Here is a 72,089-nt window from a genome sequence, read left to right on the forward strand (position 1 = left end):
TGCACTGTTGGCATAACATCTGAAAAATCTGTCAGTGAAATTCACCAGATTAGATAAAAAAGGAGAAAACCCATTTGATGATCTCAGTAAATGCAGAGAAAGCATTTGACAAAATTCAAAACACATTCATAGTAAAAACTTAGCAAACTAGGAGTGGAAACTTTCTCAATGTAAAAAATAGCATCCAGGAAAAACCTACAGCCAAAATTATATTCAATGGTGAAAGATAATACTTCCCTTCTGAAAAATCAGAACAAGGCAAAGAATGCCTGCTCTCTGCATTTATATGTAACATTGTACTGAAAGCCTTAGTGCAATAAAGCAATGAAATAAAAGTCATAGGATTAGGGAAGAAGTAAAATTGTTTTTATTTGCAGACAACCTGATCGTTAAGTAGAAAATCCTAAGGAATATATATAAAAAAAGCTAAAATTAATTGAACTTATCAGAGTTGTAGGAAACAAAGTCATTATAGAAAAGCATTTTTAAAATAGATGAACAGTTTTTTAATTCATCCTCCTCCTCTACTTCCTCCTCGTCTTCTTCATCTTCCTCTTCCACCTTTTCTCGGGCAACTTTAGCAGGACCCTTTGCACCATCAAACTTTCTAGGCTTATAGTCAGCAACATCCTTCTCATACTTCTCCTTCAGCTTTGCTGCCTTGGTGATTGATATAGTTTGGCTCTGTGATCGCAACCCAATCTCACCTGGAATTGTAATCTCAATAATCCCCACCTGTCAAGGGCGGGACCAGGTGGAGGTAATTGAATCATGGGGGCGGTTGCTGTTGTTGTGATAGTGAGTTCTCACGAGATCTGTTGGTTTTACAGGTGTCTGGCATTTCCCCTTTTGGCACTCGCTCCATCTTGCCGCCCTGTGAAGAAGGTGCTTGTTTTTCCTTGCCTTCTGCCATGATTGTAAGTTTCCTGAGGCCTCCCCAGCAATGCAGAACTGTGAGTCAATTAAACCTCCTTCCTTTATAAATTACCCAGTCTCAGGTTTTTCTTCAATAATACAGTGAGGTAAGGCTCCTTTTCACTGTCATTTAAGTTATTCCACATCTCATCCAGCTTTTTTGCTGCATCTCCAATAGAGACGTCAGGCTTTGTGAATTTGATCTTGTGCAGAATTCTGAACAGAACAGGAGGAATCCAGATGGTGGTCTTTTGTGGGCATTGGGATCTTTCTTCTTGCCTCCCTTAGCTGGTACGTAATCCTTAATTTCCTGATCATAGCATAATTTATCCGCCTTTGCCATTTGATCAAATTTAGACTTCTCTTTCCCAGACATTGTCTTCCACCTCTCAGAGCACTTCTTGGAAAATTATGCAAAATTGACAGGGACCACTGGGTTTTTCTTCTTAGGTTCTTCTCTGCACATCTGCACAAAGAAGGCATCTTGCCTTTTGTTTTCTTGCACTTTGGTTTCTTGGGGTCATGGATCAGCAAACAATATTAGAATGAAAATTCTCTCCAAATTGATCTATAAATTTAATTCCAATCAAAAGCTTAGCAGCGTCATTTGAAGGGGTTTACAGACTGATTCTAAAATTCACATGGAAAGACAAAGAACCTTAAATGGTCAAGACTATTTAAAAAGACAAAGTAGCAATGAGCATGCCTAGTGCCCAGATTTTGTTTTCTATACCATTCTCCAATAAAAACAACAGAAACTCTTGGATAAATTGCTGATTCTAGAACTGGGGTAAGAAATACATAGGATGAGACTTGTATTGCCATCTTGTAGTGCCAAAAAGTAAGGAAAAAACAAAGCAAAAATCACAGGGCTATGTCAAAGGGGCACAGGAGCCAACTGAATGAGCTTTCAACAGCCAAAGCTGGGCCAATTTGAGCAGCAAATTGTGTTGGATTATAACCCATGGTTTGTACCCTGGTACAAAATACTTACTCAGTAATTTTCAGAACTGTCAAGGTCACCCAAATACAAGGAAAGTCTGAAAAAGAGTCACAGCCAAGCAGAGCGAAAGGAGACATGACAACTAAAAGTACCATAGTTTTCCATTTGGGATTTTGGAATAGAAAAAGGACATTAGTTAGACTAAGGGAATCTGAATAAAGTTTGAGACTTTAGTTAATAATAGTGTATCACTACTAGTTTATTAATTGTAACAGATGTACAATGCTAATGTAAGAAGTTTAGGAAAATCTGGGTACAGGGTATGTGGTAATTTTGTGCTGTATTCTCAATTTTTCTGTTAATCTAAAACTGTTTTTAAAGTGTATTAAAAAAACAAGATAAGATTGGAGGACCTAACCTGACTTGATTCCAATATTTATTATAAAACTACAATATTAACCAGTATAAATAGAGTGTGCAGTATTCATGAGGGATATGCAGATGAATCGAATAGAGCAGAGAATCCATATGTAGACTCTCGCTTCTAAGACCAACTAATTAACAAAGGTGTCCAGGTAATTCAATGTGAAAAATAATAGTGTTTCAACAAATAGAGCTGGACCAACTGAATGTCTCTGGGAAAAAATACCCTGAGCTTTTATTTCACTTACCCTTCCCCAAACTTTTCCTTTACTTACCTCTACTCCACTTAACTTGAAATGCCCCATTGACCTAAAATGAGCACTAAACATACAAAACACCAAGATATGAAATGATGAGGGTATATGGTGTCTACCTTCATGTGTGACACCTCAGCCAGACTTGATGATGGGCAGGACACCTGGTTCTTTTAATTCACTGACAAATTGAGTCCTCACATGACTGTGTTAGACATGTGACATGTACCTCATTTTATAGATAAGGATACAGGCTTAGGTAAGTTGTTCGTTGCCCAGGGTTATACAGCTAGTGTGGCAAGCACTGTTGGTGCCTGTGTCATTTCCCCATGGTCCATTTTTGCAACACCGTAGCTGCAGTGGACTGTTCGGAGTAAGTTCAGACTTACCATCCTTCTAGAGGCATGTTCTGTGCTTCTTTCTTCTTTTTACTCTGGGCACTAAGGGAACCTGTGTGACTCTCGTGCAACTGCAATCCAGAAGTGTGGGGGAATTTATGCTCCCTCATTCAATGAGGGACCTGAGCTGGTGGATAAATGCCCTAAAGTCCTCTCCTTCAGACAGAAAATGTTAGCTGCTTTCTGTACACTCTTTTTGAGATTATAGTAAAATTCTGTCTCTGGTGCTTAAAGCATTGACTTCTATTACATACCGTTATATTTACCATTCTCTCCTGTGCTTTTCTTCCTGCTCCTGGGATCACTTCTCAAACTACTGTACCCAAGTCCTAATTTCAGGCTGTACTTCTTGTTGGAACCAAGAGTGGCTCTACACAGCAGATGCTCTGAATGGGACTCTGGAACTGGACTGTCCACTCACTGGTCAGAGGGCAATGAGGACTGTGTGATAAGTTAATGGTAACAACCTTTGGCTGTCTGTACTATTATAGTTACTAAGAAGCTGAGACTGGGTAATCTTGTAATGCCAGAAAGTAAGGAAAAAACAAAGCAAAATCACTTATATGGATAAGTCAAAGGGGCACAGGAGCCAACTGAAGGAGCTTTCAATAGCCAAACCTGGACCAATATGAGCAGCAAATTGTGTTCGATTATAACCCATGGTTTGTACTCAGGTACAAAATACCTGCTAAGTAGGTCTCGATTGCTGGAAAGGCTGTAGTTACATAGCAGAAGGTGAACACAAGGCAGTACCTTGTCTCTGTACTATTATAGTTACTAAGACTCTCCCTTATACTGGATTGAGATGAGGTACAGGTGAAAAGGGAAAAGGTAGGTTATAAAGTAGCTCTACACTTGACTAATACAGGGCAAAATATTGTCATGTACTGACATGTGCTGCGAAGTTGGCTGCTTTTTGATAATTGCCTTAGAAGCTTTGAAGAAAAAGAATTGGGCTCAGACCAGCCAACTATTTCGGGGCATTCCAGAAAGCCAGGCAGGCATCATGGCAATGTTTAAAGAGAACTATGTCTGCTGTAGACAGAAGGCAAACTGTGTGAAAATAAAACCCATGCTTCAATCCTAAGGGTGGCAGGGCAACAAAGGAATGTGCAGGTTTGAGAGGTCACTTATGCTAAACTTAGATCCATGAAAGGGAAGGAGTCCCTGGACCTGGAATAGGGGTATTTGTTGAAAGTAATTTACTTCAAAAATTTGAACCTCCAGGTTTCCCAGAACATTTCAGGCTACCAGAAGTTGCTCTCTCCCGCTAGAGAACAGCTCCCCTTGCAAAACCACTCAGCTGGAATGGAGGCTTTGCACGTTAATGCATGTCCTCCTCAGAATCATCTGCTTCTCTGACCTCTCATTACCTTCAGACCAATAATTAAGATAAAGTCTGATCATACATAGTCCCAGCAGGGAAATTCAATTTCTGTCCTGGGAGGAAACAGACTTTCATGGAAAGACTTGGATGAGCTGGTTAATATATACTGGCATGATTCAGGGGAAGGTGTGTAGGAGTGGATCTCGAGGGGGTTGGAAGGAGGGACGTAAAATAAGGCAGGGTAGGAAAGAATTTATTGTCTTGGGAGTACTACGCTTCAAATTAGGATTGAATATCTTGGCAAGAATACTTAGAAGTAATATGCTGTAAACATTCCTATTAGTTTTAATATGAAGATTCTAACTCAAGCTTGCCCAGCCTGCCACCCGTGGGCCGCCTGTGGCCCAGGATGGCTTTGAATGCATCCCAACACAAATTCATAAACTTTAGTAAAACAGTATGAGATTTATTTTGCGTTTTTTTTTTTTTAGATCATCAGCTGTTGTTAGTGTTAGTGTATTTTATGTGTGGCCCAGACAATTCTTCTTCCAATGTGGCTCAGGGAAGCCAAAAGATTGGCCACCACTGTCTAACTTGTTCACAAGAATCAGTGAAATATTAGACCAGATCTGTGCTCTTTGAGGGTATGGGACATCCTCTATCCATCACCCTGAGGTCATAATCAGTCATTGTACCACAGGGTTCACATTGAACTGAGTGAAAGAAAGGATGATAATTTAAGAAGAATGAATGTGCCAATTATCATCTGTGCACTGGCCGGACAATCCAAACTCAGTCCCCAAATCTGAGGATCATTACGGGATGCACCTTTTGGATATGTGCAAGGGTTTGAAGTCTCTACCGAACCAACTGAAGTGATACTTAGCAGGAGGATGTACTTTTATTAAGGCATTATTAATTCAGGATGACATATTTATTTGTCAAAGTTGAATATTTCTGTGATGAAGTGCAATGCTTTCCTATGATCTTTCGATCTTTGTATCATCAAAATTACAATGCCAGTTAATATACTATACTCAGAATATTTTAAACAACTTTATTCTTAAATTTAACAAGCTCTTATTAGAAATGCTTTGGTATCAATAGAATAAAAAATGCTGGTTTTCCCCCACTGAATCATGTCAAGTAACTGGAAAAGTTACACATTTGTTTTCCCCAGCTTTTTGGGAATTTTTCACAAATAATGACTACTACTTATTCACATGGCTTAATATGGTACACTGTAATGATAATTTTTTGGACTTCAGAAAAAATAAACAAAATATCCAGAAGAGAAATTTGCAAATGCTTCTTAGTTTCTTCTCCAAAGGATGTTTATATAGGTGGTACAACTCTTAGATCACCTTTTTTCCCAGCTTTGCCATTCTCATCCTTAAAGCTGCAAATTAAAGAAAAAAAAAGAGAGTTATAAAAAAATCCTCAATTTTTACTCTAAATGGCCATTCATAGAATGCAGGAAAGTTTAGAACATACCTCAGATGGTTTTATCCAACAATGTGAGCATTGATTTAGTAGCACAAAAAGATAGTAGAAATAATAAGCTATGGTTAACTTAGGGCGGAAACAGGTTCAGAACTAGAAGGAACCTATTTCTATAAAGATTAGAAAAATTAGTAGAGCAAACAGTACAAGTGGAACAAGTACAGGATTAGTGCACAGTTTCCCTATTAGCCATACATACAGATTCCTATAGGTTGATGACTGTGTTTTACGTACATTTCTGAGCTATGTACTGCCAAAATAAAATGGTATTTACACTTAAACTCTATTTCATGATCATGTTTGCTTTCAGCTCATTCAACTTCCTTTCCCAAAGGAGCTCTGGCCTTTGGATATCTAATAACAAAAACAAATCTCTTTATGAATGAAACAACACGAACAAGTTATTAAAAGTTGGAGTGATTATAAAATGTCTTTGTCAAGATATAAGTATGTTTTAAAATGGCAAATATATCTTTTTGGGATATATTCTTCTGCTAATAATATATTGAATGGAGAAAGCATTTTTTAAAATGTAGATTTAGAATGTATAACACTTTTCTGGTATTCTGGATGAGTATTCTGGTATTCTATTCTTATTATTTAGGATTTCAGTGTAGAGCTGCCTTAGTCATGTTCCAAAAGTTGAGAGATGCTTTCAAGGCACTGATCTAAAGATTATGTTAATGATCTAATATTACATTCACATGTAATATGGCCCAAGAACAAGCTATGTAACTGATTGCACAATTTTGTCTAATGGAAAGTAAAATGGAAGACATGTTTTCTCATTTCTATGCCATATATTGGTTACCTTTTGACAATGGAAATGACCCCATACCTAAGAAACCTTTTTGCACAAATATGAGAAGGGATGGGATCTAATTCTGTAACAAGACCATGATTATTTTAATTGTCACTCCACTTATATTAAATATTTTAATTTCAAGGAAGCTAAAGAGCATTATTTCCCTTGAAACTTTAAGAGGGATGATCATTTCTGGTGGCAGGGCCAAGAGTATTCCCTAGAATTTAGGACGAGCTGAGAGAATGCGCTCTGTAGCAAGCAGGTCTCGATTGCTGGGAGAGGCTGTAGTTACATAGCAGAAGGTGAACAGAAGGCAGAAGGCAAGGCTTTATGAACTTTATACTGTTGGATTTTATGGACCTCTATCTTGCCCCTACCAACAAAAGAGAGTAGGAGTGAGGGGCTTTTTAAGAGTCTCTTTTAAGTCACGGGCAAATTGCTTTTTCTTACAGTCACTCCTCACCATAGGATTCCATAATCAGGCACATCCTCTGTGCTGTGGACATTCAGAGAAGTTTGCTAGAGTCTGCTTTTCTTTCTTTCCTTTTTTTCAAGCCTATGGCAAGTAGACAGTGTGAGTTCCAGTAAATGCATGGGGCCAGTGCATGTTGGCAACAGAAGGCTTGGTTTAGCAGCTAAAAACCGTGGGCCACCAGCTCTCCTTTTTACTTCTATTTTCTGCTCCTCTCTGATCCCTGCCTCTTCTTCCCATAGCATTTTAGATGCATGGTTTCAGCTGGCTGAACTTGATAGAAGTCTCCTTACTCTCATTATCCCTTGGACTCTAATGGCTCTAATGGTTGGCAATCAGCACCAGTAGCATGTGAACTCCCAGAGCTGAGGTCCCCACCACTTCATCCTGGAATGCCACTGACATCTCTAAGAGGACAGAATAGAGCTGGAAGTACAAGAATAGTTTGGTGAGGACTACCAAAGAAAGCCAACTACTACTCCCGATTGGTAGGGGTAGCAGTGAGCTCCTACGCAAAGCTGGCTGGGACCATGCAATGGTGGAAGTGTCTGGCATTGAGCTTTATCCTATGAACATGTTATATTTACATGAAGCAGATGGACATAATGTTGCCTGAATTTTTCTGTCATGTCTTACTCTGTTCAAAATTTTGACTAGAAGAATCTTGTCTTTTGAATCTCCAGGGTCCACCTTTTTCTATTTCTTTCTTCTTCATGCTGTTTTCCAAATTAAAATTGCTCTTAGATAAGGCATTTATAACCATATTTATACCAAGGGAAAAGAGACTAACAATTCTTAACTATTATGCCTACCAGGGCTATTTATATTAAATAGGGGATTTGTACCATAAATAAAGGAATTGACCTAAATGGTGAGTTTTCAAGTATCATAAGCATTTTTTGGGGGAGTTATGGGGAGAAGCTCAACCCACTTGGTGTTTGTGAAATGGAAGTACATAGGTGGTTATGTATTCTTTGTATATGGATGGCATGTGAGGGCATATGACACTGTGACTTACTTATTTTTAAAACCTACTTAAAAAATACACATCAGCTCTGTAGTCTGTATGCCGAATTGGAAAACAGCAATGTAAAACAATATCATGGTGGAAGGCAAGGAATTTGGAGCATTCTGTTTATAAGATACTTTGATTGATAATACAGAACTCTGTATTGTTACTTTGTCTGGAATGGGTTTTCCTGTTTTCATTATTTTAGTTCAGGGGCATGATTAGTGTTGTCTGGAAATGTTAGTCACTTCCTGTCATTTTCCATGTGGTAAATGTGTTGACAAGGTTAGAGGAGAAGAAATAAGGGTGTTCAGGAGGAGCTGGCTAATATCCAAGTTCAGAAAAGGGAGGTTTTATAGCGGATTATGTCACTGCTATTGACCGTAAACAGTGTGTTCCTCTTTTCTAAGTCTTCTGTGTTTTTTGTCTTTAAAGTGAGTTTAAGATGGCAAAGTTTGATCAGTGAACAAAGCTCTTTCCTAAGATGGAAAGAAACTTAGTATCTGCAACTTTCCACAATATCATGTGGGACATATCACTCAACTCTGATTGAGGAAGTTATATACGTGTATACTTTCCAAAAGCTTAGAAATTCTTCAGGTAGTTAAATTTATCATTGGGATACCTACTTTAACCACTTAAAATAATGGGAGAAGGTTCATTTTACTGTATTATTAGCTACCTAATATTGGGCTTATGGGTTGTAGAGGAAGAAACATTATTGAATTGTGTAGGTAATTGTGCAGGTACTACCACACTGCCATAGAATTATCAAGTTTGACTTGTGAAGTTAGCCAGTACTTAATATTTATTGCTTTTTAATGAGAATCCTTCCATTAGAGACATTTAAAATTACTATCCCTAGCAAACATACAGAAATTGTATGTCAGGGTAATTTGATTTACATCTTTAGCCAAGGTAAGTACAGCTATTATAACTGATTTTGTTAGGTTCTTATTGATTCTTTATAAATGATAACTAGAATATAGTACTTAAGTGATAACAAGGAATCTAAAATTGAGAAGCTATCACTTTTGTAGAAAAAAAGTGTTAAAGTTATTTTCCACTCAATGCTAAAATAGCTGGTTAGCTATAAAGCTATAAAAATTTTACAAAGAATGAGAAATGCAAATATATAGAAAATAGAAAAGATAAATATGCTAAGTTGGGAACACTATGCAAAGTTAAAGGTTATAGAAAACATAAAATAAACTACCATTCTATTTTAAAATGTAGAAAAATTAGGAAAATAAAATTAATGAAACTATAGACATATAGAGAAACAAGATACAGCAAGGTAATAAAATACTCTGAAAATAAAATTTGTTTCTTGTACTTTCTTGCAGAATTAAGGCAATTTGTTAACTTATATAAGAAGTATAAATCACAGTGAGGCACAAATAAAGTAGTCATCAGATTCTAGTGGAAAAAGATATGTTATTGATGATCCAACATATTAGTGATCCAAATACACTCACAAGCAGCACCATACCATGATAGAAGATGAAATTCAAGTTATTGAAGTTCCTCAATACAATATCAAATAAGGCAATGATTTATTTTTACTTTCTTTATCTTTTGAAGTGGCTTAATCACTTTACTGTGGTGATAATAATCCCTATCAGCACTAATAAAAAAAATCGCAGTGCATATTAATTTATGAGGTGGTCAGAGAAGCCTGAAAGCAAGACTGCATTAGCACAAGAGAAGCTGGTCACATGACTGAACAGCAGTGGCATGCCTTGTCATTTTTATTACCTGTTAAGGATGGATCCTCAGTCCCATCTCCAGTTGTCTGAACATCAAATGGGGAATGGTGGACAGGGCTGCCTAAGCTTTCTTCTTGCTCTTTCAGAGATATGGAATTTTTGTGGGGGGATTTATGATTTGTGTTTTCATGAGGACTAGCTTCTGATCTTTTTCTAGGAAGTGGTGTTGGTTTGGCTGGCTGGTACACCTGACTATGGGGAGCTATGGGGTGGTAGGACGGTTTCTCTACTTCTCCTTCATCTTCCTCCTCCTCATCATCAATCACAACCAGCTCAGCATGGATGATCCCGTCATATCCCATCAGAAACTTCTTGTCTTCTTCACTGTCTTCTGCCTGCTGATACCCCATGAAAATCATCGTCACTGGTTCTGTATCATTTATGTCAGGAGGCAGGGAATGAACGATATTATATCTGACATCTTCCTCGTCCTCCTGACAAGTGGGTGAAGAATTCTGGTGTTCAGATTTCCCAAATATTGTCTCTCTGGGGCTCAACCTTGGCTTTGGAGAGGGTGCATCTTTGTCCTGCATGACATTCGATTCTTCCCAAGGAGTCATTAGCCTCTTTTGCGGGGTGCGAAGCATCTCTTCTGCTTGTTGAATCACTGATCGGGGATGAGGCACTGGCCGAATGGGACTGATGTGATTGAAGTTGTTTCCCCTTTCCTCTGAAAGACCATTGTCCATATTGTGTATGGATTCATTGACATCAATACCCAGTCCATTAGTTTTAATCTTTATCCGTTCTTGAAAGTTTGGTCCAGAGGTCACTGTTTCTGTCTGTGGGGTTGTAGGCCTGTAAAAGGGATTGGCATATACAGGCTCATGATACTCTGTTGGGGATTTAGAGTTTCTCTCTGAGGCTTGTCTTAGAAGTTCCTCTACTTCAACTGGTGCCAGGCCATCGGTGCCATTGTATGCTGCACTGTGATTAGAACTTACTGCATATACTGACTTTTGCCCATCATCATAAACTTTTATTCCTGTACCTTTAAAGTCATCTGATGGCAGAGGTATTGAAGACAGAACTGTACTTTCTCCAGTCTTCAAGTCTTTTTCAACTTTAATTTCCATGGCATATAAAGCTGTTAAGAAACAAATTTGATCTTTGATTTAGTTAACTTTTCTTTTGTAAACTAACCTGCTTTCACAGTGTTTATTTTTATATTAAGTATACCCTTCATGTTCTTTTATGTGAGATGTTGTCTATTTTTAAAATTTCTGATTTTACTCATTAAAGATATAATGACCAACTGGAATAACATGGGTTTTTGTGTAATGGTGTACGGAATTGTTACTGAAAAATGGAAAGGGTTGAAGAACGGAAGTTGATTAGAGAAGATAAGCTGATGGTTCCAAATAGGAAAGAATTTCAATGGGGAACCGAAAGATATCTTCTTTCCTATTAATAAATTCAGCAAGATGGATATACTCTTTTGCATTTCTCAATGGGCAGAATCAATCTATTCTTTAGTCAAGAAGAATATGTTGGACTGTGCATCACAGTGGGCAAAGTGCCTAGTACAGTATATTTTATAAAGTTACATCCTTGTACAGGCCAGCAGCCTGGTGAAATTATAGACGTGTGTTCTAAAGTTTTCACAATGGAGAGGCTGTTTAAATGTAGAACTGGGATGGAAACGGGAGGGAGAAGGCTACAATCACACACTTCTCTTTCTGCCTTATGTTTCTTTTCATTTTCACTCCCATTTCAAGTAGAGGAAGGGCTAAAAAATAGAGCAATATCAGCTGCACTGAGACAAATGGACTGGAGAGAACCGGGGAAGCTGAGATTTGCTTCATGACCCAGGTAAGATCCCTACGGCTGGAATTTCAATAGGAAAGGTAAAGCGAATAGAATTCTGTGCAAAATTACAGCTTGCTTTTGTTGTGTCCTCCCACCTTTCTTTCTGAACCCATTTTTGTATTTCTTACCTCTTCTTTAGCCTGGTGGTTCTTGGCCTTCCTTGACTGCCCAAGAAAAACTGCAACACCCCTCATCTGCACTCTCCTTGTCCAGCTTCTCTGCTTTATTCTCTGTATTGCACTCCCTACCATGATATATTTAGTGAATACCTACTATGTGCCTAACTGAACCTGGCACATAGTATCTGTTCTCTAAATATTTGTTGAATGAATAAATGACGGCCATCTGCAAATAAAGAGTAGCTTTTCCTTCCACTCTAAAATTCAAAGTTTTCCTCTCTGCTCTAATGCAAACCTTCATTTTTCTAGAAGCTTTGAAGCATCAGTTTTATGTAACTCAATCTCCCATGGAGGTAAATAATGCCTAAGCTTCCCAAAGGAATATTTTCATTTTCAAAAAAGATCTTTGTAACCCTCAAAGAGGTTCTATTGGATGGAATATATCAGGAGAAATATTTTTGACCAGGAAATCTTTGCTTTTAAGAGCTTCTTGTCTCCTTTGGGTCCCTATCTTCCTTATCCCTGTCTGGTTTGTTAGGGAATAAAATGCATGGAATAAATACTATTATTATACCCTCATTATCCTCACCTATGCAGTGACTCACATAACTCACAGAACTTTGTAAAATGAACCATTGCTTAACCTGGAAGAATAATATGTCATAGCAAGTTGTGAATATTTGACACCGTAAAATCTGATATTAAGAACATGCCCTTCAACACAGATTTCTCATATACCTTTCCTATTTTGTTCATCATCTTCTTTTTCTTCATTTATTTCCTTCCTTAACCTAGAAGGTATGTAGGACTTTGGAAGGTCAGGGATATTAGCATAGATGTCCTCAATTGACTCTGTAAAATTAATATGAATTCAAAATACATTTAGAATATATTTACAACGGGAACAATTTCAAATTACCAAAAAAACTTAGTTTAACATAAAATAAGTTATTCAAAAACACACCTTCTGCTCTTTCTTCTCTTTCCACTTTCACAGACTGTAAGAAAAAAGAATTCTCCATGATTAATACAGTTTAAAAAATAGAATCTAAATGTGGATATGCTTTGAAAAATTATACAGTATTTGTGGATTCATTTTGAGAGGGAATTACAGTTTTAAAATTGGTTAATGCTCACTCTTATAATGTCTTCTGTTGTCCGCTCAATTGACTTTAGTTTCTTTAAAATGGCCTCTTCCTTCGTTGAGATTTGGAGTTCAGCTTTTTCAAGATCTTGGATCTCTTTCTCAAGCCTGACAACAAAAAGGTATACTTTTTATTGCTTAACACAGTACAAATGCAGAGTTCTCAAATATATCTTCCCCGTATATAAATTTTCCTTGGAATATGCATGTAAGTAGCCAGACACTTTCTAAGAACATAACATCACACTTAGCATCACACCAAGCATGATACTTAATATATAGAAGGTACCTAATGCCTGACTTTGAACAATTTTCAAGTTTTCTTTTTTTGACAAAGGAATATGTTAGGTAAAGCATTTGACCTTTGCTCCATTTTCTTCATTGCAATTACTAATGTTATTTCCAAATAAAAGAGATTTTTTAAATACAGAGACGTAAGTTTAAAGTTGTACCGAAAGGAATGGTACATTTGTAGTTATTATGTAGTTCATCAGTTTTTCACATCCAAGTCATCATATAAATTATTGGAAGAAAACATTACAATTATTAAACTGATTTAATAATCATAGTCATTTAATACTTAAAATTCTTGCATATTCTACCGTTGAAAATGACACTTTGATTTAATTTCAGTTTCCTAAGAGTTGGGCCATATTAGAGTGAGCAAGGTGAAAAGATGCAGAAATGGACCAAATATAGCACAGTAGCTTCAACTGCTGCTGTTTATAAAGGATACATTTTCTGGGGCGGGGGGAGGGCACACATGGCCTGACACAGCATAAGGAACTTACAGCAACAAAGAGACAGACGTTTGAAACTAGACTGTTGTAAGCATTCTGAGCTGGTATCTTGGCCAGCATACAGCTACGTGTCAGATTCAAATGAACTCCAGGGGGCAGCATCGTGACCTCTCCTCTATAAAAACATACAGACACTGGCAATCACGCAGAAGGCTGGCCTTTGGCAGCCACGTAACACACGTGGTTTCTCAGCCAAATACACTAAGGCTCTAAAGTCAGCTGCCTCAGAGGATGGCTGATTAGATTCAGCAGCTGGTACAGGAGGTGATAGCTGTGGATATTCGTGTCAGCTAAGAGAATTGTCAGTTTTCTTGGCTTCCTTCTTGAAGATGGTCATGGGCCTGGTAGCTCAAAAATGCTGCACTATTGTCACACCAATAAAAGCCCAAGCTGATGTGGTCAGCTTGACAGCTCTCTTGCTCATTGCTTCAGTTTCAAAGTTCTTACTTTGCTGCTGCCTCTGGCCATTGGTAGATTGCCGTTTACAACTGACGAGGTTTTCTTGCATGCCACAGACCTCTAGGTGAAATGGAGTAGCCCCTGGTTTCTTAGAAGTGACTGAACTGTGACTGCCATTTTATTAAAATTCCTCCACATCCATGGCAGCACTTTTACCCTTCGGCAGAGCTGTGGGGATATATGTTGGTCCAGTTTGGTAAAGGGGAAAGCTCTGCACTAAAAGTGATAAATCTGGATTCAATTCTGTCTCTGCCACTTACTTCTTGTGAAAGCCAGTTCCCTTAACCTCTCTGAAACTCTGTTTTGTAATGTGTGTAATGAGCATAATTACAGATTACGCTCATTACCGTATACAGATATTTGGTGACACTAAGAGATGATGTATATGAAAGTACATTGAATATGGTTGATATCAGATGTAAATATGTGATGATATACTTTTTAAAAGTTTTCTGCAACATACTGTATGTCTTTCTTTTTTCATCCCCTGTCCCACAGGGTGCTTACCTAATTTGCCTGTTAGAGACAGTCTACAAAGGAAAGCCTTTTGGTAGAAAACAAGAAGGTTCAAATCATTGCTGCAAGCAGCTCTTGGACATCGGGACCTAGCTGTGGAATCAGGTGGACCTGGGTTTGAAACCTGGTTCATCTGCCAGCTTCCTGTGTGACCTTAGACAAGTCACCTGACCTCACTAAGACTCAGTGTTGGGCTGAGAGAAGTGGCTCACCTCTATAATCCAGCACTTTGGGAAGCTGAGGCAGGAAGACTGCTTGAGCCTAGGAGTTAGAGATGAGCCTGGACAACATAGTGAGACCTCAGTCTCTACAAATATTAAAAAAAATTAGCTGAGCATACACCTGTGGTCTCAGCTACCTGGGAGGCTGAGGTGGGAGGACTGTTTGAGCCCAAGTGGTCGAGCTTGCAGTGAGCCATGATCACACCATTGCACTCCAGCCTGGGCAACAGAGTGAGACCTGGTCTCAAAAACAAACAAACAAACAAAACTCATTGTCTTTATTCATTCATTCTTTTAAAAATGTTTACTTAGCATCTACTTTGAACCAGGAACTCTTCTATGTGCTGGGTATCTTACAGTGACCAAAACAAAGTCCCTGAGCTCAAGGAGTTTATATTCTAGTGGGAGACAATACAGGAGCTGGCAACCTTTTTCTATAAGGGGCCAGGTGCTAAATATTTTAGGTTTTGCAGTCCACATATGCTTTCTGTTGCTTATTCATCTTTTTTCCCCTTTGTCTTTTACATCCTTTTAATAATATAAAAACCATTTTTAGCTTGTGTCTGTACAAAATCAGGCCAGGGCTTGATTTGGTCCTGGGCCATAGTTTGTCAATCCCTGCATTAATAAATGTGTAATACAAATATGTATATATTGCAGATGTATATCTATACATATATATACACACAAACACATTTATTTATGAAGAAAAAATATTTTTGATGAGAAAAGCAGGATAGGGGCTGTAAACAGCAAGATAAAGAATATAGAGAAAGCCTGAGGAGGGGGCACCATTTCACACAGAGTGGTGAGGGAAGTTTCTCTGATAAAGTGTCATTTGAGCAGAGACATGAAGGAAGTGAGAGCGGGAAACATGAGGGTTTCAAAGGGAGTGTGCTCCAGAGAGATGGAAGAGTAACTATAGAGAGCGAAGGAAGGGCCAAGAGAGTAGAAAGGTGAAATGAAGTCAGAGAGGAGGCAGATGGCCAGATAGACAGGGCCTTGTGCATGAAAAGGCTCTGGGGAAGCCATTGGAATTTTGAACAGAGAGGAAACATGCTATGACTTGAAATGTAAACAGTTACACTGGCTGCTGTGTGGAAAATAGACTGGATGGGGCAAACATGGAGGTCAGTTGTGCTAAAAATCTAGATGAAGATGGCGTAATCCAGGTTGGTTGCCAGTAGAAGGGTGAGAAGTGGTTGGATTCTAGAAATTTTTGAGAGAAAGAGCTGCCAGAATTTGTTGATGATTACATGCAGGGGATAAGAGAAAGGGAGATGTCAAGGTGATTCCACTGTTTGTGACCTGAATAATTGGAAACATGCAAATACAAATGGCTGAACAGAAATCTGGGAGAGAGAAGAAAGGGGATTTGTGGGGGATGTGTTAAATTTGAGACAATCAAGTGTGATATGGAGAAGACAGTTGGATATACAAGACTGGAGCTCAGAGAAGTCTGGGTTTGAAGATATACATTTGGGAGTTGGTATTTATCACCACAGGAGTGGATAAGTTTTCCTAGAAAGTGAAGGAGATAAGAATTTCAAGGCCTGAATCTGGAGCAATTCAACATTTAGAGATCTGGTCAATGTTAACAACTTCATAGGGTTTTCGTTTCTTTTTCTTTCTTTCTTTCTGTCTTTTTGGAGACAGAGTCTTGCTCTGTTGCCCAGGCTGAAGTGTAGTGGTGCAATCTTGGCTCACTGCAACCTCTGCCTCCCAGGTTCAAGCAATTCTCCTGACTCAGCCTCCTGAGTAGCTGGGACTACAGGCGTGCACCACGACGCCTGGCTAATTTTTGTATTTTTAGTAGAGATGGGCTTTCACCATGTTGGCCAGGCTGGTCTCAAACTCCTGACCTCAGGTGATCTGCTTGCCTCGGCCTCTCAAAGTGCTGGGATTACAGGTATGAGCCTGACGACTTCAGCTAGTTTCTTCCTGTCCCTGCCCCTTTCTTTTCCTGGGGCATAGAGACAAAGCTCTTGGTCTGCTTGGCCAATGACATCTTAGGGAATTTTGAGATGCGCTGGTGTTTGTTGTTGTTTCTCTCTGAAGATAAAGCCATGGGTAATGTAATGCCATATGATTCATCCCAAGAATCTCTTTAGACTAATATGGTAAGAATATGAGGTTGAAAGCCTGCAAACCTCATCAGCATATCTGTTAATGAATATTTTTGAAGGTTTTCAAGTCACTGGATGAAAGTTGCATTAATAAGTCGCTGTGGTCTCACAATACATCATGACATGTTTGTGAAAACTAAACATAAACAAATACCTCCCTCCCATTCTTTATCCCTTAGTCACAGCCAACTCTGAGTTAAAAAGGATAACTAGGAAACATCTTGGTACTAATTACTTAGAATCACAAACCTCTAACAAGTTTGTGTTAGATGCCTACTGATGTAGAACATTTCCTAAAATTTCCACTTCAATGCAAAACTTGACTCTTATTTTTGTATGTTCATTTGATACTTCAAACATTTATGGACAATATAAATATCAGATGAATGTTAGAGATTTGTTGCTCTAGAAAAGCTTTCTAAAAGATCAGAATGCTAATGGAAATGATGAGAGACTTACAAAGCATAACTGAGAGTAAGGAACTGGATGCTCCCAGAACCCCCACAACCCCCTCCACTTGGTCAGAAGTCAGCAGTAGCCCAGCAATGGAGAAGAGGAGGTTTGACAACCTCTACACCAGATAATGCACTGAGTTTTTGAGGACTGACTGTCCTTAAGGAGCATAAAACAAAAACTGCAACTAGTAGGCAGGGCAATTTTTGTGTATCTAGTACAGTGGTTCGTAACCAGAGGCGATTTTGCTCCCTGGGGATATTTGGCAAAGTCTGGAGGCATTTTTGCTTCTCGTAACTTGGCGGGGGTGAGGGGTGCTGCTGACATCTAGTGGGTAGAGGCCAGGGATAGTGCTAAATGTCCTGTCATGCATAGAACAGTTTCCTCACAACAAGGAATGATTTAGCCCAAAGTGTCAATAGTGCTGGGGTTGAGGAATCCTGGATACCTAAAAGAATGCCTGGTATAGTGTAAGTTCTTGATAGGTACTTTATAAGGAATTTATTTATATCCATTTCTTTTATATTTTTATTTTTTCCTCATTATTCCTTCCCATTCCAAGATACATATACGTTTGTGTATCTGTTGTTTTTCCTTCTTCAATGACCGTTCATAGTTAAGAGAATACTCAGCCCTGATTTAAAGCTTAAACAATGCAAGACTTAAATTAGGGACTCATTCCTAATCCCTTCCCAAAGGTAGTTTTGGGGAAGAGAAAAAATTTGGCAAGTATAAATGAAGTATTGGGAAAATATATAGGATGGAATTTGAAGTCAGATCTTTACTTACGGAGTCTGAACTCTTACCTCCTCTCCAATTAGCCACTATAGAAAAAATACATATATTCCTTAGGGTTATTTTGCTGTACTGGGGATTTTTCTGCTCAGTGGGTTAGTCCATCTAACAAGGATTAAAGTCCGGGCTTTATATATATATATATATATATATATATATATATATATATATATATATACACACACACACATATATACACACACACACAAACACACACACACACACACATATATATACACATATGTGTATATATATTTATATATGTATATATATTTATATATATGTGTGTGTATATATATATATATAGTCTATTTGCTGGGGAAAAAGAGGGTTATTTTCAAGAGCTCCCTGGGTAAAAGCAGGTAGCTTTCATTTCATGAACTGTTGTAGTAATAACCTCCCTTAATCATCACGAGATAATGTCTCCAATCCAATTCCAACATGCAATTTTTTGTCTTGGAAAAAAGGACAGCACATAAATGCTGGATGCATCAGGAAGAGGTTATTTCAGAAGGCAATACATATATATGCATATATATATACACACACATATACACATACATGTATGCATGTACATATATATATGTATGTATGTGTGTTTATGTGTGGGTGTATATACATATATATGTAAAATTAAAATTTTTTCAAATGGAGAGCTTTTGGGGAGGTTACTGTGGGGTAACTCTCTAACCTTCATATGCCTATCTTTCAGCTGATGGGTTAGAATTTCCATAAGTGCTGCCATCCCCATCTTTAGAAGGTATTACCTTTCAGAATGGGAATTGAGCTCCTTGAAATGCTGATTCAGTTTGGTGAGGAACAGGCAGCAGAGAAAGAGAAGTATCCTCCTTGGTGCCTCCCAGGCTGTTAGGTGGGCCTTGATGGATGAGTCAGTACCTCTCACAATTTCTGAGAGATGGTGGGCAGGCATCATGTGCCAATTTAGATAAGCAGAGTACATGAAAAAGGATTTGTAATGCTATCCATTATTGGAATCTTTCTTTTCCTTGCCTAGTTGCTGGGGAAAAAGAGGGTTATTTTCAAGAGCTCCCTAGGTAAAAGCAGGTAGCTTTCATTTCATGAACTGTTGTAGTAATAACCTCCCTTAATCATCACGAGATAATGTCTCCAATCCAATTCCAACATGCAATTTTTTGTCTTGGAAAAAAGGACAGCACATAAATGCTGGATGCATCAGGAAGAGGTTATTTCAGAAGGCAATTTTTCTGCTGCTCAGGGTCCATTTATCTCTCTCAGCTTTTGGTGGAGTTAACAAGGACTCATAACCTGATAGAGTTTGCCATTAAGGGCCAAACAGACTGGAACTCATGAGGGGAAAAACCACACAAACCAAAATTCAAAAGTCATCATCCTACCTTTCAGTACTTCATGTGTTAGCATTTATAACATTTAACACATATTGCATATTTACATTGCACCAGGCACTGGCCTATTTTGTCCTTACAGCAACCCCCATGAGCACTGCTGTTAGTTCCAATTGACAGATGAGCAAGCTGGGCACCTAAAAAGGCAACCGGCCCAGAGTCTCACAGGCAGCCTGAGGCAGGATGGAATTTGAAATCAGATCTTTACTTACAGAGTCTGAACTCTTAACTCCTCTCCAGTTAGCCACTGTAGAAAGAAAACTTAAAAAAATTGATTCTTAGGAACTTAGACACAACATTCATTTTGCTCAGCAGTATAAAGGGATTTTTTACTTTCTATGATAATGGAGGAAGTGAAGATTGAAATGATAGCTGGGGCCCACGAGTGTGTAAAAGTGTTGACCCATTATATATAAAGGTAGTATTTCTGTCCTAATCTTTGTTAGAGTTATTTTGCTGTACTGGGGATTTTTCTGCTCAGTGGGTTAGTCCATCTAACAAGGATTAAAGTCCGGTCTTTATTTTTTTTATTTTTATTTTTTTGGCTGCTTGACTTTGGTTCTGGTAGGAGTTCTTAGAACAGTCTCCAAAGAATCTGGGGTTTTCTAAGCTAAGGCCACTTTATAGCAAGACTTTCTTTGCTTCCACACAAGACTGTTGTTCAAAGTAATTGAAGCAGTAGGTCTTAAATATAAAGCTGGCTAATACAATTTGATTATATTACTGCAGTTTCAATGTAACCACCAATGCTAGGTATGAAATTAAGTTTATGACTGGCTCTTATCTATACTTGGAAGGGACTGATGAATTACTTGCGTTTCAGTAGCCCAAACTCTCTTATTAAAAGCCAGGACTACACCTAAAGAGAGGGTCCAATGGCTATTTCTCTGGGATAGCCTGAGTCAGCAGGTGTTATGCCACTACTGATGTGCCTCTGAGGCCGGTTGATGGAAGTGCTAGGACCAAACCCCCACTCCCAACATTCCCCAAGCTAGATAAAGAAGGATTTTTTTTTTTTTTTTTTTTTTTTTTTAAGAGACAAGGTATCCCTGTATTGCCCAGGCTTGTCTTTAACTCCTGGGCTCAAGAGATCTTCCCACCTTGCCTTGACCTCCCTAAAAGCTGGGATTACAGGTGTCAGCCACCATGTCCAGCTGGATCCAGTTTCTTTTGGGACTCACAGGCTCTCAGAATGTCTTTGCCTCTGACAAGTATTGAATTCTGCCTAGAGTGGTGAGCAATTCTAGCTTGATTCTCCCCTTGGACTAGAGATTCTCTTCCCTTTCTTCCCCACTAAATCTTGGGAGAACAGGAAACAGCTGGTGGTTTACCTATATTTTTGTGAGTTTTTGTGTGAAAGCCCACTTTCTCAGGGGAAAAAAAAGACTTTTTACAGCTCTACCCGTGGAAACAGAAAATGAACCCATCTCAAAGCTAATACACTTGGCTTAATCATTTAACCCCTCTAAGATTTTTTTCTCATTTAGGGAATAATAGTAGTATTCACTAAAGGTTGTTTTAAGGAATTAATTGAGGTAATTGTTCAGAAACCCCTACAACAGGGCTTGATGTAGAGGAGTTCCTTAGTAAAGATGAGTTACTGGGCCAGGCATGGTGGCTCACGCCTGTAATCCCAGCACTTTGGGAGGCTGAGGCGAGTGGATAACTTCAGATCAGGAGTTCGAGACCAGCCCGGCCAACATGGTGAAACCTTGTCTCTACTAAAAATACAGAAATTAGCTGGGCATGGTGGCACGCACCTGTAATCCCAGCTACTCAGGAGGCTGAGTCAGGAGAATCGCTTGAACCTGGGAGGCAGAGGTCACAGTAAATTCATGCCACGGCACTCCAGCCTGGGTGACAGAGTGAGACTGTCTCAAAAAAAAGGACTTACCCTTTTCTCCTTCTTAGTTTGCTTGGGAGAGGAGGGCCACCTGTGACAACCCCATTGGAAGACAAAAATCTAGCAGGTCCATTTGGGTGTTTGATCTGCAACTTTAGCAAGCATGGTACTAATATAGCTTCAGGGACACACTTGTCCTTGCAAACACTGATCTAAACAGAAAATCTCAGCAGTGATCCAGCATGATTGGAAGAGTTGTAATAATATGTATGAGGATGATGTCTATTTAGTAAATGTGTGCAGAAAGAACATTCTAGTCTTTTTTGACAACCTGTTGTTTCTTCTCTCCACACCCCATCCCCAATCTATTCTCCTTTTGTTCTTTTTAGTGATAGAATGCCCTGAGTTTTATACGACTTCCTGGCTACCTTGCTATGGACTACATTTCCCAGTGTCCTTGGCATTCAGGTGGTACCATGTGAGTAAATTCTGGCCAACAGGGTATTAGCAGAATTGACATCTGCAACTGTCAGGTCATGCCATTAAAATAGAACTGCTTGTCCTCCATTTATCTTCCCTTCTTGAAGTGGAATGCAGATGAGGTAGTGAGCTGGCTTTGACTGTATAGCCAAGGGCATCCCTTAGGAGGTAGCAAAGCAACAAGACAGAAAGAAATAGGGCCTCTAGATAACCTCATGTAACATTGATGCTCTCCTCTGCTTGAATGTCTATCAGTTAGGATTTGATGTATGTGAGAGAAATGAACCTTTCTATCTCATTTAAGCCACTGTTCTTGAGGACCCTTTTAAAGTGACAAAACCCATATGCTGACTATTGTGTAACTTTATGGGGAATGAATTGTAGTGTGACACATTTTATGAGATTTTTCATAATTTTTTTCATTGATTTGCAGAATTGCTCATTAGTATCTTGCATTTCAGGTTGTTAACTAGAAAAACAGAAAATCAGTCTATGCTCTCAGTGGTTAAAGGATTTATGTGTTTCTGCTCACCATCACTGGCCATCAGAGAAATGCAAATCAAAACCACAATGAGATACCATCTCACACCAGTTAGAATGGCGATCATTAAAAAGTCAGGAAACAACAGGTGCTGGAGAGGATGTGGAGAAAGAGGAACACTTTTACACTGTTGGTGGGACTGTAAACTAGTTCAACCATTGTGGAAGTCAGTGTGGCGATTCCTCAGGGATCTAGAACTAGAAATACCATTTGACCCAGCCATCCCATTACTGGGTATATACCCAACGGACTATATAAATCATGCTGCTATAAAGACACATGCACACGTATGTTTATTGCAGCATTATTCACAATAGCAAAGACTTGGAACCAACCCAAATATCCAACAATGATAGACTGGATTAGGAAAATGTGGCACATATACACCATGGAATACTATGCAGCCATAAAAAATGATGAGTTCATGTCCTTTGTAGGGACATGGATGAAATTGGAAATCATCATTCTCAGTAAACTATCTCAAGAACAAAAAACCAAACACCACATATTCTCACTCATAGGTGGGAATTGAACAATGAGAACACATGGACACAGGAAGGGGAACATCACACTCTGGGGACTGTTGTGGGGTGGGGAGAGGGGGGAGGGATAGCATTGGGAGATATACCTAATGCTAGATGACGAGTTAATGGGTGCAGCGCACCAGCATGGCACATGTATACATATGTAACTAACCTGCGCATTGCGCACATGTACCCTAAAACCTAAAGTATAATAATAATAAATAAATGAAAAAAAAGGATTTATGTGTTTCTAAAAAGTGTATCAAATCTGGCGTGATTTGTGTTGACAACTAGCTAATACTGAATGGTTAAGGTTTGCAGTGAAAAATGAAAGGTCTTTTTATTTTTTTAAATCGTAACTCATCTAAAATAATCTCTCTGGAAATTCAATGGCTATTATTGGGTACATACAGTTGACTTTAGTTAAGTTATCTTGACTGCAGTGTGTTAGTCATACGTAATAGGCAGATAAATTACTACTAATGGGTCAGAGGTTAAAGATATTTCATCTTTATAGATAATTTGGCCAATGGTAGTGCCAAACTACCTTTTCTTAATAAAGTTGAGGGTAATGTAATCTATTAGAAGGTGAGCTTTTTTTTTTTTTTTTTTTTTTTTTTTACTTTTTAAATTTGGGGTTTAATTTCATCAAAATATAACAAACCTTTATTAAGGACCTATTATATATCAGGCATATTTTCTTCACTAAGCTGAAATAAAATCATTATCTTAAGTGAAATAACTCAGAAACAGACAAATACCACGTGTTCTAACGTATAAGTGGGTGTGAAGTAATGTGTATATATGGACATATAGAGTGGAATAATAGCCACTGGAGACTCAGAAGGGTGAGAGGGTGGGAGGGGTATTAGGGATGAGAAATTACCTAATGGATACAATGAACATATTGGCTGATGATTGCACTAAAAGCCCAGAATTCACCACTATTCAGTGTATCCATGTAACAAAACTGCACTTGTACCCCCTACATCTACAAAAATTTTTGAAAAGTGCGTATCAAAAAAGATGAAGAATAATTCAATGCATAGACAGTAGGTGAGAACAAAAACTATCCAATATGGCTGCTGTCCTTAAAAAAAAGAAGAAGAAGAAGAAGAACTGCCTTAGAACCAGCCATTGTCAAAGGGCATGTGTATAATAAGGAAGATCTAGCCTACTAGTGCAAACTGTCACATGCTAGTGGTAAGCATGCCAGAGAATTAAAGGGCATTTGGCATACAGCAAACACTAAGTTTGCCACAAGTCAGATCTATTGCCTCTAATCCTGAGCATTTAAGAATAGGAGAAACAATACAATGCAGCAGTTTTAAGATAACAAGAAGCAGAGAGGCAAGGGAACAATGACATTAAAACAAGCATTAGTTTGCTCTGATGGTTGGGAACAGAGCAGATGTTTAGAAAGCTGAATAATTGATTATATGTGAATAGCTTTTGCATGGGTGAATCTCATCTCCTAATATAACTCTGCAAATATTAATAATTATCATATGGGCAGATGATAGTATCCTGATTTGAAACTGCCGTGTAGGCATGCAACGTTAGAAGAGAGTGATTTAGTAGAAAAGCAAACCCTCTTAATCAGAACAATATTTTGCAAACTGAGGGTTTCATTTGCCATGAAAAATAAGAAACCAAACTGGTTTTCAGAGAATCAGCCACTAGCATGAACAAGTTATTAAACAAATGTCATTTTCAAATGAATGCAAATAAACATATAGTCTCAAGGTTGATGTGATATGAAGGATTGGTTTGTTATGAGCTTCTCAATTGCTCTGGTGGGACAGAAACTAGATGCGTGTGTTTTTTAATTAGGGCTTGTAGAGGACCTTGTAGTACATGCCAAACATTTAATAGGAGTGAAATAATTGTAATAATTTGACTTGTACCCAGCTGTCATGAGTTTCCCAAGTGACCGTCAACTACTGTTGTGGCCAGGACGTGGCAAGTTAACTGAAGATATACTTATCCATGATTCTGGTAAGCCTCTTTTCTTTTCCTAAAAAAAAAAATTGTAGAGAAAAACATTTCTATGAATAAACTACTTGTAATTATATAATGAAATGGCAAAAAGTATTCAATGATGTAGACAGCCAGTGACTCTTTCCTTTCAGAAATAATTCCTGGCTTTGTGCCTTGGTAACCCTTAACATTTATCCCTGGCTATATTATAGAGCAGCCACTATATTTTCTATTTTTTATCCACTTCATTTTTGCTTTGTTTCTTGATGTTAATTGTTCATATTTGATACCAAGGAACAGGACTCTATTGTTTGAAGATCAACAAATATAAATTCCAATCCTAATAAAACATAGAATAACCAACAAGAATCAGATAACCTTGGGTGGTCTAAATGGACGAAGTGACATTTGCCTTATGGCAGACAAAAGATGCATCGCAAGGGGGTGGGTGTGGAAGTTTTTTGAGCTGGTAAAATTAGTCACGGGAAACTCTCCTGGAGAATGGAGAAGGGTAGGCCTGGTGGCAGGCAGCACAGGTCCTTTCTCTGTTACAATAAGTCGCTGCTCTTGAACATTCTTCCTTTATGACCAAGGCTTGGAGAACGGGTCACTGAAACTAATTCACCTCCCACTTTCCGGATTGTTCAGTTGCTCCTTTGTTATGTCTTGACTCATGTCAGCACAGCCAAAGATCTGTGACAACTCTGCTAATGGTGTCAAATTTGTATTTCAAGGCACTGAATACCGTTTGAAGTGAGATAATAAATGTAAATGCATTTTGAAAAGTTAAAGGATTTGAAGAGAGAAAAACACAAATTTTTTTTTTTGGGGGGAGTTTATATGGAATCTTCTCTATAAGACTCAAAGACTTACATATGGCAAGTTCTCAATAATGTTCATGGAATGAATCAAGAATAAGCAGTGTGAGGTCTGGTGGGAAGGGTCTGGAGTCAGAAAGACCTACATGTGACTCCTGGCATGACTGTTGCCAGATTTATAGCTTTCTATGATTTAGTGTCCTTATGTACAAAATGAGGCTAATTAGACTTCCCTCAGAGAATTGTCATTCTCAGAATAGTGCTCCATAAAGGGTAGCTGTTGTTAAATAAATTGAAGTGGAGTGGAGGGAGGACCCTCAGAGGTTACTGTAATCTGCTTTTCAGCTTATCATGGTGGGGGCCAGTAACCATTTAATCTTTATTTCTACTAACATATAGATGAGATTGGCAGGTATGAGCAAGAATGAATGCTGAAAGGTCAGGATAAGGAAATAAAAGGGCATATGGAGGAAGGGAACATGGAGAGAAAGTAAACAAAGCGCTGGTGAGATGTTAAAACATGCCATTGATAATTGTTTCAAAAACCAGGGCACTACTACCATTTAACTTTGCCCTTGACTCAAAATAGCTGGATGTTTATTCTTTTTTTATTTTTAAGAGTTTCAAGGCTTTCCTTTTCAGTTCATTAATGTTCAAGTCATTATCTAGGCTTCTTTAGCTGGTCCTCTTAGAAAGGTAGTATTTTTAAGTGCTAACATTCATCTATACATCATCTATTTTACTCATTAATTCATTTATTAAGCTATGTATTCACAGGTATTCCTACTATGTGCTAGGTGTTGTACTAGGGGCTTGTATGTGTGTGTTTTGGTGGGTTGGAGTGGGTAGACTTCTTCCCTTTTTTGCTTTTAAGTTTGGTTTACTTGGCTTTTTTTTGTTAAAAGTGAAGCTCCTGAATTAAAAATAATCAGACTATCTGGGAAATTGAAAACAACAACAGATGAACTATTACAAATCTGGTAAACCAATTAGTCAAATATGGAGAGTGAAAAACATGCTTGGAACGATTTTGACTCATGTAATTACCTTAGAATAATTTCTTGAGTGTCTCTAGGCAACAGCAAATTTAATAAGAAACAAATGGTAGAGTTTTTTTTTGCATCTTTTTTTTTTTTTCTTATGTTGTCATAAAAGAGCAGCTTGTCTATCTCTCTGCTATGTGGTATTAGATACGGGTTAGGGTAGGAAGGCAGAAACATCTAGAATGTAGTATTTTTCACGTAGCATATCTCACCCGTGTTTGACCAAACATTAGTTTCATTAAGGTACAATTGACCTGCACAGGTAGTTAAAAGCATTAAGTAGGGGTTAAACTTGGATGGAAATAATAATGAGCTAAACTTTGATAAATGATAACCAGTAACAAAAAAATTTAACTTTTATATTTCTACATCAGTGTTTTGGGTTCCCTTTTGAATTGAATTTTGCCTGCTCTCTTTTTAGTTAATTGAGTAGATTATTGCTTTACGTGATATTGAGCAGAAAGCATTTTCTTGGGTTTCAGCTCCTTTTGTGGAGGAATTTTCCTTAAGTTATGTGGGATGTGGCTATAGCTGCTGTGCCAGCCCACTTGGCTTTTCTCATGACACGTAGTCACACAGACATCCAAGGCTTCACATACACCTTTGCCCATTTGTATCATCTGTGGAAGGTGGTTTCTAACTATTTGGGGGACAAATGAAAGTTCATTAAAAGAAGGCAGAAGGTCAGAAGGGCACTTTGGAGTATTAAAAAAAATCCGTACTAGAGAACGTTTAATCATAAGTAGCTTATCCTTCCCGAAGGGAATGCAGTGTATTTGCATCATTCTCCTCGGCAGTTAACCTTTTACATTTCATGCTTATGACATTTCTGTCAGGCGCTCTGTGTGCTCCAATTAAAGTCAGAGGTCTTTGGACACAGTTCAAGAAGTAGAGTGTCTGGCCGGGAGCTTGGTGCAGGGCAGTTTGGCTAAGGGAGGTCATGGACAACTGCAGGGCAGCTGGTTAGGAAAGAAGAACCCAGGATGTGAACAAGTTGCTGGGCGCATATCTCCTATGGAGACTTATTGGGGGTGTCATTTTGGGTGTGGGCTATTGGATAGAGGAGAGCAAGGGAAGTGTTAGGACAAGTTTTCTAAACCAGGTATAAATTTGCGCACATGGATATTTGGACTGAAAAATCAGTGCACCTGTGCCTACAATCAGGCAGTAAATGGTTCAGTGGTCGCAGTAAGTGCAGGGCTCGTTTGGGAGGCAAATTGAAACTCTATTTAAGCAAAGTGATTCAGAAGGAGATGTTCAGTATAGGCTTCCCCTGGGAACATTTCCTCCTAAGATATTAATCAGGGCACCAGGCAAAATACTCCACAATATTGTTCCAAAGCTAAGAATGTAACTCAGAGACAGAAACCATGGAAACCCACTTATTTTCTGAAATGTTGCCTCTCTTTGGAAGAGAAGACGACAGGATGAATAAGCAGATAGGCTTTACTTAAAGGTTAGTTGTGAGTCAGGGTACCCTCTGAATGTCTTTAATATGTTAAATATTCAGGTAAATGTCTACATAAAGTGGTACACATAAAAGTGAAATTATAGCATAGATTGGAAACTTAAAAATGCTATAAAAGTATAGAGTTTACAGAATTTAACATTTGTAAAAAATTTCTGCAGGATCTGAGGTGCAATTTTATTTTTATGATTAGAACTTTTAATTAGGTTTTAAATCCTGGCTCTTTACGTTTCGCTGTATGACTTAGGGTGAGTTAGCCTCTGTAATGTCAATTTTTCTCATCTGTTAAATGTTACCTACCTAATAGGGTAGTTGTGAGAATTCAATGAAATAATACACATGAAATGTTTAGCACAATGCCTGGTGCACAGCAAATGTTCCACAAAAATTAACCTCTATGGTAGCATTCTAGCCTTTAAGCCATAAAAAAAATCATAGATTATTTCCAAATGGAAAGAATCCTCATCGGTTGGTATTCTCAGTTTACTCCAAGAAAAACACTCTTTGTACTAGCATAAAGAAAGGAGAGAACTTGGCCAAAAAATAAAAATACCTGGATAAAGATCCATGTAGTGTTGCTCTAAATTCACCTTTTAGTAAGGACTAGTAGTTAATATTTTTTGTACACCTACCATGTGTCAGGCACTCTGCATTCACAGCAGTCCTGTGAAGTGGCTATAACTGTCCCACATTACAGGCAAGGAAACTGAGGCTCAAAGAAATGAAAGAACATGGCCAAGCCTGTGTACTATGTCAGCAGAACAGGGATTTGAATGCCAGAGGCAACGCTGTTTCAATTCATCTTGCAACGCCTTGGAAGTAAAAGAAAGGTTCATGGGCAAAGTCTGGCCCTGCTATGGACTCCACGGTAATAGCAATACTTCTATTTTGATGTTCCCATTAAAATCTTATCCTCTAGCTGAGGGGCCTGGCAGAGTGGCAAATGTCACCCTCGAGCAGGCACGTAAGTCAAGTGATAAATCACATTCAGAGTTTGAGTTACTTTCCCTGCTTAGGGATTGTGAGTGGCTCTCCCTGGTTCAACTTCATCAGTTGGCTCCATTGCTACTCAGTGCTAACAGGAAATTGTACTGATTTAGCTGGTAATAAGAGCTTCTCAAGTACTGTGGGTACTTGTTTAGGAGAAAGATTGAATTTAAAAACATGCACCTGATTTGGCTTTTTTTTTTTTTTTTTTTTTTTTTTAGCAGCTTTACAAACATCTGAGAAGAAAATGTTCCATTATCAGGTAAAGCTGCTTTGGCAATGTGATTTTTATAATGCTGGGCAGTAGGGGAGGTTGCTTAATACAGACAAGGCATAGATATTTTTTCTCTTCGTGAGTTGCTTTGGAACATTCTGTTGTTTTTATATTTTTAACCAGATAAACAAATCTTTACTATTTTTTTTTGCAAATATATCTTTTTAGGATCATTCCTTAAGCAAAGCAGTTTGCTGATTATTAGAGATACTTGTCTGTGTTAGATGTTTTACTATTTCTAGAGCATTTGCATTTATAGCTCTCTTTTCATTTTTCAGCTGGAGAGCACTGAACCTGGCTTGCTTTGAGATCTAAGTCTCCCCTTTACTGACTCTGTGGCCTTAATTAAGTCACTTTCTCTCTCTGCGCCTATTTCCTCATCTATGAAATGGAGGTGTTGGTGCTTTCTTTCTAGGATTGTTGTTTTCAATGACTTAATGTAAGTTCAAGTGCTTTGTAAATTATACAAGTTCCTTTAAAAATGAACCATTACTGTTATTATCACTTATATTTAAGGACTAAACTCATTTGGTGTTCACAAAGGAGTATTGATGGATTCATAGCATCATGAAGATCTAAAAGTTGTAGTGAGATGCGAGAAATTGGGTAATGAACAAACATGTAATCGGTAATTTACCAAAGAGAATAGGGGGACATAGAAGGAGACCCTAAGTGTGGTTGGAGATTTTGGAGAAAGGAGAGCAAAGGGACAGAACACACTTCAAAGATTTTCTATAAGAGAGAATACCTTTTCAGTCCACAGAGGCTGCTGTGTGCCATCATTTCACAGGCACTGTGGAGTAGTCAAATGGGTCAGTCCCTGACCTCCCACTTCCTAGTTGTGTGAATTCCTTAACTTCTCTGAAAGAAGTGAAGGTAATAATACCTACCCTCACCGGGTTATGAAGATTAAATGGGACAATATATGTAAAGTGCCTGGTGTATACTATGGCTTATTAAATATATCTCTCTCTTCTTCTCCCTCCTCCTTCTCCTTTTTAATTTTTGGTTAGGAAGCAGCTCTAACTAGACAAGCTACTATCAATACTTCTGGGAGCTTATGTGCTTCTCAGAGCATTCAGGCAAGGCCTAAAAGCAATCAGTAGAGTCCTGGTTAATACTCGGATTACTCAGAATGCTGCCCAAGCCTGTTAATGGAGTTTGAGTGTATGTAGCCACTTCAATTATCATCAGATGCAGAGAAAGTTGTAGGTGTTCAGTGTGTGGAAAGACTCTAAAAGGAGGTTTTGAGGGGAAGCAAGCAAGTGTCTGTGCAGTGGGAAAGGTTTATGGGGATTAAGTTCAAGACTCCTTCAGAGATAAGGGTTCTGTGTTGAGGAATAAAGAAAGTAATCACCCACTTATGCCGGGATCTTGGTGAGAAAGTCTTGCTAAGGGATGCCTTGATAAGAATTGAGTTTTCCAAACTATAGAGTTGATTTATTGGGTTATTTTTAAAGTATTTATTATCCACTATTTAGAAGCACTTCAAATCTTTGAGTAAACAACTGAGGGTTTTATAAATGCAAACATTTCAATTATATAACCTTTTAAGAATTGTTAATTTCAAAAACATCTAGATAAGGATGAGCAGTCAGTTATTTTAGCTATTAAATATACAAGTGCATGCAATTAATCAAGTAAAATGGAAATCATTTGAAGAGAGGAAGCCTTTTTTCATGTTGTCAGTTTTAAGCCTAATGAGATCTGTTTGTATAGTGCAGTGAGTATGGACAAAATGTGGTCGTAGCACAGATACCAAATACTTATGTGTTTCAGATCTTTTCTGTAGTCCTCACTAAAGGCAATACATTAAAGCAATTGAGGTTTTGAAAGTTGTCTATATTCAAAGATGGGTAGACTTTAATTTGTTGTCATGATTATAACACAAGAAATTCCATCGTTTAAATGTTTTCCCTGTGTAGGTTAGAAAATGATTCTGGCCTTTCCCGTATCTGTTTCTTTTGTGCTTTTTTGCGTGTGATAATACTAATAATCCCATCTTACATTTGAGCTTTCCGGTTTTTTCATGTCCATCACCTTATTTCAAGCCAAGATAATTTTAGAACATTACTTCTTACACCAGCAGTTGCCTGACTGTACTGATCTCACAAAATAAACAGGAAAGGTTGTTGAGAAATGAAGTGAACACCTGTGACCAAATCATCAAAGAACTAGAAGAGGGAAACTGTGAGTAGAGTATTCCTATAGAACCTTCTTTCCAATATCATGGTTGTGACTGGGGGGGGGGCCTGAGAGAAATATGATGGAAGGACAGGGTAAACACACCTGTAGACTTGTCACCTGTCCTAAGGTGAGAGTAGGGGCTGGGGCTGTGAAGAAGGGCTGTTGTTTGTGTACCTACCATGTGCTAGGTAGGTGCTGGTAGTTTAGCGCATGTATTTTTTAAAAGGTAGGCATTGTTCCTACCATTCTGCAGGAAATAGGCTCAGAGAGGTATGAGTAAGTCATCAATATGCATTTAAAAATAAATCTAGTGTTGCTATACTCAGGTGATACTTATAGTAAAATTTCTACTGTGGCCTTTTGGTGTGTTTCCCTAGTCTTTTTTAGAAATTCATATGGAAGGCTGACCGCGGTGGCTCACACCTGTACATCGGGCGGCCGAGGCAGGTGCATCACTTTGAGCTCAGGAGTTCTAGACCAGCCTGGGCAACATGGTGAAACCCTGTCTCTACAAAAATACAAAAATTAGCTGAGCATTCGTGGTGGATGCCTGTAGTCCTAGCTACTCAGGAGGCTGAGGCTGGAGAATTGCTTGAGCCCCGGGAGTGGAGGTTGCCATGAGCCGAGATCATGCCACTGCACTCCAGCCTGGGTGACAGTGTGAAAGCATGCCTTAAAAAAAAAAAAAAGAAAGAAATTCAAATGGAAGATTTGATTATGCCCCTGAAACTGAGAATGGCATGTCTATGCACAACATGGGACAAAGTCAAAATAAAGGTAGTTGTGGAGTATCTCAGTGAGGGCCATACCTGAGGATACTTTGTTCTAGAACCTGGATCTGGTGCTGGTCTTGTTGATTTTGCTTCTTCATCTCTTCCTGTTCTTTTCCGCTGCTGATCCCATCTAGAAGCCATTTCTCCCTCAAGGCCTTTTTCTGATGTCAGGAAACATAAAGATATGTTCTTATATCGGTCAATAATTTCCAAAATCTCTTACTGCTTTCAAATCTTATGAATTTCAATAGGTGACACTTTAAAGAGGAATTATTTTCTCTCAGTGCCTTGCCTGAATAAATCTGGTATTTTCTTTCATTGTAACCTTCTTGACTCTATTCAAAGCCAGTTTTTATGCATCTAAATCCCATTTACACTTCAAGGTTTAGTTTGAGTCTCTCCTTCGGCATGAAGATCCCTGGCCCCCATACTCCTGGCAGCCCCATCCTGACCCTCACTTTCTGTCTTCAGAACCATGCCATACTGTATGTTTATCACAGTCATAATGGGACCTCATAATATGATGTCTTTAGTGTCATCTGTTATTGATGGGTATGTATCTTGTGTCCTTAACAAAGTCAAAAGCTTCTTGAAACTATTTTGATATTCCCCCGGTAAGAGCATGCAATAACTGCTTTAAAAAAATCTTTTGTGGGATTAATTGGAATGGTGGGCAAAACAGAAGGTTGCTGTTGTACCTTAAACATATTCAGTGTTATTCTTAGGCTTTGTGGCAGCTGTTTATTGTTTTGCCTACTTAGCTCCCCTTCTTTCTTCTCAGAATCTCCCTGGTTATAGACATTCTTAAGCGCAAAATTTACTGATCTGTCTAAACGTTGGTGAGTTTTTGTCAACTTTAACAACACACAAAAAATTATGTTTCACCAGATGGAGAAAAAAAAAACTCCTCTTGAATTTGCATGAGGAAATTAAACGCCTGGGCCTGGAGTTTAAAGACCTAAGAAGACTTAAAACTAATGAAAAAGACCTGTAAATTTTTGATGGGCTTTAATTAGCATGTAGTCTACATCTCAAGTGGGAAGCGTCAGATGTATGGTCATGTTATTTTCAAGGAGTTCAAGTTTCTCTTTTTCTCCTGGAATAGAAGGGCTCTCATTATGTATCCAATCTGCTCTATAAATTATTTGTTCAGTTATTCATTGTTAATTATTCATTGGGGATTCACTATATTTAAAATCCGTGAGGAGAGAATGGGAACTTTATTTTCTGGGACTTCTTTCTCTTATATTGAAATTTAAATGAGAGTAAGTAAGAATAACTTCGTGTGTTTGTGTGTGTGTGTGTGTGTTTTTAAGGATGCTAGAATAAATACCACTGAGATACAAGTATCTCTGAGTTAAAAAAACATTTAAAATTAAGTTTAGTTGTGATAGATAATTACCAAAGGATGATTATTTTTTACTGAGGCAATGACTTTTAAATCTTTTTTTTCTTTTAAAAAAACCAATATAACATTATAACTTATAACATTACAAACAAATGTTATATGGAACTATAGTTTGGAAAACAGATGAATTCTGGACTGCTCTAATTGAAGCAGTGAGGGGGCCTGAAAGCTTATGGATACACAGAACATGGTTTGAAAACTACTAGATTTAGTAAATAACAGCTTCACCCCCGATCATCACATTTGTGTTGGCCTTTTCAGAATCTTAAGCAATTGCATGTGGACGATATACACCATAAGAGTAATTTGTATTACTCCACTCTGTGGCCAGAGATTCTTTACCCCAGTGTTATCTTAACCATTGATTATAGCTGTTTAGCTGTTTGCAAAAATGTTTTCCTGCAGACCCAGTAAATATGATTAACATTGGTCAAGATTCAGCTCCTGGGGTCAAAGATGCTAAGAAACTCTGAATATAGCAGCATTTTAATAATTTACCTTGATTCTAATTTATTTTTATCTAATGGAATTTTAGCTAATGCATAGGAAAGAAGACAGTAACACCTGTAGAAGTAAGTTTTACTCCTTACAAACCACCTATAAGGAAAGTTCCAGCCAATGGCATATATAGCTCTGTAAGAAACACTCAGATGGGGTGGTCTTATGAGGCTGAATTATAGAAAGTAGCGAATCATTCTTGTGATGTGATTAGGTTAACTTGGGGCTATATTCTTGGTTTTTAGTCTGGTTAGAGATAATTTTAATTTTAGTCTTGTAAAACTTTGTTCATACTTCATAAATTTTCATTTATGCCTGGTAGAGAACTCTTTGAACTTAAATATAAAATATTCAATTTGGATGTGCAATCGAAATAATATATGATGCAATCACATACATACTGTAGTAATCAAAAGAGTTATTTTGCTTTTATGTCACAGTTTAGACTTGTGCTTTAGTATATGAGGCTAATTAGTATAATAAAATTTACTTTACAATGAAATTCAGAATTGAAAGCCATATGAACTAAATGAAAATATGTGACATGCAGGTGATAGGTCTTTCTGCAGTTTTTTTAGGAAAAGGTTTTCCTGAAGCACTTCTATATCTACCCAGAAGTTACAGTAAAGTAGGAATAAATTGTTTTTTCATAGATTGAATTGAATGGGCTCATGGAAATCAAAAATTTTTCAGATTGACTGTATTTTGTGTTTCCTGGTAACATGAGATTGTGATCATATTGCTAGGCAAGAAGATCCATACAGAAAAAAAATCTCTGTATGAGTAGTTTGAATATTAAGATGTAAAAAATGTCCCAGAAATTCCCTTGCTAGCACATTATGAGAATGATCATCAGGTTCAGGAGCTAAAGAATATCAGAGTGAGTTACTACAACTATTTTGAAATGTGTGTATTCTGATATAGGAGGAACACTTTGTAAATGTTTATGCTTATGTTGTTTAATGTGTGTCACTGAAGTATAATGAACTAGTTTGCAATCAGGAAAGTGGAGAGGATAGTCATGAAGACTAGGACAAACGGATGAAGAAAATAAGAGACAGGCTATAGAGGCCAACAGAGCTTTTTAATTTGGTGAAGACATTGTAGAATTGTTTTTAAAAATACTTTTGCACATTTTGAACCCCATTTTGGAATTATGCCTTGTTGCTGTTCGGTATAGACAACTATTTTCTGCAAAACTTGGAAGAATGTGCTCTACTGAAATAGCCACTCTTTCTTCTCTGTGCCCTGTGCAGTTTGTGCCTCCCATACAGTGTTTACCACAGAATAACTGTTATTATGAGTTTATGTATCAGTTACCATCTTAAGGACGCAGGCCAAATTTCACTTGTTTTATATTCTTAGTGTCTAGCTTCATACCTTGTACATAATATGTACTTAATAAATATTTATTGACCAAAGGCCCTATATACATCCATATAAATTCTACTTATCAGTTAAGACTCAGCTTGAATCCGATACCTTTAATGGTGGCTTCTTGACCACCCCAGATTAAAGAATACTTATACTGTAGTTTAAATTAAAACAAATATCATTTATCTTGTTTATTTAATCTTGAATTTCCCAAATTAGGACAATGTGTCATTTCCCCCAACTCCTAGCCCTGCTCCATGCCACACACACCCCTTTTGTCCAGTGAACAGCTTGGGAAAGTGGATAGCACTTTTGTGCAGAGAAAATGGAAACCTTTCGCTCCAGGTATAAGCATCCCTGAACCAGAGTGCACGACTGGCAAAGGAATGTGGGCAAGATTTTAGCACCATCATTTCAGGTACCTTTGTGCAGTACACAATCTGCACAACTGTATGTGGCAGTCCAAAACATGATAAATGTTTTGATTGGATTGGATCAGGAGAGGTCTCCTGTGTTCTGGAGAGCAAACCAATAAGGAAGATCATCTACTACTTTCCAGACTGTTTTTGGCAAGTGCTGGAATGAGGTGCTACTTCAGAAATGGAACTTTCAGTGAGTCAGGCTTTTCATGTGAAACTTACTTCTAGAACAAACTAAGGGGATATTTAAATCTTCTCTTCTACCGTGAGCTCCACTGTTTTGTGGCTACCCATTCTGCAAGGATAGCAATTGCCCATTCTCAAGGATAGCTAGAGAGCTATCATTTTACTCAGAAGCAGGAAGTAGTTCATTGGGAGATCCAGATTGTGTGTATTGTGTGTGTAATTGTGTGTGTGTGTGTGTAAATTGTGCAAGTGTGTGTGTGAGGGAGAGAGGGAGAGAGGAAAGGAGAGCAAATGACCTCTGGTTTTGGAGTTAGAAATGGCCTATCTAAAAAACTTTTTAGATTTGACTGTTGACTTCATTTGAATTGCACTGGAACAACTTGGAACTTTTTTTTTTTTTTAATTTCATTGATTTTCTAGGAGTACACACTACATTTCTTGACTATGTATACTACTCATGTAAATTCAATGTGACATATTGGAAGGGGAGCAGACTAACTGTGCTTTGAAATTATCCATCAAACATCGGAAATGTCAACTTGTTTAGAAGCAGAGAAGCAAACAGAATCCAGAGAATAAGGCTAATTGGAATCTTAAATTATGTTTCTTTTCAGAGGCAGGTACTTGTTCCATTAGAAAAATGAAGTCAGTTGCTTTCAGCAAGTTTAACTTAAGTTTGTAGACCCCGTGAGTGTGCAGCCTTGTATCATTAAGGGGATTCATTAAATCTATTGATAGCAGCCCTGTCAGATAAGTAGTTTCCTGCTTGGCCCTTTTCACAAGGAGCTGCTGTTTGTCATTTGCTTGCATCCTGTCACTAAGCTAAGTAATAAAATGTTGAAACTCAATGTGCTTTAATTACGAAATGGCCACACCCAGTGAAAGATGTAAAATCTGATTTTAAACGTGGAGAGTTATTTCTGGTTATGATCTCATGTTCTGTCAAAACAAAATAAAACAAAAACCCGAAGCATACTCAAACAACATTGGACTCATTGCACTGAGCTTTTAAATACAAGCATCCTTGACCAGGCCAGACACTGTTCTGCACCCCCGGGGGAATGACTGGCCTTTCATTGATTTCAAAAGGCACTTCCTAGCTGGATCCACTCCCTAGGGATATTAAGCAAGACTGCGAGCAGGGCCATATTCTCAAGGCTGAATTTTCAAGGTTGCTCAAGAAAATTGGGAAACTCAGTTATAAAGGATAAAAGTAATAAAACCATGTGTTCAACTTTGCACATGTTTGCTAGAAGGTATTAATCTCATATGCAAATATTACTAGCTTGTTGGCCTCCCCTATGGTTATTACAACGTTAGTCAAACTATCTTCAAATTTTTTTCTTTCCTAAAGCTTTTCTACTATTGAAATTTGAGTACCAACAGAATTTTTGATTACAAAATCATTGAAATGAAATTAAAGCCATAAATTACCTTCAAATGCTGGTGCTTTAGTTTGTCTTCCTCTATTTTCAGACGCTTCTGTGAGATTTCTTCCTGTATTTTTCTTTTATCCTGAAATAAAAAAGTTCCAGTATATTTTATTTTTAAAATTTGCTTAATTATGTTTCCTTGGGGTTGTTGTCACTACCTGAATGGCCCATTAGTGATTTTTTTTGGCATTGGTATGAAGCTGCTTTGGAAACTCCTATTTCAAAGCAAAGGAGAGCAAAGTGAGACATTTGAAGCATTTTCCTTATGGGAAAATATGAAAAGGTACTTTTTCAAAGAGGGCTTAAACATCCTTCTTCACTCCCCTTTTCCTTCTTCCCCATTAGTCTAGCAAGATTGACCTACTGAGTGATGTAATAGAAAAAGTGAATTGTAAGCAGACAAGTTTTGAAATAGGTGTGAGGAAACATCGTAAGAGACTGATCCTGGTCCAAGGTTGAAGAAGCTTCTGGGTGAAAGGACTCCTTATGTGGAAAAACAGGTCAACCTATGGATCATTAGAAAACTAGGAAGTTGGAAATTGGGACTGTTTCCTCCTTGTATAGCCTGCTATGGGAAGATAGAGGAAAATAGTTTAGATAGTGCTTCTTAACACTAAGAAGGCTTTTAGCTCAGGTAAAACAAAACTCATGAAGATATGTTGTATCTTTCACCAAGTTTAAATTACATTACCTCAGACAACCCAGAAAGCATAACTACTGATACAAAAAGGTTGTACTTTTAAGAAAATATAGCAAATGTACTAAGTAGACAGCCTGGGTTTGACTTTTGCCTCCTCCACTTACTAGCTCTGTGTCTTGGGACAAAATCCTTAACTTCTCTGTGCCTCAGTCACCTCATCTGTAAAATGAGGATACTGAGAGTACTGACTTCATAAGATGTGAGCATTAAATGAACTGATATATATAAAAGTTTCTAGAACAGTGCTCGTCACAGTGCTCTAGAGGTATTTAATAACATTAAATAAATAAATATATAACTTGTTAATCACATAGAAAGCAACACATTAAATCTCACAGTGCTTTCATTAGCTTGAAGTGTTTTAGACATTCTCTGGAATTGTTTGAGACATTTGACTAGTTATGCAAAAAGGTCTTTATTTCCTCATTTTTGATGAGAGGTGACATTGTTCTCCATCTTATTCATATGTGTTGGTTTTAAATCTGCTTTCAAAATTAAAAACTCCCAAAGGATAAAATTTTGTTGCCAATAAAGACATCCAAAAGAAGTAAGCTGTAAAGGTAATTTAGAAGAAGGAGATCCAAAAATGTTTGGCAGCATTATTGATATAAGTGCATTATTGATATATAAGTGCATGGGTTCCCTGATGTGACTACTTTGAAGATAAAAACTCTTTTTTGATGTATAATTTCAGGTACATTTGTTGAAGAAAAGCAATATATTGCTCTCCAACTGTATGCTGCGTTTCTCTTTGCATGTAAGGAGAATATATGACTTCATCAGCTTATTATTATTATTATTATTATTATTGAGATAAGGTCTTATTCTGTTGCCCAGGCTGGAGTGCAGTGGCACAATCATGGCTCACTGTAGCCTTAACGTCCTGGGCTCAAACAATCCTCCTACCTTAGCCTCCTGAGTAACTGGGACTACAGGCGCATGCTACCATGCCTGGCTAATTTTTTGATGTTTTGTTGAGACAGGGTCTCACTATGTGACTCAGGCTATATCAGCTTACTTTTAAAATTTCACGAGTATTTCTTTTGAAAAAAAAAATAGCTAGGCAACAGGCATGGATCTTGAGAATCACTTCTTTCTTTGGATGAAATCTGGCCATTAGTAACAAAAACTCTGAAAGCCTCTGTGAGTCAATTCTTCACTCTCTCTAGAGGTTGTTATTTGAGCAAATATTAATTGTATTTTAAATTCATTGTGCCAAACATTTTGGTAGTTATTTTTCAGGCACAATTTTACTTAATACTCGTCATAACAAAGAGATACTATGGTAATTTCCATTTGAAAAAAGGAAATGGAAATTTAGGGGAAATTAACTCATCCAAGTTTCATCTGACAATTGTCAGAGCCAGGATTTGAACTCAGGCAGTCTGAAGTCAGCCTCCACACTCCTAGCCAATTCACTGTGCCATTCCCTGGAGTGGAAAGTTAATCAAGCTGGTCACAATTTCTGCCTTTTTCTTCTCCCTCGTGAAGTACTGTGGCCAGGAGGCACCACTAGGACAACAAGCACTGAGTGTGACCTCTCATTAGCAGGGAGCACATTTTTAGCTCCCTAGATGCTGGTGCTGCAACTAGCTCTCCGTGAAAAGCCCATAGAGAAGAGCATGTTTTGTGGGGTGGACAGGATTGCTGAACCCAGCAATGCCTCCCCACCCCTGCTCATTGCCAGTTTGGGCTAGTTTGCCATTTGGGCTAGTTTCATCTTGGGGTTAGTAATCAGGCAATTGAATCTGTGGGTAGAGGCATGCCATCCGAAGTGTTTTGGCAACACCAGGCTTATACAAGAGTTGCTAAGGAATACTAATGTTTTGTCGCTCAGGGGTAATATGATGCCTCTCTTATATCAGTCTAGGTAGGTAGGAAGGAAATTTCATAATGTTTATAGGCATGATCCTATTTTAAGATAGGCATACTTTTTCCTCATAAGATATTCATCAGCAGAGAGTTATTGTTCCTTTGCCAAATTTCACTGAACTCTGTTAGCATTAATGAAAAATAATATGACAATAACTTAGTTTCAGTATAGCAGAATAAACTATAAGTCAACCTTAAGATGTTTATCTAGCTCGATTGCTAGTGTACCAAAAATTATCATAGTAAGCTAATTTCTTCCCAGTTTTTCATGGAGCAAATAAATGTGAAATGCCATGTGCTTCCCCAAATTTTCCCAGAACCTGGAGCACTTCTATAGATAGCTGTTGCAACGTGGCACATCAGACATTATTGGTTATTAATGTAACCATTATGAATAACATATTGTTGCTTATTTCTCAATGTCCAACTACCTTGACTTTTTGTTCAATGGACGTTTACCTAGATTTTTAGCCATCTGACAGCCTATTTTAGCAACTGACGCCCACAAATTTCAACCTGTTAAAGGTTATCTCTTAATTATTTTGAAAATTAATTTATTCGCCTTATACAACTATAGTTATTGTGACCATCTATTAATATGATCCAATGATATTAACACAATCACATATTTGATAAAAGTAAGCACAATGCTTAAGAGTATAAGTATTTTAGTTATATTATTGACTAACAATGTGCTAAATTCTAATATGCCTAATCCTGTCAAGAAGGCAGAATTGATCCTGAGTTGTTTGATTATTGATTTATTCAATACTTAGCTACTTATGTGCAAATACTATATTCAAGATGATATTAGGAGTTGTGCAGTGTTTAAAAATTATTTGACAGATGTGAGTTTACATTCTTTTTTTTTTTTTTTTGAGACAGCATCTCGCTCTGTCACTGAGGCTGGAGTGCAGTGGCACAATTGTAGCTCACTGAAGATTCAATTTCCCAGGCTCAAATCATCCTCCTGCCTCAGCCTCTCAAGTAGCTGGGACTACAGGTGCACATCACCACACCTGGCTGTATTTTTTATTTTTTAATTTTTTTTTGAGATGGAGTCTCGCTCTGTCACCCAGGCTGGAGTGCAATGGTGGGATCTCGGCTCACTGCAAGCTCCGCCTCCCAGATTCACACCATTCTCCTGCCTCAGCCTCCCGAGTAGCTGGGACTACAGGCGCCCGCCACCGCACGCAGCTAATTTTTTGTATTTTTAGTAGAGATGGGGTTTCACTGTGTTAGTCAGGATGGTCTCCATCTCCTGACCTTGTGATCCACCCGCCTCAGCCTCCCAAAGTGCTGGGATTACAGGTGTGAGCCACTGTGCCCGGGCTATATTTTTTTATTTTTATTTTTAAGAGAGACAAGGTCTTTCTGTGTTGCCCAGGCTGGTCTCAAACTCCTGAGCTCAAGCAATCCTCCTACCTTGGCTAAAGAAAGTCATTTGTGTAAGTAACTATAGTCTGAGAAATAAAGTTATCACACGTAATAGTTTTTCTTTTTTCTTTTTTTTTTGAGACAGAGTCTTGCACCATCATCTAGGCTGGAGTGTAGTGGCACAGTCTTAACTCACTACAACCTCTGCCTCCTGGTCTCAAGTGATTCTCGTGCCTAAGCCTCCCAAGTAGATGAGGTTACAGGCATGCCCCACCACGCCCGGGTAATTTTTGTATTTTTAGTAGAGATGATGGAGTTTTGCCATGTTGGCCAGGCTGGTCTTGAAATCCTGGCCTCAAGTGATCTGCTCGCCTTGGCCTCCCAAAGTGTTGGGATTACAGGCGTGAGCCACTGTGCCAGCCAACATGTAATAACAACTTTAGTAGTAATACATGTTATCGCTAAGGCATTAGTAATGTACGATGCAGGTTGAGGGGAGACAGGGAGAGGTTGTTCCTAGCTGATGTCATTAAGAGAAGCTTTGGAGTAGTATCTGAGTGGAATATTTTGGGTGGTTACAATGAGGCTGGGGAGTATGGAGAAAGGACGTTCAAGTCAAGGGCTTGATGTGAGCAAATTCTAAAAAATGTGGGACATTATTTAGAACAGCAAGTCTGGAATCTAAGTTACCATATAGGGAGTGGCAGGAAATTAAGAACAACCAGATGAGGATAGATTTTCAGTAGCTAATACTGAATGGCATGACAAAGGGTTCAGAATTTATTTACATATTGAGATAAGGAGCAATAAAAAGTTTTCAGGGGAAGAAGAACGATAGAGTTAAAAGCATGTTTTAAGAAGTTGAATATGGCCTCATTGTGTAATAGCTATAGAAAGGAGAGAAGACGAAGAGGAGAATCAGTTAGGCCACTGCACAACTCATACATAAGGCCATGAGAGCTTGAACAAGAAGGAGCAGAGGGCATGGATGTCAGAGTTAGCAAGGAGTTAGAATTGTCAGGACTTGGCAACTGATGACATATCATTGAGGAAAAGGAAAGTGTCAAATGGAATGCAAGGCTCTTATGTTCAGGAAACTGACGAGAGAGCAGAATGACGCATAGACATAGGAGTATCAGGAGAAGGAAGAGTTTGGAAAAAAAGATGATGGATTCGCTAAGTTTGAGGTGTCCTTGGGCCAAATAGGTAGAATTATCTGCTAGGCAGTTGGAATGTTGGATGGAGAGAGATGAAGAATCAGAGCTAGAGATAAAGATGTGTGAGTTTTGAAAGGAATAGATGAGAGCGCAATGAGAGACATTTTTTATGAAAAGAAAAGGAGGCTAAGGAGAACCTCCATGAAGCACCTACATTTAATGGGCATAGGAGAAGGGGAACCCACATGGAAGTTTATTTTGGGTCAGTCTGATATTATTTGTAACAGGACTTGGTGAATTTGGCCACATAACTGAAAGGAGCAATGAACGAACCGTGTTATTTCAAATAAACAGATTGTGGGGAGCACAAAGGGCAACCACTGAGTCATGATATTGCAAGTTGGGAGAGATCTAGTGATCCTACGGTCCAAATGCTTCATTTTACATATTAGAGTTTGAAACCTTAAGAGGTTAAGTGGCTTGCTTAGAAAGGTATTTAGTAGCAGGGCCAAGACTAGTAAGAAGATCTTCTTAATTCTCAGTCCTGGGCTCTTTTTACTTCTCACTAACTCTACAAAAGAAAAGCATGGTTGTGGGCATTTAGGCAAGGATAAAAGTAAAGAAAAACAGAAGCCATCATACTACTTGACTAGAAAGAGGGTATAGGTGGTTTTTCTAAACCAACTGAAACAATTGGAAGGGGCAAGTTAGTGCAATGATTGAAGAATTAAAATAGTTGAATGTTTTCAGATTCATTTTTCTAGAAGCTGATAATCTTATAACTTCATGATTAGCTTTGCTGATATTTTCATTGCTTAGGGTCTGAAAAGAACACTAGTAGAAACTGCTTATTTGAATTTAAGTACTACCAACAATGCAGAGTTGGTGAAGTGCAAATAATGGTAACTTTGAGAAAAAGAGATGTGTTAACAGTATTCTTAGGAAAGAATCCAGGGCATAATTAAAAGTTTACCAGATTTCAGTAGAAGTATATTTTACGATTCTTGAGAAACATTCTTAAAAAAATTATTGAAAATGGAGCAAAAATTTCAAGAGGGAAGATAGATTATAAGGCATGGGCAATTTACGAATGGAAACATGGACACACAATTAAAAATGATGTCGGGTAAGAAAAAAAGAGAGCTACTATTTAAAAAAATAAAACCAAATCATTTACTATCACTGAGAGTTTCCCAATAAGCTCACACAACCAAGAATAAAGATAAGACAGTGACACCTATTTATAATAGTGTAAATAAGGTAAAAATTCAGGGTGATGTGAAGATGTGAAACATGAAAACACTGAGGGCACAAAAAGTGCATGCGTGTGTGTGTGTGTGTGTGTGTGTGTGTGTGCATGTGTGTTATGCTGAGAACAAAAAGATAAAGGCAACAAGATGACTGCTGAGATACATAGCGTAATATTAAAATGACAGAGATAAAATATGATTCCGTTTCTGCTTTAATTTCATATTTTTGATTAAGGAGAATAATCTTGATCATCTAAAGGGTAGAACAAAAATGTCTAAAGCGAAATCAAAGCTGAAGAGTAAATACAGCACTGAAGACAGAGCTGCTCTAGTCTTCAGTCTCTGATGAGTTTCATTTCAGGGGGTAGAAAAATTTATAGACATGACAGAAAAATATTGTTAAGTAACCTCTTTGGAATCTTGGATGAAGTGAAAAGATACTGGAAGACTGAAAGTGGCAAGTGACCCAATTTTTTTGAAGAGGCAAAGAGGTGAATGATGAGTATTTAAAGACTGGTGAAATTACAGATTAATCCCTAGCAAAGTTGTAGAATGAATTGCATCCAGACAAGGAATGTGGTATTTAGACAAGGAATAGGTCTAGGTGGTAGCAGTTGATGACTAAAAACAAAGCATTTAAAACTCACACTATTTTTTATTGCTTAATTATTTCAAGATCTGCAGATGATGAAGGTTTAAGATGGTTTTAATAATAACTAACATTTATTAAGTTTTTAAATGTTTTTAATATTATCATCTAAGACTCAATAATTATTCATCCATTTTTCTTTTAAAAAATGACCATAATTCAGCTGAATTTATTTTGATCCATCATAGATGCTGAGTAATTGTTTTTCTAAATTTTTAACTATGTATCTGAAGTTTTATCAAATAATTCTTTCCTACTGACTTAGTATGAAACTTTTATTACTTACTAATTTTTAAAAATGTACATTAGGGTCAGTTGCAGGTTATCTGTATAGTTTCTCTAACTATTGATTCTGGTACCAACACTGCATAGTTTAGATCATTTACCAATTACATATATTCAAGTTTTCCTTTATTGCTGTTATCAAAAATGTATTGATTAATAGCCATAGTTTGTTTTTCTAGTTGGACTTTGGAATCATTTTGTTAAATTCCAACAGAAACAAAATTGAAAACCCAACTAATTCCTTATTTATCCACATTCCCCACCAAATCAGAGAAATCAACCAACCAAGCAACTAACCAACCAAACAAAATTCTACATGCCTTGATGAAATTTAAAAAGTTACTCTTAATGGTCACTATCCAGAGATAATCAGAGATTGATAATGTTATATAAGATTTATATCTGCATAATTTATTATAGTTCATATAAAATTGGGATTATTTTTACATGTTTAGTAATATAAATTAACCACAATTTATATTGTGGATGCGAATACCTCCTTAGAGATGTTGATTGAAACTGTATTAAACTTAAAATAAATTTGGAAGTATATGATAGCTTTTCTGTTTTAAAACTGCACTTTCAGGAATAGTGTGCGTCTCTCATCACATATAGCATGTCACTTGGTAAAGTTTTGTTGTACAAATACTGCACGTTTCCTTAGTAGGTATAAAAATGCAAACATTTCTTCATCTAAATCTGGCATACTTCCTTACTAGTATTATTTTTAAATTTTAACATTGTAAAATATTATAGCTATTAAGGGTAGGATATTTTCACACTATATTTTCTGATTAATTTCTGTTTTTCAGAAAGCTACTGCTTTTTATATATTCACTGTGTATCTGGCTTCTTTACTGAACTTTCAAGTCAATTCTTAACTTTAGAGACACTGAAGATGAAAACTAGAGAGTTCATTAACTTTCTCAAGTCACGTGATTGATCGAGTGGTGGAACTTGTGTTGAACCTGATTTTCTACAATTCCAGGGGTGATGCTTTTTTATCTTTTATTTTTATTATTTTCCTTCTTCCTTATTGCTTTTCAAATATATCAGTAGAAATACAATTCCCCAAATAAGGGACATTATAGCACCAAAGGTCTCTATACTCATGAGTTCTGATCAACTCTTAGCACCAACTTCTAACAGTTACACTGACATTTTGGAGATTGTCTGGAATGAGTCTGTGAAGAATGACTGAAATCCAGAAAAAAAAAAACTGTATAGCTTCAGTGGCAGGAGTCATGAAGATTGGGTGGAAGTTAGAGGCAACTAGATTCTGGTACATTATGGCAGAACTCTTAACCCAGAGAGCTGTTCTCAAATGGAAAAGGGTGTTTTTGGGGGGTGTTGATCCATGTGATACTGAAGTGCTCAAGGAGAAGCTGGGTGAACTTGAGCATGGTGTAAAGAGAGTGAGGATGTGGATAAAGAAGTTTCTACATTTTCTTCTGTTCCAATAATTATGTCTGCATCTAGCTTTGAAATATCCTAATTCTTAAGTTAGCCATGGAAATTGGGCATGGTTATCACTACTATTTATGGGGTGAATTAAAAAGCACAAATTTTCTAAACCTCATTTATCAAATAATTGTAGTCTTCTTTCCCAACCTTACAACACATTCTCACATACCTCTAAACAGAATCCAGCGTGTGTTTTACTCTTTTATTCCTTTGTCTACCCTATCTTGTTTGTTCTAACAACTAGTGACAAAACAAAACAAAACCAGGATAAACAACAAACACATAACAGACCCCTGAATAATCAAGGGGCGATGGTAAATTTGGCTGGGTCTTCAGTGAAAAAAAATCTGTCTGCAGGCCAGACAATCATTAGCTTTCACCCTTTCTCAGCTTGATTGTATTTGTTCGTTCATTCATTCACTCACTTAGGACGGTTTTTTTGTTTTGTTTTGTTTTGGTGCTCCAGCTAGTGTTGAGCTCGTTGTTGAGGGAACTGTGAAAGATGCAAGGATGTCTTTGTCTTGAGAATTCCTGGCTGCAGGGAAGAGGCTACGTAAAGGAAGTGGGATGGGGAGGAAGGCAGAGGCAAAAGGGGCCTGAACTATTAGGTGCTCTGAAAAATGACTTTGATTCTGTTCCAAACCTCTTAAAAATAATAACAAATACTTCTGAAATGACACCACAGTCTCTTCTTGCCCACTTCTATTCCTTGCAAACTGGGGAAGGTGGGAGGAGACTGCAGAGGTGGAGAACTGTTTCGGGTTAGAAAATGTGGTTAAGCAAAGCAGACACTCCATAGTTTCTTCTCTTGGCTCCACGTCAAACTGTATTAATAAGAGTGAACAATAGAAATCTGAGGAAGTTTATTTTCTTTTCTTTCCCTTTCCTTTCCTTTCCTTTCCTTTCCTTTTCCTTTCCTTTCCTTTCTTTCTTTTTTCTTTCCTTTCCTTTTCTCTTTTCTGTCTTTTCTTTTCTTTTCTGATGGAGTCTCACTCTGTTACCCAGGCTGGAGTGCAGTGATGCAATCACAGCTCACTGCAACCTCTGCCTCCCAGGTTCAAGTAATTCTTGTTCCTCAGCTTCCCAAGTAGCTGGGATTACAGGCACAGACCACCATGCCCAGCTAATTTTTGTATTTTTAGTAGAGACAGGGTTTCACCATGTTGGCCAGGCTGGGTTTGAACTCCTGGCCTTAAGTGATCCGCCTGCCTCAACCTCCCAAAGTGCTGGGATTATAGACATGAGCTACCATGCCCAGCCAGAAATCTAAAGAAGTCCTGAACAGGGGTCAGGGGTGTGATTTTGATGTTTATAAAAATTTATCATGATGCCGTGGTCAGAGAATCTCATGAGCAGAGGAATAGATTCAAGTTCCGACATTTGACTAATTCCTTAGCTTTTCTTGGCCTAGGCTTTCTGCCATAAAATGGGAATGATAACATATGCTTTTGAAAATACTCATAGGACTGCTTGGACAAATGAGATAAAATGGATGTGAAAGTTTTATTTTTCATAGCCTAAATGCTGCGTAAGAATAGGCACTGTTATAATTGTTAGAAATCTCACAATTCTTTTTCTTAGGAGATGTCCATTTTATTCCAGAGTTGTTAGCATAATTGTTTAGGAATAGCTGTTGTAGCCCACTTTGCTATGTTACATCATCCTGTGTCAATCACTGATGCATTTAATAGATTGAAAACTTGATGCTTAGGACAGAAGCTAGTTTTGAATTCCATTCAGAACTTCCGAGGATAACCTAGCTCTACGTCTTAAGTGGCTTGACTGAATCCTCTCAGTCCCTGGGATTTTATGTAAAAACTATAAGTATAGATGTTTTAGAAAAATGTGCATGCCACAGGGTTCTGGGTAAGGGAACTTCTTAAGGAGGTAAATTTTCATGGAGTCTCTTCCCAAAATGACATTACTATCATTTAAATAAATTAAAATATTCTTATTTCTTTTTAAGAGAGGGTAGGTAGTTTGAGACTGCAGATTAAAAAGTGGAAGTCCTATTGCAGTTTTAGCATTGAACTGTGTTGCATTTGTTTATACTCTGGTTAGTCTTAGATGCTTATTCTCTAATTTGTTTTAATCACAGTTTTCTAAAGAAGCAGCTTTTCCTTTCAACCATCCAGTAATGTTCAGAAAGTTCATGGGGATCTTTGTCAGTAGAGGAGTTAGCAAAGTAGCATTATCATTTTGTTGCACAGTGGAAAAACCTTCCCCAGTTAACAAAAAGCAGTTTCCTTAATGAGCTATCAAAATTATTATACCTCATCACATGGTCTCCTTTATGGGTGGGCTATTATGTTTGGCAAAGAAGTGTGGCATACCACATTTGTTTGAAGAAAACTTTCCCTCTCTGGAAGAAACATGTAATCTTGGTACAGCACTGTGGAAAATTGTGCTGAGGTTTCACTGTTGAATATTCCGGCATGGGACTTTTATATTTAGAAGACTGCTACATCTTCATGTACCATCTTCATGTGAATTTCTTTGGAAGCTCCTGACAAATTAGAAGTTGTTCCCCTAACTATGTCTTAATCATGAGGTATGTTGGTTAACAATGGGGCATTATGCATTCTTTGGCCACTAGTACTTTAAGAATTCCTTAGAACTCTAAATAATACAATGATCCAAACACATGTTAAGGTATGTCTTTGTTAAAGACCCAGGCTAGTTTACACTTGTTTTCACTCTCTTATTTGTTCAGATAGAGCGAATAAAGAAAAATATATATGGCCAGTCTGGAATACAGAAGCAGGGCTGACTTCTTGGGTTTGTGACCTGTGAAGTCACCCAGGTCATCATGCTCAGAAGGGCCTAGCACTTAGATCAAAGCTCTGTTGTTACCACCTTGAAATTTTGAATACCTTTTGAACAAGGGCCACCACATTCCCTTGTGTTTTGGGCCTCACAAATCACACAGCAGGTCTTGCTTTTGGGTCACTAACTGTCTTACTGACTGTTAGAAGAGCCCAGATATTGACAAAAAGGGAACAAGATGAGGTAGAGTGCCCAGAGACACTTGTAACAGGGAACATGTGCTAAAGAAATAACTAGAACCCATCTGTGTTCATGTTCTTGTTTTAATATTGGTCTTTGTACTGTGGAGATTTCTGTTTTATGTAAAGAACTCCATGTCTCTTAAATTCCTATATTTACAAGTCAAGATAAATTTATTTGGGTATTTGGGAGTGGAAAGCAGTAGGGAGTGGATCAGGGGAAATGTGAGAGCTTTTTTTTTTTTTTTTTTCATCATGAGCAGCTTTGGCCAGCAAAATCTGGCTCTGTTGCTCAAATTCCAGTGTCAGGACTTTATATGGCTCCTTTCCAAATGGAGGCAGTCCTAGGCAGGTGCTTGTACTTGTGATTATTTTTATTGTCTAACTTTTGACAGAACTCACCTCCTTCACATCTAGGCTCAAACGTCACCCTCTTTGTGAAGCCCACACTGACCACTCTATTTTAACTTACAACGCACTCCCATCCCCACTCCTCACACTCCAGACTCCCCTTATTTCACTTCTTTTCATTTAAATGCACAAGGCTTGGTGCATAGTAGGTGCCTAATAACCATTAATTGAATAAAGGCATGAGAGACTGTGTTGATAACACACATTCCTTACAGTTAAAGGTAAGCCTGGAGGAGAATAAAAATGTCAGCTTTCTTCTTACTCTCTTTTCCTCAGTTGAGTCTGTTCTCTGAAATTGGATTCCAGTTCTTAAACTTCCTCTGAGTTCATCCTTCAAATAGAACTGAGTCTATGATCGCAAGACAGTTTAAGATCTAGTTTTCCAGTTTGAGCATATCCATATTTGTAATGGTATTTTCCAATGTCGCTGTAGGCATGGGGGTAAGAAAATGTATTAGCTGTGGAGGAGTTGTTAAGAGTATACAGAACGTTACTCATCCTAAGGGAATCTTTGTGTTTCTGAGGAGAGACCCTGGGCCTTTTCATTGTTCTTCAGTGTGGGCCACGTTCACTTTCAGACAGTATCTCTGTAGGGATAACTCTGTCAGTGGTACATTCAGTCCTTCATCTCACGCTTCTCGAGAATGCTGGAGTCATTGGTATCCTCAGTTCCAGTATTGTTAAAGGTGAATTTCAAATTACTAGTCTGTTTCAAAATACTATTGAGTTCCAATTAGCTCACCTTTTGTAGAAAGATCAGCTATTTGTTCAAGTGTGTACTGACTTGAAAAGGGCCTCAAGAGACATTTTAAAGATCAAACATAATAGTTAGTTAATTTTAAGCAGCCCTGTTTTTAAATTATAGTTGAAAACTGAACTTCTAGGCAAAGGGGTACTTTGACCATTAATTTAGTAAGGGAAGAGTTGGTGCATGGATAAAGTATTAAGGAAGAACATGATAGTAATTGTGTTAAATAGAATCTACATTTGGTATACCCAAACTGAAGTATCTACCCTTGAACAATTGTTTCTGCATACTTTCATAATTTTGCTCTTATTCTCTTTAAATCTTTAAGAAGACATCTGACTAATCTAAAATTCAATTTACTGATCTGATATGAGAAACGAATGGCATCACGATAGTAATTTAGTTTTCAATTTGAGAGCCTAAGTGTCACATTTCAACTACTTAATGTGTTTAACCTTTTTTTTTTTTGAGAAAAAGAAAAAAGACTGGCACTTGGATCTTTGTTCTGTCAAATTCTAGGTACATACATTTATTTTTTCAATTCTTTGCAGTGAAAAATAATGACTTTTTAGGCACTTGAAACCAGGTAGAATAAATACAACTGTGAAGATTATTTTATTTTATAGCCAGCAATTGGAGAAACAAATTTTAATGTAAAAATCAAATAGATCCTAGAGTGTAAAAGTTGTTTTTTTTCCTCCAAAGTGAGGTCTCTGTGTTGCTATGTCTGGGTGCATTGGGGAATTGCCTTCTGATTTCATTCTTGAAGTATACAAAAAATTATTTCAGTGTAGGTAAGTAGGAGGAAAAATCTAAAATGAGAAGATACTCTCTGAGTTTTAGTCTAGGTTGGAGATTCTGAGGCTTAAGCACTTCCAAAAATGAAATAATTCTTGCAAACTCTCTGCATACTCTGTGATTTTATTTTCCTAGGGGAAAGAGACTAGCTGAGGTGGCTTCCTGGGCAAGGCAAGGGTGAGGGCGAGGAAAGCTGGCATGTCCCAGGGCGTCCAAGAGGGAGGAGAGTGGATGTGTTGTTTCCATGGACACACCACTGCTCCACTTTTCCTCTAGGTGGTGACAAATGTGACTGGATTTAGCCTGGTGAGGTGTAGGCTGGTTTATGAGAAATTTGTTCCCATAAACTTTTTCCAGTTTTTTCCCTACAACCTTTATACAAGTATATTACTTCCAAGCTAGAATTACTTTGTGATCTTACTTGGGAGATTTGTTTAATCCTTTCTAATGGGATATATTTAGGCTGATGGAATAATCCAAAAATTTTTTTTTTAATCATCAAAAAAGCATACATCTGCGTATTCAGGAACCTACTTACTCTCTTGACGGCTTTTAAGACATTATGAGGATTTTCTGTCTCTATTTGCGTTTGGAACCTTCAGTGACTAAGATTCCTAGCCTTAGAAATAACTGTATACAGCCATATCTTTGGAACATGTGTGGCTTTGGTAAGAGTTATAAGGTGCACTGGAGGGAAAAAGGGCTCGAGCAAGGGTGTGCTCCAACTGAAAGAGGAAAATTCAGAACAAGAGCCTACTTGTCTATTTCAATTAGCTAATTAGGAGATATAAGCATTAGAAATAGTGGAGCTTGTGACCACACAACTCACACAGTCTAATAAAGTAACCTTTAGACGACAGCTGTAATGTAAAAGGCCCATGCCAAAAACAACAGAGCAGAGCCGAGTTCCTGTCCCTTAAAGCAGGACAGCTGAGATGGTGGCTGAGTTTAATAACAAAAAAGGACAAAACAAAACAAACAATAATCCCGACCAAGGTTTTCTGAAGAGAGGAACATGTAATAATTAGAAGCTAGACATTTAACAAAGCATTGTTTTATGGAAAAGTGCCAACCTTATCAATAGACTTCTGGTGTCTTACTATTGGCTAAGAAGACATTTCAATTTACTGAATGTTTTCTGGGTGAAACTAAGACACTGTATCAATTTAGTAAAAAATCTAAATTAGGATTATCATAATTAGTTATGCAATGAAAATTTTAAGAACAACAACAAAAAATCCCTGATTTAGCACCAGTTTTTAAAAAGTACTCATTTTTTTCCTATACCGAATGTCAGTGGCAGAAAATGATGAGAAATTGGGATATTGCTTTCCAAAGATCTTTTTCTTCTTAAAACAATTACATCAAAAGTTATAGCTAGTGATAAATGATTGTGACACAGATTTTCAAGTTACTGCCAAATACAGGGTTTTATAAAATTAAAAAGAAAGCTGGATCATTTAAGAAAAGTAATTTATTTCTGGCTTTGACTTTTTCCCGGAACAAACATAAAAAATGTACGATCTTCCTTCTCGGTATTAACAAAATATTTTCCAAATCCACTGCATGCACTGCATTCCTTTTATCAGGATCTTATTCGGTTTGTGACTCTGCTGGAAACTGATATCTTAGAATTAATCTGATACATGCTTTTACCTACTTTTCTCTTGTTCAATGCTTAAATTACGTATATTAACATTCATTTTAATTATCTTAGGCTTTCTGGAACATGCTACCACACTACAAATACAAAGTTTCAGGTCATTTTTAAAATTTCTTTTTCTCTCTTTTAAAAAAATTCTAACTCTTTGAGGCATTCATAGCTTAAAAAAGTTTCCATGTTGGGGATCTGTTTTTTTGTCTAATGCCAGTCAAATGGACATTCAAGGAAAAACTGCCTTTCTAAGGTACACCACAGAGTGTGAAAGATAGTTAATCAGACTGCCTTAACAGCTTTTGATTGTTGTTTAAAATGCAGGCACAGCCGTTTTGAAAATCAAGAACGTTTGCCCTGCACTCAGGTTCTGAAGCCCCAAAGTTACAGAGGGTCATAAGAGTTAAGAGAGAAACAGAGACGCGTCCATGAAGGCTGACAGTTCTGTTTTTCCACTTACGAGGGCTCAGCAACAGGGGCAGCCGGCCACGGTCTGGCTTCCTCTAAGCAACCACCTTAATGAGTTATAACTGTATGCAGACTTACTGTGATGGCCTGGAGTCTTCCCTTCACCAGCTCAGCTTCTTCCATTCTAGAAGTCAAGGACAGTCAGACGGGGAAGCAAGTCCAAAGCTACCATAAATCAAGGAGCCTCCTGGGGGAGAGGAGCGGGGGTGACAGAAGAGAAGCAGGGAGAAATCCGCTCTTTGCACCAGTGGAGAAATGGAGAAATTCCCGACTTGTCAGGAGCGTCTCCGAGCAGATGCACAGATCAGGCCAGACAGACACATGTAATGAGGGTGTGCTGGGGAGGCAGACGCTGAGGCTGCTGGCATGAGTTGACTGACAAGTTTGAACGGCAGCAGCACAAGCCCTTTTCCTTCAGGAGCTGCCAGCTCTTTGTTGTAATGTGCACAGTTAGCAAGGCACATTTTCTTATTAACTGTTCCTTACCCAATTCATTATTTTCCAGGAGTGGCACAGAGAGCCAACACACTGAGTGTTTAATCAGCCTCTACTCTAGCAACACACAGCCATCCCCGGATGTGTGGGTCTGTGTGTGTTTGTACAAAGCTCATTTACCTGCTCGCTAGCTCTAGGGGAGAGAGCCTTACCTTGACTGAGGCAGAAGCGCCGAGTCACTTGTTTGCCTTTCTTCCACTGATTGGATTTGATAATAATACAACAATCTATAGCTACTTTAAACTTCATGTAGTGGTAAATCTACACTGGTTTGTTCTCCCCCTTCTACACCCCACCCCCGACCCCCCTGCTCAGCAATTTGTTGCAAACTTTGGAATCTTTAGGTCATGGAGAAATCAAAGGTGTTAATGTGACTATATTAAGAAGTTGGCCCACCAAGGTATTTAGTGTGGCTTAAACACCAAGTGCCACCTTTTGTTATTGCTTGACTTGGATTTCTATGGAATGCAGTTTTCTTTCTTGGACGCTGTTCAGAAATGACACTCTTGGCTTTCAGGAAGGTGCCCATTTTGACCTCACCGGTTACGCAAGAGAGAGGAGTGAGCCTTTGAAAATGTGATGAGACATTCGGTAACTGCCTGGAGCCCGGCACTGTGTGAGTATTCCCCCATCCTTTAGAAAAAGGCAGGCAAGCCCAGTGAGACTCTTAGGTCAAAGCAGAGGCTGGGAAGCTGTACAACTGGCTCTGTCTGTTTTCTTTTCCCTACAGGTTCTTTAATTAAATTTTGCTGAAGTAAATCCTACTTACCAGCTACCTTATTATTATGTGTTTGAATGCTATTGAGCACTTTCATATCAACATTCAGCTGAAGAGGTTAAAAGGACAACCCAAACATTGAACATATGGTTTAATTTCCTTTGCAGTGTTGATATTAGTAATAATAATAGCTAATATTTGTTGCATTCTTTCTATAGGCAAATGCATACTTGCAAAGTGCTGAGAGATAAGTGGTATAATCCCTACTTTAAAAATGAGGGAACAGGCTCAGAGAGGTAATTTGCCATATAGCTAGTAAGTAGCAAAGCCAGGATTGGAACACCAGCTGCCTGACTTTAAAAGTGGCATTCATCAAGGACTGCCCAAGGACACGGGGCAAGGAGAGGCACAGGCTGAAGCTTAAGTCAGTCTTTATGAGAAGGGGTTGGACCCCCAGCCTCCTCCTCTGTCTAGCTCCTAGAATACTACAGCTGGGTGTAACAGCCTAAGGCGGAACGGTGTGGGAATGTCCTCTGGAGAAACTTATTGGCCCTACTGAGGTTTCCCTACATTGTTGACTGGAGTTCCCCAACCACAGAGCCCTCATCCCGTCAGTCCCTATAAGGAGAAACCCATGTTTTAAGAGTCTGAAGTTATACTTGAGAGTAGTTTGTCCTTCTCATACATCCTCAGAAGGGATACTTAGGGAGAACAGAGAATGGGAAGATTGTTTGGATGTGTGCCAAGTTTGATTACTGTTGGAAGCATATTTAAGCGTAAAAAAAAATCAAACCTTCAAGACTTCTGATTATGTTTGTTTGTAGATCCTGGCTGAAATTAAAGACAAGAAAGCAGTAATGATAAATATCTCAGTCAGAATTGCATATTTGGTGCCCAGAACAAATGGGCAGTCATCCAATTATTAGTCTGGATCTTTTCCTAAAAACAATTTACCTCTCAAATCTCATTTCTGCTAGAGGAAAGCCCAAGATTTTGCTAGTGTAGGGGAGGACAAGATTAAAAAAAAGAGGATGTGGGAATTTAGGAGGGAGCAGAGTTGCAACAACTGACTGGTATCATCATGTGGGTGGTGGGCAGAAAAGCCTGGAGCTCGGAAAATCTGGGGGACCTGAGTGGAATCCTGGAGCCAGACCTCTGATGGCCTTGACAATCTCCCTTGGACTGCAATACGATTAGGATGTTTCCACTCAACTTTCCCTCCCTCTCTCTTTCACCTGCCTCTTAGACACGTCCAGCTCCAGCCTTTTCTGCCTGTCCTCCCATGTTCTTTCATACAGTCATTTCTCCTAATAAAATTCTGTACATTTAACCCATCTTGGCATTTGTTTCTCAAAGGATCCAGAATAACATCATCATTTCCACATCTACTATATTTTGTTTACTTAATCTTTTATTGTCTACCAGAATGTAAGTTCTAGGAGAGGAGAAATTTTGTTAAAACACCTAACACAGTGCCTGACACATCAGAGGTTCTCAATAAATATGTACAGAATGAATAACAAATGCTTAAAAAATTAACAATTATTAATATTATCAACTAAACCAATGAATAAACACATGATGAGACCCATCAGTTGTCAGCAACCAAAGTAGTCCAGTGTCTCTCAGGAATTTTAGCATTCTTGCCATGCTCAATCACTGGCTGGGAGTAGCCCCTGGGAAGCATAGCCTTGAAGCAAACATAGGAATGGATTTCAGAGAGAAACAGCTGGGACTCTTGGGTCAATTATGCTCCTGGAGTTCAACGTCTGAGAGGCACTTTCTCATCAGCCACAGTGATAAATGCTATGGAAAGAAAATAGAGCAGGGAGGAGAATAAAGATGGCTAAGGCAGGGAATGTTGCAATTTAGAATTGGGTCACTAAGGTAGCCTCAGTGAGAAGGCAACATTTGAGCAAGGTCTTGAAGAAGAGGTGGGAGTTAGTGATGAGGATATTTATGGGAAGAGCATATCAGGAAGGGCCTGTGCAAATGTCCTGTGGTGGGTCATACCTGCCATGTTTTACGAACAAGCCTAGTGTGGTTAGAGAGCTGGGACTAAGAGAGGCTTAACAGGAAATTTGGTTGGAAATGTAACGGGTCCCAATTCATGCGGGGTCTAGTAGGCCATTGTAAGGACTTCAGCTTTTACTCTGTGTGGGATGAGAAGGCATTGAGGTGTTTTGAGCAGAGGAGTGTTTTGCAAGGGTGAAAGCAGGAAGACCAGATAGGATGTTATTACAGTAATCCAGATGAGAGATGATGGTGGCTTGTGTCAAGGTGGTTAACAATGAGAGTGTTACCACCTTGGTTGTACCGTGGTTGTATCATGGATAACTTTTGATTCTGTTGGTGGATTGGATATAGGGGTTTAAGAGAAAGAGAGGATTCATAATCACTCCTTGCCTGAGAGAATAGAAGTCGCCATCAATTGAGATAGTGAGGTTGATGAACTAGGTTTTTTTTTTTTTTTTCTTTTGAGGGAGAGGATGGATACCAAGTTTTGGAAAAGTCAATTGGTTCTCCACATGGAGATGTTGAGTAGGCAATTGGATATACAAATTTGGAGTTCAGGAAAGAAATCTCAGGTGGATTTATAAAATTTATTGTAACTACGGAAGGATCACAAAACATACAGAATTATAGTTCAAAAAGCAGCGTACGTTAGTGAACTAGCTTCCATTAAATATTAACCTTATATTAGTGACCAAATTCAGCCTTTGTAAAATAGATGTATAATAGAGCGCTATCTGCTGTCATTTATCTTATTGAACTACTTTTACTAAGTATTTTTGTTGTTTTCCAACCAGTGTAAATGAGGATGGCAAGAGTTAAAAGTTACAGTCAATTAGTTGACATTATATTAGGAAGTAGGGATATAAGCGATTATGAGACAGTGCTCCTTCTTACAATGAATTTACTGTCTAGCTGGAGAGATAAGACACATGCTCAAAACAATTAGAAGACAAAAGAATAGTAAACCAACCGTTATTGTATTCTGATGAAACAAAGTGCTAACTATTGCACAATTTGAGCCCAGAAAAGTATATCATAGTGAATGATAGTAGTGTGTGGGATTAGCAGTGAGTGCAACATGAATTGAAAATTGAGATTAATGTGAGTTGCAGGAAAGCTACTGCAGGGAGAAAGTAGACTTTAGAAACAGAGAAGGCATTTCTAAGCATCAGAGGGGGTGAAACAATGTGTTAGAGGTCCATAAGGGAGATTGTCCTGTCTGGAGCAGAAAGGAGAAATTAGAGAGATTGATAGAGATATACATTTATACATAGAACTTGATGTTCAGGGAAAGTGGGAGAGAAAAGATCAGATTCATATTTCAGGGAAATAAAACTGCCAACTGTCTCAGAACATATAGAAAGAGGGAAAATTCAGGTAAAGAGATCCATCAGGAAGGGTGACTATGAAAGAGTCTGTAGAAAGAGCCTGTAGAAGGAGACTAAAAAATTACTGATGTTCCACAAAAGGAAAAGTCCCCAGGGTTCTTCCTCATCTTCAGAAGGTCTGAACTCAGGACCACAAACTGGATGAACATGAAGGACAAAGTAAGTAGAGGAGGAGTATTTAAGGTGCTAATACAAATGTGTTAGAACCCAAGGGGGATGGCAATGGGAATGACCAATAAGGAAGAAATCTACAAGAAATTTCAATAAGAGCGTTCAACTGGAGAGAAGGATGAGAATTTGATAGGTTCCAAATGAAGTACAAAATAGGAGCTTGAATTAGAAATTTCAGATAGAAAATCGCAAAGAAATGAAATCTAATGAAATAGTGACAGGAGAAAATTGAAGGATGCCAAAGGCAGGAAGTCAATATTTTTAGAATGTATATGTGAAAAACGTCTCTAGAGCCTTTTTGAAACCAGATCCCATGTTAAAAAACTGGATGCTCTGTTCTCACTCACAGGTGGGAATTGAACAATGAGAACACATGGACACAGGAAGGGGAACATCACACACCGGGGACTGTTGTGGGGTGGGGGGAGGGGGGAGGGATAGCATTAGGAGATATACCTAATGCTAAATGATGAGTTAATGGGTGCAGCACACCAACATGGCACATGTATACATATGTAACAAACCTGCATGTTGTGCACATGTACCCTAAAACTTAAAGTATAATAATAATAAATTAAAAAAAAAAACAACTGGATGCTCATTCTCCTTCTCTCTCTTCTCTCTTTCTTTCTCTCTCTTTTTCTTCCCGTCTTTCTCTCTTTATAACTTCTCAGACTTCTGGAGGCCAGAATTAGTGTCACGCTAAGAATATGGTGTTTACTTTTTATACTACATCTCTGAAGGAATCATTAGAAAAATCTTCAGTTTCAGATTTACCATGTGCTAATGAGTCTGTTTCTATTTTCTTTTTTTTAATCCTTGACCCTTATTCTCTCACATCACTGGACAAGGTGAGTTTTTCATCGATCTTTTATTCTTTTATTTATTTATTTATTATTATTATACTTTAGGTTTTAGGGTACATGTGTGCAATGTGCAGGTTAGTTACATATGTATACATGTGCCATGCTGGTGCACTGCACCCACTAACTCGTCATCTAGCATTAGGTATATCTCCCACTGCTATCCCTCCCCACTCCCCCGACCCCACAACAGTCCCCAGAGTGTGATGTTCCCCTTCCTGTGTCCATGTGTTCTCATTGTTCAATTCCCACCTATCAGTGAGAATATGTGGTGTTTGGTTTTTTGTTCTTGAGATAGTTTACTGAGAATGATGATTTCCAATTTCATCCATGTCCCTACAAAGGACATGAACTCATCATTTTTAATGGCTGCATAGTATTCCATGGTGTATATGTGCCACATTGTCTTAATCCAGTCTATCATTGTTGGACATTTGGGTTGGTTCCAAGTCTTTGCTATTGTGAATAGTGCCGCAATAAACATACGTGTGCATGTGTCTTTATAGCAGCATGATTTATAGTCCTTTGGGTATATACCCAGTAATGGGATGGCTGGGTCAAATGGAATTTCTAGTTCTAGATCCCTGAGGAATCGCCACACTGACTTCCACAATGGTTGAACTAGTTTACAGTCCCACCAACAGTGTAAAAGTGTTCCTATTTCTCCACATCCTCTCCAGCACCTGTTGTTTCCTGACTTTTTAATGATTGCCATTCTAACTGGTGTGAGATGGTATCTCATTGTGGTTTTGATTTGCATTTCTCTGATGGCCAGTGATGGTGAGCATTTTTTCATGTGTTTTTTGGCTGCATAAGTGTCTTCTTTTGAGAAGTGTCTGTTCATGTCCTTCGCCCACTTTTTGATGGGGTTGTTTGTTTTTTTCTTGTAAATTTGTTGGAGTTCATTGTAGATTCTGGATATTAGCCCTTTGTCAGATGAGTAGGTTGCGAAAATTTTCTCCCATTTTGTAGGTTGCCTGTTCACTCTGATGGTAGTTTCTTTTGCTGTGCAGAAGCTCTTGAGTTTAATTAGATCCCATTTGTCAATTTTGGCTTTTGTAGCCATTGCTTTTGGTGTTTTAGACATGAAGTTCTTGCCCATGCCTATGTCCTGAATGGTAATTTGCAGACGACATGATTGTATATTTAGAAAACCCCATCGTCTCAGCCCAAAATCTCCTTAAGCTGATAAGCAACTTCAGCAAAGTCTCAGGATACAAAATCAATGTACAAAAATCACAAGCATTCTTACACACCAACAACAGACAAACAGAGAGCCAAATCATGAGTGAACTCCCATTCACAATTGCTTCAAGAGAATAAAATACCTAGGAATCCAACTTACAAGGGACGTGAAGGACCTCTTCAAGAACTACAAACCACTGCTCAAGGAAATAAAAGAGGATACAAACAAATGGAAGAACATTCCATGCTCATGGGTAGGAAGAATCAATATCGTGAAAATGGCCATACTGCCCAAGGTAATTTACAGATTCAATGCCATCTTCATCAAGCTACCAATGACTTTCTTCACAGAATTGGAAAAAACTACTTCAAAGTTCATATGGAACCAAAAAACAGCCCGCATCGCCAAGTCAATCCTAAGCCAAAAGAACAAAGCTGGAGGCATCACACTACCTGACTTCAAACTATACTACAAGGCTACAGTAACCAAAACAGCATGGTACTGGTACCAAAACAGAGATATAGATCAATGGAACAGAACAGAGCCCTCAGAAATAACGCCGCATATCTACAACTATCTGATCTTTGACAAAGCTGAGAAAAACAAGCAATGGGGAAAGGATTCCCTATTTAATAAATGGTGCTGGGAAAACTGGCTAGCCACATGTAGAAAGCTGAAACTGGATCCCTTCCTTACACCTTATACAAAAATCAATTCAAGATGGATTAAAGACTTAAACGTTAGACCTAAAACCATAAAAACCCTATAAGAAGACCTTTTATTCTTTAGTAGACCATTGGAAGGGATTTAATTGCCATAGGCAAGTAACAAATAGTATGTGAGTAGGGTGACCACATAAATCAAATTAAAAAATTTGACCACATAAATCAAATAAAAATTATTTTGATTTGTTGGTACTATAACATACCCATTTCATTGTGAGGTAATTTGAGCTTTATGGTTTAAAGAGTAAATGAGGAAAAAATAATAGGCTTCAAGACAATGTACAGTTCAGATGCTTATCTTACTTGAACTCTCCATGACACTGGGCAGAGTTAATCTCTCCTTCTCTCTTCACTTGGCTTCTAGGACACCTCTCTTGATTTTATTCCATTGTCATTAGTCTCTCCCTCTCAGCCTTCTTTGCTGGTTCTTTCTCCTTTTCTCAATGTCTTAAAATTGCAGTGCACTAAAGCTGCAGTTGTTGGTGATCTTTTCTTTTCTATTCCTTTCCACTAACTCTCAAGATCTCATTTAGTCTCATTTTAATGCCATTTAGATGCTAAGATTCATGCATTTATTTATATCTCCAGCCTAGACTTCTCTTCTGTGCTGGAACTCCCTTACCTTAGAAATCTGTATGCCTCATTCTCTCACCTTCTTAGGTCTTTGCCGAGATGCTGCCTTCCCAATGAGGCTACCTTGACTACACTATACAAAACCACAAATCCCTCTTTCTGAAACTACGTATCCTCCTCATCTGGCTCTATTTTTATTTTTACCTTTATCATGTTCTGTAATACTATATGACACACTTTTTTGGGGGGTTTATTGCCTGTCTTCTTTCACTAGAATGCAACCTCCATGCAGAGAAGGTCTATTTTTTATCTGTAGTCTAAGTACTTAGAGCAGACTGGTACATAGTGGACACAATAGATAATTGTTGAATGGTAATCATTATGATCCATTTGATTGTACAGTATGTGTCAAATGCCTTATAGGCCTACTTAATGGATTGGGGAAATTGACATTCAAAAAGATTAACTAATCTACCAATGGGTGATATATCTAATAAGCAGTAAAACCAGGATTTAAATCTAGAGCTGTCTGGACAAAAGGTTCCATCTTTATTCACCATACTATCCTACCTCTATTTTTTCCTTAGTTGCAATGAGACACCACAGCACAAGGTTTAACCAGACATAGAATACGATATTATGCATGACCCGCAAATTCAATCATTTTGATGATTTGTGGAATTGATTTTTAAGACTGGAAACAGTTTACAACCATTTTTTTTGACATTTGCTTAAAGATTAGAATATAACATTTTGTAAGCAAACAGAGTCCACAATCACTTTTTCTTTGAAATTTACTTGAAGCTTAGACTATAATTTTTTGTAAGCAAAGTGTTCCAGAGATATACCACTACAAAAAAAAACCTCTACTTGCATGTAGTCAAATAGTGTGTGTGTGTGTGGTTAAGCATGCTGCTGTCTCTTTAAACAGCTATGCAGTGCTTTCCAGCTAAGTCTCCTAGAGGTCAAACAACTGCTCCATTTAGTGGAAAAGGATATTTAACTAAACCAATTGACTTTTTAGAGATAAAAGGTGCAGCTGTTTTCTGAACACAGCCTAAGTTATCTAATATCCTATCAAAAATAACCACAGATAAAAAATAACCTATTACCAAACCAAGCACACAGCAAAGTCTCCCCAAATACCCATCAAACAAATTGAAAATCTTCTATAATTTATTTCCCTTCTCATGTCCATGTAACATGAGAAACCAATATTTAACATATTTGAGATCTTATATCTTAGTTTCCTCTGCCTCAGTTTACAAATGGACATGAAAATAATCAGCATCATAGAAAGTATTAGCATAGCTTTAAACTGGAGAAAAAGCAGGAGGCTAAACAGTCTGTAATTATCATTCCACAAAGATCAAGTACTACAGGGTACCTCAGCACAGTGCATTTTTCTCTATCAATTTCCCACTTACACGTCCACAACTTGTGGTGCTTTTATACCCTTGTACAGTGTGTACCATACAGGAGGATGAAAAAGACCATCTAGGTTGAACTTTAGATGTATTTGGTATGAGTAAGAGCATTCAGTGTGGACCATTTGCCTTATTCACTTTCCTTCCTTTGTTAGTAGTGTAAGGAAGCCGCCCTTTCCTCAGCATTGTTTTCGGATTTGGGTGTATTTAAAAATGCTGTTTCACTGTGATACCTTTACTTGACATTTTCATTTTTAGCCAGTCAATTCAACATAATATTTAAAATATTTGGACCAAAAAATGTTCCTGAAATCAAAAGCATCTTGAATATGTTAATAATATGTGGTAGTGCATACTAAACTGGATGTTTAAATTATCCAGGTTGCTTCTGTGTGTGCTCAGCTGTTATATGAGCTTTAAAAATGTGAGCTTTTTTTGATTGTTGTTTTGAGGGTTATTTCTCCTTTTTCTCTCAAAGTTTGTGATTTTAGTTTAAAGAGTAACTGGTTGTAAGTTTCAGCATTTGGGTAGTTTTTGCCCCGGATTTGCACAAAGACATACTAAGTGGGGTTTCTTCTATCAACTGAACTTGTTGCATTCCCTTTTTCTCCTTAAGTTTGAATCTCAATTTTTGTTGGTATAGCAAAATAAATACCCTCAAATTTATATTGATCTCATAAATGCAAATAGAGAAATTAAAACTGATCGTTGAGAAGCTGCCTTGCCTATAAAGAAGTTATTGATTCTGTAGCTCTACTAGACTCCCAAATGTAGATATGGACCTAATATGTATATCTAAAATACTTATATTCCCCCATAAAGTCTTGAAGAACAGTTTGGCCATCATAGGAATACAATTTGGGAACTGAATATGGAATTGGAAAAAGAAGTCACCGCTATGTGGAAGCCCAGTACTTTGAGTTCTGATCACGTAGTCATTCATCTATTCATACATCACGTAGTGATTAAACATCTATTGACTGTGTAACTGACATCATGCTATGTGCAGAGATAAAGATAAATAAGACAATGAACTTTTTTAGTGGAGAACATAAGAGGTACACAGAAGACAAGTGAATACTGTATTAAAAGTGAAAAGGTCACCAAAGTCAGAATCAGGACAAGGAAGGCCAGAGTTCAGCGAAGTCATCCTAGCAGAGACAGCAGTTGAGCTGAGTGCTTGAGTCTTTCAGATTTGGACAAATAAGAGTTAATTAACCAAGATAATGATTCTGGGATAGGAGGTATAGGGAAGTAAGGGGGACATGGCACTGTCACAGCCCCTGAATTTCTAGATCATTATAGATAAACTGAATAATTTTTCTAGGTGCAGAATTTTTAGTAGGTGATGGAATGACATCTTACCAAATTGTCCATGAACAGGCTTATACATCCACAGGTTATTATGTAAAGTATGTGATATTCAAAGACTCTATGTGTATACATATATACACATATGTATTATAAATATGTTTGTCTCTATTAATGATCCTTAGCTAATTCATGTACATCAAAATCTTGTTTCTCTTCCATTAGATAGTTAATGAATGTAGATGGTTTTGGAATCAGAGATACTGGCTTATTTTCCAACCTTTCCATTTACTAGATGAGTGAACTCAAGAAAATCACTTAATATCTGAGAGAGTGCATTTTTTCAGGTGTACAATGATGGGAATAAGAAATATGTCAAAAATTTTTTTCATCAAGATTAAATTAGTATTTAGGTAAAGATGGTAATAGGCTACAATAGATGCTTAATAAATGGCAACTTTACTATTACTATTTATCTTATTGTACAAGTCCTGTTCTTAGAAAGGTATATTAAATCTTGCAGGCGTATTATTATTTCTTTCAGTGCTATTACATTTGCCGAATGCCTCTTCTGACATATATAACCTAATACTGCAATTGACTTGTTCGGGAGAAAGACCAGAGTCTCATTCTTCCCCATGAACCAAGAAGCTACCAGATATCTTCATTTCCAGTATGAGAAAACTGAGGCATAGATGGACTGACTGATTTGGGCAAGGAGCCAATTCATTAAATAATAACACTCCTTGTCTTCCCATTAGATTCCCTATGGAAATCTTGGAGGGCTCGGTCTGAGGTCTGATTCTTTTTCATTATGGAAATATCCTATAAGATTATCCAATTAGATCAGTTTCTAGGCAGAGCCATCACTCTGAAGGCTAGGGTGCAAGCCAGTTATGTTAAAGTGGATTTACATGGCAAAGCAAGAAATGAGCCAGCTGTCAGTGTGTCTGCCTTTCAGTCCATTTCACTATTAAGAGTGAAGGCTCTGAGGTTTCATTTACCAACAGATTGGGTTCCAGACAATTGTAATTCTAGCTTGAAGATTTTTGGAAATAAGTATTTTGAAAGATGCCAACTGAAAGTTTACTTCCGAAATATTTAATGGCCTCTCTTTGGAGAGATGGATACTTTGTAGGGGCCAATGTTTATTGCATGCCTTAGATAGGCTTTGAAAAAGAAAACTAAAAAATAAAACCACACATTTTCCATCTAGAAGTTTTACTCTTGCATAGTGTTAAAAAATTTTTGTTATTTCATTATTAGATCTGTCATGCAAAGTGAAATTCTTTTGGGTTTATAGCCTTCCTTCCCCTCTCCTCCTCTTTCTTTTCTTCCCCTCTCCTTTCTTTCCTTTCTCTCCTCTTCCCTCCCCTCCCCTCTCTTCTCCCTCTTCTTCTCTTCCTTTTGGTGAGATTCTAACTGTAGGAGTTAGATTGCTTAATGGGTGTCCAGGGTAAAGACTGAAAGAATTACATTATGCAGTGAAGCAGTGGTATGGGTGGGGTGAGATTTAAAAGAATATTAAGTTCCAAGAAATATAGTTGCCACAAACAGTTCTGTAGGAACTCCTTTAGAGCTGGAGGTTAATTAGAGTCCTTACTTCCTGTGAAATTTGAAGGCCTAGAGCATAGCCCAAATAGTGACATAGGGAGCTGCCACTTTGTACCCACATTAGTTGGCCATCAGCCACTTAAAAAAAAAAAACTCAGCAACAAAAATATTCCTTTGTATGTATTTAATTTCAACCTCATAACATAAAAAATACTTCAGAGAAAACATTTAAAAGCAATTTAAGTGTAAATTTCTTTCTAAGTGAAATTCCAAAGAGCAGTCTACTCTTCCTCATAGGCCTTGGAATTCTTAAATATGAAATCCTAAGCTATTTTGGTATTGCAATAGTAACCAGCCTCCTAAAGGGAGTCCCTGAATAGAATAATAACAGTAATTCAGTTGAGAAACAAAGGTCAAACCAGATGAATATCTCGTGTTAATTTTGTCCAAGGCTTTATTAACATACTATGGTTTGCCCATTTGACATTTGATTTTTATCAAGCTATATTCTTATCTCCATCCTTTATTTATATATCTCTTTTGGAAATGAATATGAATGAAATAAAAATCACAACCTTTTAGGGTGTGGGGCAGATCAATTTTCCTTTCTTTGAATTTACCAAATCTGTTTGTGTGAGGAAGCAAGGAAATGCATTTTTTGGGGCCTAATGGAGTAAGTACATTATTATGTTTCCCAGAGCTATTGAAGGCAGTAAGCCCACTTCTAAGTGAGCAAGGTAAACACCCCTCAGTTTTGTGTTGAGCTTTGTATGTCTACTGGGTCTTCTCCTCCATCCTAGGATCTACTAAGCACAAATGTACATGTGACAAATGGAATGTAAACAAATGATACCCCATGGGTACACAGCAGGGGAAATGTACAGAAATGTTCTTACATGCCATTACAAATGGTAGCCTCCAAGTGCCAAGTTAATTATAAAAAGGAGAAGCAGTGACTCCCTAACATACGGCTCAAAATAAAGACGGGTTTGTTCACAAAAAAGAATGTAACAATTCAGTTCTGTGCATTTGTTTATTGATGATCTCTTTTTTCCCCTTACGTCTTGACATTCCACCAAAGCAGGCTGCATGATCTTCCCCTTAGGAAACAACTCAGAGCTTAGCTTTATTTACAAGCTTTATTCTACTAAAGAGCAAAATGTTCCATCTGATAGAACAGATGTTACATGGCAGCCTACTGGCCTCTCTATTTGGGACAAATATTCAACTCCTACAGAGAAGTCCTAAATGTTAGCTGATTCATGGTCAGTTTTTTTTCTTTTGTATTTACTGAAGACCAAACCACTGACTTTAGTTTATTTCTTTTTTTTTCACCAGTAGGATGTTTCTCTACTTCATGTCAGATTCTGCAATAAACAAGTAGCTTTGGGCTGCGAATTTGAGCTTTATAATTTTTCACCTCCATTTCCTTCAAAGGCACCAAGTTCAGGCTACATTAGAGTTTCACCTTAACAAGAAAAAGATGGTAGGGTGTTGGGTAGGAGGAAGCCTAATCTTCACACATTTTGGGAATGCTGTGAGATCAGGGTATTTGCATGCGGGCTTCTAGGAGAAATGGGGAGACAACTATAGAACTGATCCTTTGATTCTGGGGCTCCAGGAACTTCTAGAAGCACCCTGAGTAGTAAGAAAACTCACCTTGATATAGGAGACTATTGAAAAGACATATATTTCAGTTTAGGATACTGATTATTTTTGGGGGAGATATACTTTTGTGTGTATGACCTAAATGTCTCTGATTTCAATCTGAAGGAAGCTGACCTCAGGTCCTCTCAGTAGGAAGGGGTGTAAAAACTAATGGAAAATTATGCCATTTGGGGCCTAATAAGATTAACTCTAAAGACTAGGGAGGAGAGGTCCTAGCTCCAAATTAGTGAGCTCTGAGCATGAGTAAGTAGAGAGAAGAGAGAAGTCTAGAAAGAGAGGACCAGCATGATTGAAGTAGCAGTTGCTAGAGTACAGCTTATCAGAGGATGGGGTAGAAAATTCCAACAAAGAACTAGGAGAGCATGGGAGCCCCCTGGGATGAACGAAAAGGACTTGGACTTTTAGGAGTGGCACGCATTCACAGGCTAGGAGCTAAAGAGTCAAAGATAATTGCAAGTGTTACTATGTCTTTCGTGGTCTCCCTGGCTCTCTAGGAGTGGTGTGGCCTGGGGAAGATCTTTCAGGGCACAACGGCTATTCCACTACCAAGATACAAATTAAACACTCTACAGAAAAAGATTACAATTTGAAGACAAGCTATATTTTTTCTGAAGTTGCATTGTTAAAGTATTAGAATAACAGTTGAGAGCCCTTGCTTCATACAGCAATATTGCTGCAGCTTTTATTCCTATTATTGACAATAGCTTTTAGTTCTTTTCGCCAAATCAAGGAGTTCTAACACATTTAGTACTTGTAGCTAACATTCTGACTCAAGTGGCATGCATAATTAATTCCACATCATGGCCAGTTTAATTTCTTCCCTTTCATCCAAAAGTGCACAGAGGTCTTGATTATATCCTGTATCCTCACTACCTGTATGAAGCCCATCTTGCCCCTTCTCATATTCCCTCCCTCCCTTTAACCACAGAATTGTCATTCTAAGGGAAAACACAACTAACTGAGTCTATTTGTTAATCTACCACCTCTCAAAGTGTCTAGGTCAAACTGAATAGTATATTTAGTGGAGAAAACACTTTCCATAGTCTAAATGGAATGTGAGCCTATGCATTCATGCTTTACTGAGTGGTCAACTCATGTATGAAAAGAAATGATCCCAGTAGGTTAGGCATTCTTAGTCACAGGATGAGATAGGAAGTCAGCACAAGATACAGGTAGCAAAGACCTTGCTGATAAAACAGGTTGCAGTAAAGAAGCAGGCCAAAACCCACCAAAACCAAGATGGCTGTGACAGTGACCTTTGCTTGTCTTCACTGCTCATTATATGCTAATTATAATACATTAGAATGCTAAAAGACACTCACCAGCACCAGGACAGTTTACAAATCATGGCAATGTAGGGAAGTTACACTATATGGTCTCAAAGAAGGAGGAAACCTCAGTTATGGGAATTGCCCACCCCTTTCCTAGAAAACTCATGAATAATCCACTTCTTGTTTAGCATATATTCAAGAAATAACTACAAGTGTAATTAGTTGAGTAGCCCACACTGCTGCTTTTGCCTATTCTTTTGTTTCTTTGCTTCTCTAAAAACTTGCTTTCACTTAAAAAAATAAAAAAGAAAAGCAGTGATCCTTTCCTTAAGGAACTAGCTTGAAATAAGTAGGCCTACTGTGGGAATTACATTTTACATACCACTTGTGTGTCCACTGGTCATGTGTTGGTGCCTATGTGGTTGGTTGGAAAGGATAAGTCGCTTGGAGTGACAAATATAATTTCGGGTTCAAACATGTTGCTGGGAATCAAATGATAATTGGAAGTCTCTTGAGATCTGAAACTCTGTTGGCAATGTGAAAGTTTTCAGTGATGCACACCTTGAAGTCATGATTGTTGTGGCATGGTTGATTTCATTCATTCAACAAATATTTATTGTGTATTTACCATGAACCAGTTACTGTACAAGGAGTTGGTGGTGGAATTGAGCAACATGGAAGCTGTCTCTGCCCTCTTGGGTTTTAGCCTTCAGTGGTGGAAGACGCGAAAGAAGCAAACAGAGTCTTAGATCATGGTAAGTGCTATGAAGAAAACAAAGCAGGACTTTGAATAGAGTTACTGGTTGGGGTGGTGGTGGTAGTGAGATGTGCAGTTAATTTAGACTGAGAAGTCAAGGAAGGCCTTTGAGGAGATAACGTTTGAATTGTCTCAAGCTGAAAACTCAGGGTTCCTTCTGAATTAGATTCCCCTTTTCTTAGTTATGGACCTATGAAGTTCAGCTAAATATAGTACTTATTTGGTTTTTATTTGCTCCTTCTAAATTAGGCAAACGTTTTTTTCTGTTGCCATGTAAACATTTAATAAGCTTGCAAATTGGGCATAGGGAAGAGTTTCTTTCCTTTTAAGAATCACAGTAAATATCTCACAACTAGGGGAAGTTGCCTCTGGGTAATTGGTGGTACTTTACAAAAAAGAAACTCATGACTTTAATAGCCAGGCTTTAGTTGTGTACATAGCTATTTCAGAGATAATAGAATTTTCTTCCTAATGAAAAGCTGTTTTGCTTTCAGTAATTCCCTGTACTTATGTACTTATGTCTTATTGATGGCTTCCCACTCAAAGAAGTTACCAAAGAAGTCATCTCAGCCCTTTGCAGAGGTTAGCTGTGAGAAAAGAGAATTAATTTAGGTAATTCCCACCTATGGAAGAGCCATCAGCCTCCTACCCCATGTCTTCACTGTTAAATCAATTTGCTGGACATTCCTTCTTTATTCATTTTAACCAGTTCCATGTGTAGTTAGATTCTGGAGTGAACCTTGCAAGAGTGATAATTTTTTGTACCCTCGAATCCAATCCATTTCCACTAGATGTTGAGAGAGTAGTCAGTTACTGTCCTCATGCCCCCTCCTGTGATGCTTCAGGAGATATCCATTGGGGGTTTGCCCTGGAGGCCACCCTGTCCTTCTCCTCCACAGAGTTAAATAGAAAATACAGCTCCACAACAGAAAAATTGTAAAAGCCCTTTTAAAAGTGATGCTGATTTACAGGAATGTTTGAATGAGGCGTTTTTGTTCATTTTGGATTCATTTATTCACCAATATTTATGGAGGCATTGCATGGATAGGTGGGGAGATGTTAGACTGTGATGCAGGTCTGCTACCTGTGAAAAGAGAAGGGCGAGAAAGGAAGGATTGTGTAGGAAGAGCTTCAGACCTCTGCAGTTTTGAGAAAGTTTTGGATAGGTTTATGGGGAGTTCCTGAACCAAGGTTGCCCATTAGAGAAGTCCCATGATGAAACCACTTGGCTCTAGTTCTCCTACTGCATTTAGTCATCCCAGGAGCAGCCAGGGGAAGCATTGCCTCCCCTAGCCTCATGAGTGAACACCTGGATGGATCTGAAGGTGGGTTCCTGGAGGCTGTCAGTCAATCATACCTTCAAAGCAAGTTTTCTTGAAGGGAGGCTTAATATCTAGAATTTTATCTTCAGTGAAGGAGAATGATAGATTGAAGGACAGGCATGGTTTTGTTTTGTTTTGCTTATAAATTGAAGGTATAGTTTTGGACATGATAAGTTTGAAATACCTGAGACATTCACGTGGAGGTGGATACACTACAGAGAAGCTCAGAGAAGGGAGTTGGGCTAGAGATATCAGTCTTGGAGTTGCCATCATTTATGGAAGGTATTTAAAGCCAAGGAAGTAGTTGTGATCATTTTGGGGGAGACTATGTAGAGAAAGATGAAAGTGTCCAGGAGAAGGAGACAGTAGGAGCAGCCAGAAAGGTAGGAGGAAAGCCAGAAAAGTGTGCAAAATGAGAAGGTGTGACATCAGGGATCAAGTGAGACAACTGTATCCAATGAGAAGAGAGCAGAAACGTAGAGAAGCATATTGGCGACATGGAAGTCTCGGTGATTTCTTTCTTTCTTTAGTTTTAGTGACATATTGAGTTCAGAAGATAGTAATAAGCTAAAGGGAGAATGGAAAATGAGGTAGTGGAGTAAACATGTATTTAAAACTCAAGAAATCTGGCTATTTATGGGAGCAGGGATTGAGGCAGTGCTAGAAGTGGGTATGTAAACGTTCTTGTTTTCAATGAGTGCAGATATTGGAAGATGCTTGTAAATGTATAGTAATGATCCCATGAAAGGCAAACAATTGATTTTGTAAGAGAAATAAGGGATAACTAAGAAGATGAGAGGAGTGCATCTCCCAGTGGAGGTGGAAAGATTGGCCTTTTCTAGAAGGGAGATGGATAACCATGTGTTCTAGCATATGGAATATCATCCTCCCCCCAGGGGTCTGTACTGCCTCTGCTGTCAACTTT

General features: G+C 38.0%; 1 protein-coding gene and 1 pseudogene across 1 annotated transcript; both read right to left on the reverse strand.

Annotated features, from left to right (window-relative positions):
* Positions 1–432: 432 nt before the first annotated feature.
* LOC112132577 (high mobility group protein B3-like) lies at positions 433–3,594 on the reverse strand (annotated as a pseudogene).
* Positions 3,595–5,291: 1,697 nt separating this feature from the next.
* On the reverse strand, positions 5,292–54,287 carry PALMD (palmdelphin). The gene is made up of 8 exons (XM_002810570.5): positions 53,798–54,287; positions 37,883–37,963; positions 32,600–32,724; positions 12,884–12,998; positions 12,711–12,744; positions 12,485–12,598; positions 9,808–10,905; positions 5,292–5,659 (listed from the first exon to the last, which is right to left on the reverse strand). The coding sequence occupies exons 1-8, from the start codon at positions 53,840–53,842 to the stop codon at positions 5,616–5,618; spliced, it is 1,656 nt and encodes a 551-aa protein (XP_002810616.2). The 5' UTR covers positions 53,843–54,287; the 3' UTR covers positions 5,292–5,615.
* Between the last annotated feature and the right edge of the window lie 17,802 nt (positions 54,288–72,089).

Source organism: Pongo abelii, chromosome 1 (genome assembly GCF_028885655.2).
Source record: "Pongo abelii isolate AG06213 chromosome 1, NHGRI_mPonAbe1-v2.0_pri, whole genome shotgun sequence".
In the NCBI taxonomy this organism is placed as follows: Eukaryota; Metazoa; Chordata; class Mammalia; order Primates; family Hominidae; genus Pongo; species Pongo abelii.

Excerpts from the sequence above, each read along its gene's own strand:
- PALMD (XM_002810570.5), bottom strand. The coding sequence starts at position 53,842 with ATGGAAGAAGCTGAGCTGGTGAAGGGAAGACTCCAGGCCATCACA. Across the intron at positions 32,725-37,882 it reads TAAAGCACCAGCATTTGAAG|AAAAAGGCCTTGAGGGAGAA; the intron begins GTAATTTATGGC and ends TCCTGACATCAG. Across the intron at positions 12,599-12,710 it reads AAGAGAAGAAAGAGCAGAAG|AGTCAATTGAGGACATCTAT; the intron begins GTGTGTTTTTGA and ends TTAATTTTACAG.